The following is a 72,089-nucleotide window of genomic DNA, read 5'->3' as shown; positions in this document are numbered from 1 at the left end:
CATGTAATATACAAAGTAACATTTATAATGATATATAATAATCACGTTTGATCTTGTTTCCTGTACAGGATAGAGGAGTAATTAGCACAGTACCCATGCACATATCATAGAAGATAACAACCTATTTTGATTGCTCTTGTTCTTTTGCACACCCAGAGGATTAAAAGCAGTGCTAAATCTCTCTTTTATGTCTTTTTCATAATTACGCCAGCATAACGGACCTCAGTAATTCTGGTTCATCACATAAAAACAAAACGTTTATTTTGAAGATAATTACATACATAAAAATAGTACAAAATGGCAGTTGACGTTCCAAATGAATGATGGATTCTTAAAAATGGTTGCACAGCTTTCTTTCTGTTTCTGAGTGGATCGTAATATCATGACAAAACGTCTGTTTCCTCCATCTTGGTTTTAACCCGTCTCTTTCTCTCTTCATGGGTAAATCCTACAGTATGCCCTCACAGCATGGTGGTATGAAGATGTGCTGCGGTTTCCTCCCGCCTCTCGCCTTGTCTCTCAGCCTACACTGCTGCATATGTATCCAGATAATATTCCTTGAATCTGCTCCCTTAATATGCATTTCTATTCCAAATTAGGTCCTGCAGCTTCAAACTGATATGATCTCATAAGAAACAGCACACGTATTCTATACATAGAATACCAAATACAGTAAGGACTGGAAGATTCTCAGAGATTTTGTCATAGCCTCTACTCTCAGCTAAAGTCACAGTTGTCAATGATCACTGTGTCAACCCTAAACAGGGTTTCTGCCTATTCTGACCTTCAGGACAGCTGCATCGTCAATATAACTCTCCAATGTAATTGAACATACAACTAGATATTATATATATATATATATATATATATATATGAAAGAAAGATCAGACAATTATACTGTATACTTATGACATTTTGCCTTTGATTACAGATTCATTCATTACAATATAATTATTGCTAAATTGGATTTCTTACAAGCAGCAATATGTTTCATAGGTTAAAAACTACGCGCGTTTTGCCTTATTGAGGAAAAAAAAAAAGTGCCAGTATATTATCCTGTTATCCTGGAAATGTCTGCAAACGTCGAACCTTTTATTTAAGATGGTTTTCCCACGGTCCCCTCTGACGACTGTCCGTATAAGCGGAGGTGGAGCCAGCGAGGTCGTCCTATTCAGAGTTGACCATCATAAAAAGGAAAACGTTAGACGTTTCAGAAACGAGCAAATGAAATGGAGGACGACAAGGGGTTAATAATGTAGGTGGGAGTTCAAACCTTGAAGAGTCATCAGTCCAGTTTGGCCTTTTTCTCTTGTAAGGCAAACAGAGTACAGGGCACGGCACACACGGAGCCTGGGGAGCACATAAACTTCGCCCTCAGGAAGCAGGTGTCGCTGGGAAAGTTTCCTGCCAGCTTTGCTGCTGCTCACGGCCTCTTTTTTTTTGTATTATCTTTTATTTGTCAGAGCAGCAGATGGGGGTTTTCCCTCCAGCTGCATGGAAAGACGCTCATGTGTTTGGCCCCCCTCCTAGCTGAAAGGTTTGCTTGCAAGCCCAGGGTGGATCAACAGTGCTGGGAAAATCTAAAAGAGGCTGACATAACGTGCGCCAGAGGCCGGCGCGCGTCTCCTGAGCTGACGTTCAACGCGCCATGTAGAGTGGTGCTATGCTATCCTGCAACCCGCAAACTGTGTGTGGGCCGTGGCACTGGGGGCTGCCGGATTGTATTATGAGTAACGGGCACATTGCATGATTAAACACTTCACTGCCAGACTCTTTACAACGGGAGATCGTAGATATTAGGGAGCGAGCTGTATCATGGTAACACATTAACAAAGAGAGGCCTTTCCACCTCGTGTGTCATTGTGGCATAGCATCTAGGTACTTTGCTCCAGTATTTTCTCCGTAGGCACCGGTTTAGGATCCGGCGGTTGTCCATATGGGGAATTACCTGGCTCGTGTAATTGAGATGCATCAAATTCTGAAACTCTCTATCCCCTTTCCTTTGGCTACGGCCCCGCTGCCTGCGCTGAACGCGCGCCTGCCGGTCTGCAGTGAGCTGCAGGGGGAAAGATAGGGGGCGTGACGGGGGGGGCGCAGCCAGGATATCACCAGGCAGGTTTGCCCTCATTGGCTGTACCGTCGGGGGGCGTGGCCTAGCGCTCCGTCGCTAGTAGTGAGCACAATTTTCCAGTGTGCTGGATCAATATCAAAAAGGGCGATTCGCATTTTGCGGATTTGTTATTATTATTACCAATACACTCGGCGAATTCCGCAGCCCGGGGACGGATTTGTAGAATCCAAGCTGTGGATGATTCAGCGATCCGTTGGCGGATTCTTAGCTGCACTCAATCTGAACCCCTTCAGTCTACATCTGCGTCGCCCCAAAGGCAGATGCCTGATGGGTTCCCAGAGAGCTGCTCCCCTCTGCACAGAAACAGCATGCTAAGGGTTAATATCTGCCTTTGCTTACTGCTGTGTTTTGTCAGCCCAACCCTCTGGAATGTTTTTGACCCAAGAGTACAAAGGACTTTGAAACCACAGCTGTATTCAATCTGAACCCCTTCAGTTTACATATGCGTCGCCCCAAAGGTGGACAGTCTTTGACGTAGCCAAAGGCAGCCAATGGGTGTGAGCCGTTTGAAACTAGAGCAACTTTAACATCCCCAAACATCAGCCAACGGCAGCAATCTGAAACTCACCAGCACTTTTATCCCCTGTACCCAATTTTCCAACTCTATCTGTCCATGAAATGTCTGTGAATTGACTGTAGAACCTCTGTTCATTTAATGTAACCATGTATTTTTATCATAATTCTGTGCCCAGGACATACTTGAAAACGACATGTAACCCTCAATGTATTACTTCCTGGTATAACATTTGATATGTAAATAAATAAAGTGACTTTGTAAATGGTTGCTATAGAAACAAAAAAATGCTTGTTACATTATAATACATTAAAAATGTCATTCAGAGTTTTTTTTTTATTTTTATTTTTAAATGCTCCAAGTATTTTCTCATAGTACAGAACTGATTTATTAAAAAAAAAAAAAAAAAAAAAAAAACACATGTAGGATATTGCTTGGTCTGCAGCTTTAAGAAAAAGCAAAGATATATGGGAGCGTATTAGACACGTCACTATGGCAGAGGGATGGAGGTGTTTGGAGAGAGGATGCTGTAGAATGTATTAAAAAAAAAAAGGCACAAAATGTCCAAGTTGGGCTGCCCTGATTAGTATGCAAACTAATACTATGTATCAAACTCCCAAAGTCTTTAGCAATCAACATGTCAAAGAGTTCACTTTTCCGACATTTGATGTGGATCTGTTTGCCGGAACGTTTTATGTTCATTGGAATATTTGTAGTGACCCAGAAAATGGGTAGACGGTTCTGGAGATGGCAGCTTAAACACGATGGCCCTAAAGTCGATCACCGTAATGCTGCATGTGCCCGGCCGAACGAGTCATACTTAAAACGTGTGAATGAGTTTGACCTTTCACACCCCTTTCCAAAACTCTTCCCAGAGTGATGATAGGCTTGTCAGTAACATCGAGGGGAAATATTCACAGGATTACTGGAAATGGAGAGCACACAAGCCAAGGCAGGTGTCACACACTGTCCAACTGAAACCCACCGTGGACCATTTATTGAGATCCCCATCAGGCCACCCAACCCCCCTCCTATATTCTGTGTGTTGTTTTCCAAGTTGAGTCAGGAAAATTGGAACCTGTGTTTTTTTTTCATGCACTGTAAATGCTGCAGGAGAGGAACATTGTACAGGTCAAAGTTTCCATGAGCCACATTGGTGTGTAAAACTGTCAGCTCCTGGGAGGGGGCCAGGCAATCATGACCTAAATATATACGACTGTTCGGAAAATAGTTGAATAGTTCGGCCCCCAATGCAGCTTTTTTGGAAATATGTTGAATTTTTTTTTTTTTTCCTCTTTTTTTTTCCATCGTTTGTTTGTTGGGTTTCAGAGTTCAGCAACACAACAGTATTCCATGCGGTATTCTGAGTATTCATACTCTTAAAGTTTATTTGTATTACTATATCCCCTCTTTTTCTGTGTTGTATGTTTTGTTTACCTTATTTTGTATGTACAAAAATGCTCAATAAAAAATTTAAGTAATAATAATAAAAAAAAAAAAAAAAAAAAGACAAGGGTAATTTAAACAAATGTTGTTCATTTATTTGCTTTGTAGATGTTAAAGCTGCAGTTCAGTCTTTTTTTTTTTTTTTTATTTATTTTTTTACTTCAATAGTTTCATGTGGGCAATCTCTAATTACCTAAAGAACTGCATAGCTGCCGGTCAATTCGTTCTCCGTCTATTGATCGGCAAAGTTTGGCGACATCTTTAAATATGGGGAATGTAAATCGTTGCTATAGGAACAAGCATGCTTGTTAAAATAGAATACAAGAAAATTGGTCTTTCAAAGTTGTTGTTTTTTAAACAGAAAATGCTAAAAGTATTTTTTCTTACTACAGAACTGATTTATTAAAAACACACACATGCAGGATATTGCCTGAACTGCAGCTTTAACTAGAGATAAGCAAAAAATTTTTTGGTGAATTTGGATCGGCCGGGACCTTTTACTAGGCGGATTTCAGCGGAAAAATGTCAAAAAGGGCTATTCGAGTTCGGCGGAATTTTATTATTATTACCAACACGCTCCGTGGATTCTGCAACCCGTGGATGGATTTGTAGAATCCAATCCGTGCATTTAGCAATCCGTTGGCGGATTCTTAAGAAGCCGCGCGATTGGATTCTACAAATCCGTCCATGGGTTGTATCCAATGGCGCACTTTGATGACTCCGCGCGGATTGAAACCGCCCAAATCCGTTTGCGGATTTTACATTGCGAAACAGATTTTGCGGAACATCAGCGAAAAACGGATTTCACCCATTTCTAACGCTAACTAACCTTACCATTACCCCACAATATTTGGGGCAAAGGCACCTTGATATTCACTTAATAATTTCCACTTATGCATCTTCCTGACTCAACTCCCCACAGCGCTGCCTCCATGCGCTGCCTCCATGCGCTTCCTCCATGCGCTGCCTCCATGCGCTTCCTCCATGCGCTGCCTCCATGCGCTGCCTCCATGCGCTGCCTCCATGCGCTTCCTCCATGCGCTGCCTCCATGCGCTGCCTCCATGCGCTGCCTCCATGCGCTGCCTCCATGCGCTTCATTATCACATGACAAATGTTTCTTTAGAACGGTTGCATTTGATGACATGCAATGTGCGTCTGTTAACGCCCCGTTGGCTCTGTGAGGTTCTCATGCAGTGACGTTGATCAGATGACAGCAGCAGGCGACTATGCTTCATACACCCAGGTCATTAAGAAAGGGAGGTGTCTGGAACGGCACCGCAGAGATTAGCAATAATGCATAGGAAACCCACTGTGGGAACACCCCATCTACACTGCGCCCGCCTGGAAAGAAACAGGTTCCACAGGGACAGGAGGGAGTTCAATGTACCAACCCCAATTAATGTTGGGTGGTCACAGTGATAGGAAATGACTGTTTGGCAAAAGTAATAGAAACAAAAAGGTAAAGGCAAATATTTAACCCCTTTAGTGCTACAGATTTCCCAGCAATTTTGGGATTAATCCCTCCTGGCTGTTGAGACCGGGGTTTTTTTTGTACGCCCTCGCTGCCAGGATTCCACCCCATGGGGTTCTATGACGGATGAATAATGCGGTGAAAGTGATATATGCATTCTAAATACAGAAAGTTATTGTTCATTAATAAGGGTGGGCGCTTTCAATTGTGTTTTGGTTTTGTTTCTAAAAAAAATATTGCGTTGGCCGATCTGAGTCCCATATATGTTCTCGCAAGAGATATTCTGTAATTATTTAATTGATGTATGAATCTCAACAAATGTGATGTATTCCTTGTACCAATCTCAGAACATCCCCCCCCCCCCTCTTTCCTCTCTCTCCCCTAGTATTTCAATTTCTGTAATTTATTTTTACACTATCAATCTAATTTTGATGTGCTGTCTTTGTTATGATTCTCTGAAATGAAAATGCTAAATAAAAAGTAACAAAAAAAATTTAAATAAATATTACATAGCAGTACTCTATTGGTTTCCGTTTTTCGAAACGTGAACTTCTGCGCTCCCAAAAGCTTGCTCAAGTTTAACAGCGCCACAATGCCGTCTTTTTAACCTTTTCTTTACCTTTTACCTGCAGTTTATCTCCAATCATGTAAAAAAAAAAAAATAGGTAAAACAAAACAGGCAGCCAGGGGTTTCTGTTTGAAAGACAAACCAAGAAAATGAAAGAACAAATCCAGGAAAAATATCCCGTCAATGATACTATTTCGAGTTTTGATTCGTATTTTGCTCAGATTCGAAATTCGCTCCAAATGAACTTTAACGTCTGCGAAGCTTGGATTTTGAACCCGCGACCCTGCCTATCCTTATTAATTAATTTATTAATAATATACTGCCCAGTTGTGTGTATACCTATAGAAAAATATACATACATATATAATATATTGCTTCAGAAACAAACAATAAATCTGTGATAGTGTTGTATACATTCACCTACCAACAAAGACTGATTTATAATTAGCCTTAGCGTTGATCTATTTCATGTTACAAAGGGAGAGAATATAAATGACAAACCCGTCATTGACAAAAGTTTGAAGAGGCAATCCAAGCCTATGATTTCTTTTGGCGACTTTTTTTTAAATTTTGAACATACAGTAGGATTGAAGCAGGGGGTCTCCGGGGCTGAACCCCGTTAATTTCAGCTCCGGGGACCCCCTGCTTCCAGAGATACTTACATCCATAGGGGGTTCCGGTAGCTGCTCTGCTCAGCTAGCAGGGATCCTGCAACGAACGAGTTTCATAGCTCCCGCACCCTGCGGGCCAATAGGAAGCTGTGACATCATCAGGTCCGGCTTCCTATTGGCCTGCGTGATGCAGGAGCTTTAAACTTTGCAGAGATACAGGTACTCCCTACGGAGGTCTGTATCTCAGGAAGCTGGGGGTCCCCAGAGCTGAAATTAATGGCGTTCAGCTCCAATGACCCCCTGCTTCAAACCTATGGTAAAAAAAAAACAACAACAAAAAACTAAATTAAAAACGGGCCTTTAAAGGGAACTGAGGAGAGAAGATATGATAGATGTTATAAATACTTTGACATGTATCAGTTCATAGTACAGGAAGTTTTGTTATTTGGATATGGTGTAACAGAGCACACTAAGGTTTGTTGGTTGCTAATTTGCTTCATAATTACTGTGTGTTCCACTACTGACACTGTATGTTTGTCAGGGCTGGTATAAACCAGTCGGGAGCCATTGTTTGGTCTCTGAGATCCAGAGCAGACAGTAGCTGGTGAAAGATTGCCCCGTGGTCATAGTGTATACAATGTCACAGAGAGTAAGAAGCAGGAACCCTGTGTCCAAAAGTTCGCTTATTTGGAAATTGTACTCTTTTCAACGGTTCTGTTATCAGATGGAGCATTTCCTTCATCAGGGCTAATATCCATGTAGGCAAACAATGGACGAGTTTCCTATCATTTCCAAATAGGACGTGTAAAGCTCTCAGCTTTAAGAGCGGAGGATGCTGGAATAGGGCAATGGGAAGCCACTGAGTCACTGGAATGGCTCTTTCATTTCAGAGGTCTGAAACATGTAAAAGAAGGGAAAAAATGGAGATGGAAGAGTGTAGGAGACATGTGCAGAAGTATAACCAGGGAGACTTGTTTAAGGGGAAATAAACATTGGTTTTTATTTAGCCCGTGCTTTTAAACAGTACAGTACTTATTGTGGGCATGCAAAACAAATAAACAAAACACATTTACCAGTCCCTATCTTCAGGGTTGGGAGGCTAGGCCCCAAACTCCAAAAAGGTACCTGAAAGCAGGAATAGAGGGTCTGGATCCCTGGGATCTCTCTCTGGCAGCACAGTCCTTCTGTGCTCAAGACAGTTTGTGCAGCACAGCTTTAGACCTGCTTGATGTGCCAGGTGGAGGCTGGTTAATTGTCTCTAGCTGCCATTAACCAGCTAAGTTCACCAACTTGCTGAACTCATCAACTACAGACCGGCTTTTGATGTGCTGCCTTTTTAAACCGGGGGGGGGGGGGGGGGGGGGGAGGGGGGGGGGCTGTCACAAAGAGATTGAAAGAATCGTGGTGGGGAAGGGAGAGGGCGGAGGCGGAATCTTAATGGAGGGAGGTCCAACAGATACAAATACTTACTAACAACATTAATAAGTTGGGTTTCTAAAGCACACAAATACAGGATATTTGGTTGTCCCTTCATTAGCTCCAAATTCGAGCGGGCCACTTGAGACCACACCTGGCTATGATAGCTGATAAGACTTAACCTCTATTGTTACATAGTTACATAGTTACATAGTTACATAGTTACATAGTTACATAGTTACATAGTTACATAGTAGATGAGGTTGAAAAAAGACATAGGTCCATCAAGTTCAACCTATGCTAAATTTAGACAACAGATACTTTATCCTATATCCATACTTATTGATCCAGAGGAAGGCAAACAAAAAACCCCAGAGTCACACCATCCAATGATATCTCATACGGGGAAAAATAAATTCCTTCCCGACTCCAAGAATTGGCAATCGGATTAATCCCTGGATCAACATCCTTCCCATGTATACTTATTTGGTATATCCCTGTTTGGTTTCTAAAGCATCAGCAGCGCACACCTCTGGGATGGAAACCGGCAGCAAATACCTTGAACCGAGGTCTACATAGCTGCATCAAAAGGGAGGAAGAGAAGAAGAGTATTATTACTAATACTACTCAGTTATACTTGAGTTACTGCAATACTTGATCAGTTTCAGAGCAACATTGTTGCTTTTTGAATTGTAAGCTCTTCTGATTCCATTATTGCCTATAGCACCTTTTTGTTATACATATTGTATTTGAATACCCTCTCAGCACTATATAAGGATACCAGACCAGTATGAAAGCAGTCGTTTTTATTATCCATCTTTATTCTTTTGTAGGGGACAGTTCTAGACAGAAACTTCTTGATTGAAACCTTAGAGAGGAAGCACTTAAACTCTCTTGGACATTTGTGTCCCCGGCATCTGTGTTTAATTCCACGGTGGGTTTTGGTAAATTGAAAATCCAGCGTAAAGTTAATGTGCATGCAAAATATGATGGGGTAACAGAGGATGCCACATCTTAAAATAACACTTTATGGTTTCCCCCAGTTTGGAAAGTATGAGCAAGTTCATTTGAAAAAAAAAGTCCTTTACCCTCCTCCCCCAAATGTGCTATTAAACAACTTTTTCTCTTTTTTTTTGCTGTGAATAAAATGCATTAACTCTTGGTCACATTTTAGCTGGCTGCCTTATGAGATTTTGCCTTTCTTCCTATCACAAAAGTGTATATATATCAAGTCTGCTGTAGATTTATTGCTTACAAATGTATGTCTAACGTTGGAAGACACCAACGGGTCTTCATTTGGGGCAGCGGGGAATTATACAATAGAAAGCCTATGTGGCAGTAAAGTGCTTATACCTCCTCCTGTGACTTAGGCTGCGTCCAGGGTCAGCACTTAGGCGCTGACCCGTGCAGAGGCGCGCTGACGCTTCTCAGTGAGCCCCTGCAGCCACAATGAGAGCGGCTTTAGCAGGGGCTCGCGCACGCTTCCGCAAGCGTGCGGAAGCGTATGTCTTATTCAAATTATAGCTTTTCGCGCTCACGGGAGCGCAGGGCTGGTCACGTGAGCGGTTCGCCCAATGAGGGCGACCCAGCTCCGTGACGTCACAGGCCGCCCCCCCCCCCCCCCCCGACATGCCCCCGGACGGTGCGCGGACCAAGGCCAGGGAAAGCACCCGCTTTCCCTCAGCCTCGGCGCGCCTCCGCACGGCTGCAGTCCTATGGACGCAGCCCTAGTCTGGCAGAGCACCCCAGCCGAATACCCACCAGTTCTTCTGCATCTGAAACCACAGTCTTATTGTGATTCTATTTACGGCGTAGGCCAAGAGCCAGGAAACTCGAGGTCCTAAGGGTTAGTGTTAGGGTTCTTCATACTTTCATGAATATCTGCTATTTTTTTTATGGAACAGTGCGCAACTGCTGGAATTATGATTTACTGGTGTTTTCATCCATTGGTTCCAAAAGGTATGATGCCTTATTTTAATAGAAGTTGGTTATAAATAATGTACCTTCTTTGTTATAAGGTGCATGTTATACTTAAGGTGTAAGTAAGTAGTGCACAGTTCTAGTAGCTGTGCTTGTTCTAGGGGAGTGTACATAAGAGAGTTATTCATAGATGCTGTTACATCACACAGAGTTTTAGTGCTGAAGGTTCCCGCTCCCAATTACAAAGTCGCAATCCCATGATTGCAACGTTATCGTGGGGACACTAACAGAAGGATGACATGCTTGTCCTCACATCACATCTAGCGTGTCTGGCCTTCAGGGCATACAATGTACGTCAGAAGGGAACCCAAGAGGTTAAACCCTACAGGTCTTTTTTTTTCATGTTTACTGTAGCAGCAGAGAAGTAATGGTATATATATATATATATATATATATATATTTATTACATCACTAACATTCAGGGACTATTTAACACCTCAAGTCATAAATCGCATACTGCACAGGGGGACGGATAGGTTTCAGTCACAGATACATTCCAGGATGCACTGTTTTTAAGTAAAACCCTTGCTTGCTTTATTCATTGTAACATCGCCGGAAGAAGAGATCAGTGTATCTCGAAAGCGCGCCCAAATAAAAGCATTTCGCTAGCCACAGAACGGTATCATCTATTAATTTTTTTATTTTATATATATATCTATGTGTCTGCCTCTTCGTTATATATATATATAGTTGTATTTGCATATATATATATATATATATATATATATATATATATATATATATATATATATATATATATATAAAACGAAGAGGCAGACACTCCATAATGTAAATAGTCAAATGTTCTTGGATTTCGACGTTTCAGCTCCCAATGGTGCCTTTCCTTGAGAAACATCGAAATCCAATAAAAAAGATCATTGACACTGTGGGGTGCTTGCCTCTTCGATATATACATGATCCCCACTGTACATAGGCAGCCTGCACCCGGCAAGTGGCTATTCAATAATCTATTATGCGTGCGCCCCATGTCTCCACATCCGATATATTTATATATCTCCGCCCAGAAAACACAGCACTCATATATATGTAGATGAAGGTGGTACATAGGGTGCCGACCGTCCAGATGTCAGCAAGGCAGCACATCTGATGTGAGAAAACAGGACAGGCACTCCAAGATCCCATGGTGAAATGTACTCCTCAATGTTTCGGCACCCACCGAAGTACAGAGCACCTTGATAAAGGCTCCGTTGGGAGCCGAAATCTTGAGGAATACATTTCACCTTTGGATCTTGGAGTGCCAGTCCTGTTTTCTCATGTATATGATTATGTATATGTGTAGAGGTGGGAGTAAACTCTGCAAGGGGTCTTCAAGTCATGATTCTTCTTTAAACAGGGCCGGCTGGATGGTGCTGCCATCGGTGCGACTGCACTAGGCCCTGCGCTTGCTGAGGCCCCGCACTCTCCCCCGGGACTCCACTGGTGTCGTGAGAGTAGTGGTGGTGATCACTGAATCCGGTCCTGACTTCCGGCGGGGCCCAACTTCCATGTCTGGACACCCCGGGTAGGTTTCCTTCCAGCACCGCCACAAATGCCCAACAGGTAGGGCTCCAGGAAGCATACAAGGTCTTGCACTCACAGTTTGCACCGAAACCCGTGATTTTGAAAGCCGGTCCTGTTTCTACAGTACAAAGTAAGAAGAGGGAAATGATGGTAAACTGTTGGGTTGCAAGTTAAAAAATAGTGTCACTGCATTGTACTATCATCAACCCATCAGTCACCACGTCCACCTCATCTTCTCCAGGTTTGAGAACACAGCCTTACTCACTGGAAACTCCTCCACCTACTACCAGGGATCAGCTTATATTAGATCACCTCGGCAGTCAGAAAATCGGAGCACTGCTGTCTGCTGCTAGTTTAAAGGTCTGGAGATCTCCATCATGCCCTGATGTGAATGTGATTTCTGAGGAGCTCCCAGGCGATGCTCAGATCGTCTCCCAGTTGTTGCATCTCCTGATGTACGTGCCTTTCGGCCAGACTTCTATAAGCCCTTTTGTATGGTTGGACTGGAATTCTATGCTCCCAGTGGGCACATAAACCTCAATTCACTCTAAATGACGGGAACCTCTTTCTTGTCGTGTGTGCAGCATTACGGTGACAATGTTGATGCCCGTTGCTGTACAAGTCTGACTTCTCCTTTGGTGAGTCACGTTCTGGCTTCGAGCAGCGAGGGAGTAACGGTCAGCCAGGTCCCAAAGAGCATCACATCCTTTACCTGCCAAATTTACACGTACTCAGCATAAAAGTTTCCATTTTCCAACAAGGAACAAAGTTTCCTGAAAACTTGAGCTGGAAGCATGGGTTGGAATGAAAATAATGACGCGCAGAGACCTTTGTATTCTACGGCTGTCAGACCACTGCGCATAGCCACCGCGGCCTCTGCATTCAGGTATGCCTCAAATTCCCCTGAGTGACAAGGATGGCCTTTATGGAGTGAGATTACAGCAGGCACACGGCTACAGAAACTCCAGCACAGGTGACAGCACAGTGAGCCCCTTGCTCTGTTAGAAACAAGACAGAAGAAAAAGTGACAGGACTGGATGAGAACCAAAGGCTGCACAAAGGAGCAGCCTGTCCTCACACCTGCTCGGACGTAGCAGAGCGTGGATGTTAGGGCAGAGAGAATAGAGGAGGGAGAGGAGGGACTGACAGAAGCCCGGGGGGGGGGGGAGGGGGGGAATAATTCTCACTGAAAGAAACATGTCACTGGGAGATAGCTGGGCACGTCACTTCAAATAGAGGGGAGCGTCTGCGGTGACAGCACACATTCTGTACCGGGAACGTGCAGCTGGATCGGCACTGCCAGAGATGTCAGGGGCAAGAAGGGCGCTGCGTTACCCAGGGGAAGGAAGCAAGCAGAAGAGAAAGTAATAAGGGAAGATGCGCCCTGTGTCAGGGCAACCTCCCCCCCCCCCTACCCCCTCACCCCCCCACCCCCCGCCCGAGTAGTCTGCTGTATATATTATTTCTGGGCACCTTTAGTATGGTAATAAATCAAGTGCAATGTTATTAAATGTATGGACACATTTTACCGATTAAAGAGGCAATCCAAGCAGCGTAAAAAAAATGTGTTTGTTTCAATATATGCAGCATGTGATTACATTTATTGAAAAATAATTACCTAAGCTGCCGATTGATTCGTTCTCCCGTGATCGATCAGCAAAGATCCTACTTTCCAAGGTTCACTAAATGGCCGCCTTTCAGTTTACAATCGATCCTTCAGTCAGTGTAACGCAGCAGCTACAATGTATTCTTATATTACCAAGGTACCACTATCTATTATTACAGTTTGCAGCTCAAACCTGCTGGGAATATTGGCAACCAATTATCACAAACAGGAAAGTGTTACAAAGATCTTGCACTGCTGGGGAAGTTCTTAAAATAAATAGAAATCAAAGGATTATCAGTATATTAAAACAAAGGCAGTACCTATTATCTAATACTACAGAACTGGTTTTACTTTTAAACACACACAGGAGATTGCTCCTTTATGTATCTGTTGTATGTGTGTGTATTATAGATAGATAGATGGATAGATAGATAGATAGATAGATAGATAGACACACATATATATATATATATATATATATAGAGAGAGAGAGAGAGAGAGAGAGAGAGAGAGAGAGAGAGAGAGAGAGAGCTCAACCCTGTTATAGCGCGATCCGCTACAACTTGGATCCGCTTATAACGTGGTGTGAGGGTGACTCCCTTTTTGGGGGGTGGAGGGGCAAACCTCCAGGATTTGCCATGAGGAATGTCCAGCTACACAAACACACACATACACACATATATACACACACACAAATATATATATATATACACACACATACACACACATATATACACACATACACACACATATATATATATACACACACACACACACACACACACACACACACACACACACACACACACACACACACACACACACACATATATATATATATATATATATATATATATATATATATATATATATATACACTGTCCCCTCAGTCTGTCACTGTTACCCACACACCTTGATAAAGAGCTAGCACTTGAAACACGTAGGTGTGGGCCTGCTGCCTGTGTATGCTGTTTTTTCCATGATTTAATAAAATCAATATTTTTAATGCACGATCGCCTGTAAGAGCCGTGCATGGAGACGCAGCGTATCCATGCAGCTCTTACAGGCTGCAGTTTTAGCTATCGTGCTATGGAATTTATATCATGATAGCACTGATACAAAAAACAGGTCGCACGATAGTGCATTTATTTATCGGCCTTTAAAAAATTACCTACACTAGCGCAATAAATAAAAGCATAGTCAGGCCCAAATGCACTGATTGTATCACTGCTTGTATCACTGATTGTATCACTGATTGTATCACTGCTTTGTGAATCGGCCTCACAGTAACTATTTCAGAGATCTTCTGTCCAAACATGTCACAATTGGAGAATAATCCTATTTGACTTGCTGTATGGGGTACTCAGAGTGTGCAGGGCCATATAACCCAGGGGTGCTCAACTCCAGTCCTCAAGCTTCCCCCCCCCAACAGGTCAGGTTTTCAGGATATCCCAGCTTCAGCACAGGTGGCTCAATCGGGCCCAGCTTCAGCACAGGTGGCTCAAACAGAGGCTTAGTCTTTGACTGAGTTTTTGACTGAGCCACTGATTGAGCCACCTGTGCTGATGCAGGGATATCCTAAAAACCTGACCTGTTGGTAGCTCTTGAGGAATGGACTCTAGTCTTCGACTGAGCCTCTGTTTGAGCCACCTGTGATGAAGCTAGGATATTCTGAAAACCTGACCTGTTGGTAGCTCTTGAGGAATGGACTCTAGTCTTCGACTGAGCCTCTGTTTGAGCCACCTGTGATGAAGCTAGGATATTCTGAAAACCTGACCTGCTGGTAGCTCTTGAGGAATGGACTCTAGTCTTCGACTGAGCCTCTGTTTGAGCCACCTGTGATGAAGCTGGGATATTCTGAAAACCTGACCTGTTGGGGGCGGGGGGGTTGAGGACTGGATTTGAGCCCCCTGCTATAACCCATTCTCTGCCACTATCACACATTCCTGTAGGAATTCCTGATGCTGTACAGGGAAGCTTCACTCAGCATCACGGCAGCTGTGTGTGCTCTGAAGACTCTTTGTAATGTCTGTCCAGGTGTAGTAGTCCTAGTTTAGAAATTAATCAGCAGGGACCCCTAGTGGTATTAGCTGCCAAAAGCAATGTTACAATTGAGCAACTCCTAGCGCTATTGTTTCTGAACATTATTCGTCATTTTGGTGCAATAAGATTTTTTTTCTTTGATAAATAATTTACTGAATATTTTTACCCCTGTAGTGCAACAGATTTAGAGCAGCCGTTTTCTGCCATTATTGTAGGTTTTGTGCAATTCATGGGCAGCCAACTCCATTCCTCAAGAGCTACCAACAGGTCAGGTTTTTAGGATATCCCTGCATCAGCACAGGTGGCTCAGTGAAAGACTGAGCCACTGATTGAGCCACCTGTGTTGAAGCAGGGAATGATTGAGCCACCTGTGCTGAAGCAGGGACTGATTGAGCCATCTGTGCTGAAGCAGGGATATCCTGAACCTGTATTCCTCAGTGGTATAAGCGCTCTAATGCCGGATCCACATCATATAGTTCATCATATATATAACTCCATAGCACTGGTGTCAGGGGTTACTGTAATAATATCCAGTGCTGTAGGGGTATACAGTCCTTGACGAGATCTATATTCCCTGAAGGGGCAGGGCAATGAGAATAAACCCACAACTCCACCCCTCATTGGGATACTCCCTGGACCTCCATAAAGCACACAGATGATACAATGTTGTGTAAGGATTGTTTACGCACATCTATGGAGTACTCCCCTCCTGTGCTAATCCTGAGGCGTGCTGCCACTAGTAGAAAGTCCAATGCAATAGCCAGTAGGGTGCAGCGCACTGCCAAAAGAGAGGGGGTCAAAAAGGTTAAGTAAAAATATTCTTTATTCATCCATCATTTCCAGAAGTGTAAAAACCTCCTACATGTTTTGTGCGTAATGCACTTTATCCTGGACCTGACCTGTTGCTAGGTCTCAAGGACTGGGGTTGGCTACCCGTGGTGTAATTATTTGGCCTGGTATGTCATGGTGTGGCCCTTAACAGCATGATGATTTAAACACATGGGCCCAGGTCCACACAACGGTGCTAAGCTTTAACGCGCCTTTACTCCCATCCATGTCAATCCATAGCTAAAGCTCGGCGCCCATGTGGGGGTCTGGGCGATAGTGCTCTCATGTTAGGAGTAAACAGGGTTGCCACCACTCCGGGTTTGACCTGGAGACTGCGGGTTTTGACCACGTATCTCCGGGCTAGTTTACCTAGTAAACCTCCGGGTGGTTGAATTCGGCGGCGGCATTTCCCAGCGTCCTCTGAGTCCTCCCGGCATCCTCCCCGACAAGTAACTCCTGTCAATATGGCCGCATTGCCATGCCAAGGGGAATGCTACACGTGACATCATAGCATCATAACGTCCCCATGACAACGTGACGTCACATGACGGCTTGGCACCATAAGGCGTCCCATTGTCGTGGCAACTTGACACTGTGTGACAGCGTGACGTCAATTAGCTTCCCGTCGTCATGGCAACACGGCACCACATGACACCGCACGCCGATATTGATGGGTTGCAGTAGGAGATGCCGGGAGGATGTTAGAACGATGCCAGGGAGACGCCGCTTCCGCTGGAGGTAAGTGCGAAATTTAAAAACGTTGTCTCCGTGTTGGCCTTCAGTAGAATGTGGCAACTCTGGGATAAAACAATATCAACACGTTATTTGCTCGCCAACGTTTCCACGTCTCAGCAGACTGTCCCCGGGCCCCGATGAAGGTGTGCTGAAACCCGCAACGTTGACAAGCAAATCACATTTTGATATTATGTTATTCAATACTGGGGTGCCAGTGCCACCCTCTACTCATCTGCCCTGGACAACTTCTGCTAAGAATGAGTACCTAGTGAAGTACTTTTACTGCCAACTGTGCCTCCCCACGTCTGTGGGTAACACTGCGTGTTGGGAGCGTGGCGATGCTGCTGATGAAATATGAGATTCTGCTTTCTTTAAGTAAAAAAAAATCTGAAAGTAGCAAGCAGCTCTGCTCACAAAAAAATATACATTTACAAAAATATAGATCCTACCACCAGGAAAACAGCTCTTGTTTTCAATCATCCTTTTATTCTCCGTTTATTAGCATTTGTTCAGTGTTTATTTGTCTCCTATGATTGAGTTCCAGGGATTGCTGCTAACATTCAGGTCCAATAGTATAAAGGACGTGGGTCATGGATTTCTCTGGTCTTCACACGGCCATTGCAGGATCTTAAGCGGCCACATGGAGACTGGGTCTGGTAGGACTTATGGATGTACAGTATGGACATCTTTACTTGTGTAGCACGATCCACGTATATAGTGCTTTACAGCAGCAATACATGGGACATAATAGGAGAGATCATGGGAATAAGCATTTCAGACATAAAAGTAAACATTAGGAAACTAAGTACCCTGAAGAGCTTACAATCTAAATTCATCCCTCCTAAACCTCCTGTAGCTTCTCCAGTAGTGGCGGTGGCGTTAACCCTTTGCACTGAAAAGAGTCTAATTGAGTTAAGCACACGGGGCTCGTGCTTAAAGTGGTGGCTTAGTCCAGGGGTGCGCAGACATATTGCCCTGCACCCCCTTGCCTGCTCTCCCCCCACTGCCCGCGCCCCCACCGTACCTAGCCTGAAGCGCCAAATGATGCCACGGGGTCATGTGACGTTACGTGACCCCATGGTGTCATCTGGCACTGCGTTGCCCGAAGCCGACTGAGTCACGGTAAGTGAGTTGCAGAGGCCTCGTCCGGCATTTCATTTAAATGCTTGCGCAAGAGTGCGGGGCCTCTGTAACCACCGCGCCCCTGCCCCCCCAAAAAATTTCGCTCACCCCTGGCTTAGTCGTAACAACACAATTTTAGTACTAAGAGCAGCACCTGGTTCTAGTACCCCCAGCTCCTTGTTAGGCCTCGGCCATGTTACCTGCTTGCGTGCTGATGCGCGCTGAGGCTCAGGGAAAGCGGGTGCTTTCTCTGGCCTTGTGGTTGCTTGCCCTGCGCGCCGTCAGGGGGCGGGCCGGGGGCGCAAGTTACATCACGGAGCTGGTTCGCCCTCATTGGGCGAACCGCTCACGTGACCGGCCCTGCGCTCCGGCAAGCGCTTGATTTTTAAAATTACCTAAGACCTACGCTTCCGGGCGCTTGCGGAAGCGTAGGCGAGCCCCTACTAAAGTCGCTCTAATTACGGCTGTAGGGGCTCAGTGGCAAGCATGAGCGAGCGTCAGCACGCTTCAGCACGCAAGCAGGTAACATGGCCGAGGCCTAAGTTGTCTCCGTGCTACAGAAGGCGATGAGCCAACATGCCCAAATTTGTACGGCCAAGGCCTGAACCTGACATCCTATTTACCCTTCCAGTGGAAGCAGATCCTGCGGTTCATATCAGTGGCATGCTTTGTGTGCTTAAACACCGATTACATGTCTTAGCTCCCCCGAGCTTTTCTCAGAGGAGAGACACTCCGTTCATGGAAGGTACCTGTCTTACAAAATGTTGGCTTTTAATGGCTGCACTGCGGGCAACATAATGGCCAACGGGCAAATGAATAAAGTGACCGGTGACGGGATGACATATCCGAGATTCTTTTTTTTCCTCCATAAGTGCCTGGACATCGGAGCTCCATGTTACCCAAGAAGGCAGCTCCCAGTCCAGCCTTTGCACATCCCACTCCAGTTCCGGTGCATATCTTCCTGTTAGATTGTAAGCTCTTTGGAGCAGAACCCTCCTTACCCACTGTAGCAAAGTATATACATGTTATAATTGTACTGTCCTTGCCTTCCCTGTACTGAGCTGCAAAGGCCTTGCTGCATCCTAAATAAATGTCAGTATTGTCTCGGGGCATTGCTACGTTTAGATGCCTAAACTGACAGCGGCCGTATCTCCTCCTGGCAGTGAGAAGGTAAATCAGCATTGCATACACAGCGGCAGTGATGGCAGGGCAGGTGCTGCAGGCCGTTACTGACAGTAAAACGCACAAAGCTTGTCATGGCTCCGACCATCTCAGACAGCGACCGTATCAAAGAAGCTCTTCTTGTGATGCCTCGAGGATTAGATGATTGGGAGCCTGTGTTGTTATTTTCTGGGCCCCATTTAAAGAGGATGCCTCTGTGGATTAGCCTGTCCCTTGATCTAATAAACCGAGGGCTGTATATGAAGAAGCTGCTCTGGTGACAGATGTAATGCTCAAGGTTTTGGGGGCAGAATACCTCTTTTATTTTTTGCAATCTCTCGTCGCCCTGGATATGCCACAATCAGCATTCTTGAAGCTCCTTGATCATTGTCCGGATGTGACTTAGCAGGTTCTTTCTTTTACGGTTTAGAACATTCCATTATTTTATTTTTTTCATCTTTATATAACGATACTTTACTTGAGATAGATACATTGACACATGAATCCCCCTTGGGAAGGTACATGGAGATTAAGTGATTTCCCCCCCCCCCCCCCGTATCACACAGTATCTGGCCTACGTATAGGATTAACATACAACAATATTATTATCGCTCAATCCCTCGGACAAACAAAATGGATAACGGTTGCAGGTGCGTAGGGAGAAGAGTGACCAAACACAAATGGGGAACAGAGTCACCTAGATCCCTATTAGCACGCACTCGTGGTGCACTAGTGCAAGGATATAATATCCACTGGTAAATGCAGTATACCACCACCCCGCAGAGGGGCTAACAGCAGTGACACACGTGCAGTCTGTTAAAAACAGAAAATAACAAAAGTTTAATAAACAATTATGTTCACGCCGAAACAAGCGAAAGTATGTACAAGTGAAAAAATAAATGAAATAAAAGAGGAATAAAATTATCCCCGGAGGGGAAGGTGCTGCGAGGAAGCTGGCAGGAGGAGGAACAAGCACAATGGCTAATCAGTGATCCTAACCATACTGCTACCAATTGACCTATTAGTCCGGTGAACAAAGCCTCACATATACAAATGAAACCCTACACAGGCGCATAACCCACTGGAACAGCCGTGCATATGAAGTGTGGTGACCAACCGCAGCCGCAGCATACAGGGTGATATATAAAGTAACCGCGGCAAGGTATAAGCTCTATGTGTGCAGGTGTGGGATTAAATGCTGGAGGTATGCCAGGGATAGATGTTTGTAAGATATGGTAGATGTCTAATGCATATAATCCACACACTAATCAATCTCCTGGCAAGTAACAGAGCTCACAGCCGCAGCACACATTTGCCAGTAAACAACAACATAAATGCAAGTAGCAGAGCAGGTATACGACCGTCTCCTGGGTAGGGGGGAGGCTGATTCACTTCCACCGTCCACGAGCGTGACGCCTGCAAGCGGGACGGGGCTAAGGACGGTGGAAGTGAATCAGCCTCCTCCCCTACCCATTTGATTAGAAGACCTGTTCGGGGGTGGTTTGAGGACTGGAGTTGAGCACCCCTGTGTTAAGGCATACACTTTGAGCTCCTGGGTTAGCATCCCGCTATTATGTATTGCATACTTTCTCCATACCTATGTGATCAGTAATGGGCAAAGAGCTTTCCAGTTGGGACAATCCAGACATACTCTGGAGTTACTGTGCCGGGAACCCCTTACCAAGAACATGCTGCATCCTTATCAATAGCGAGAACAATTGAGGGCCCTTACTACTGGCGCTTTCTTGGGTCAGGACACGTTTCCTAACTAAAAACCACAAACAGTGACAGGACACTTCTTAATACACAGGACTATACACATAAACCTATTTACAGGACTCACAATGAAGACCCTAGTCAGAACACTGAAGAACCAGCTTCTAGAACATAGGGTGGGGCTATATATACCCTCTATACTCAGTATAGTGACATCACGGGTTAAAGACATACAGGGGAGGAGCAATACCATAGTGAGCAACCCAGGTTAACCCCATTAAGGCAGTTACCCCTTTATAGAACTAGTAGTTCCAAGAGGGGGCTACACAAAAATATATATATATATATATATAGGGGCTAAACAAGAGAATGAATCTGCATCGCCACAGCATCACACGTGGAAACAAGAGACAGTCCTGTCGGCGAACATTTCTCTGATTCTGGCCATAAGATGAACGATCTGAAGGTGGCCATACTCAAAGGTAATCTTAGAACACCGAAAGAGAGACGGCTGCATGAATACAAATTTATGCAACTGTTCAGGACACTTAGCGGTGGCCTAAACCGAGACCACAGGTTCATGAGTCATTACTGACACGAGAACTCTCTTCCCATGAGTGCTAAAGGCCATGTCTATACATACTGTGCTATATGTATGCTCACACAGCTGTCTCTTACACATACAAATACTCTGTAATTCCATCCATATATACCAATAGGGACCACATAGTATCTACACACACTTTTAGTAATGCAACACCCTCTTACATTTCCACACCTACCCACACCATTGGTATATACTCCCACTCCACACACCTTTTGTAAAGTGCTGTATACACTGAGGGCGCTTTATACATTTATATTTACACACATACATACACACACACACACACACATACATACACATACATACACACTCTTACATCACTAACATTCAGGGACTATTTAACACCTCAAGTCATAAATCGCATACTGCACAGGGGGGGGGGGGATATGTTTCAGTCACAGATAACATTCCAAGAAACACTATTTTTAAGTTAAATCTTGCTTGCTTTATTCATTGTAACATCGCCGGAAGAAGAGATCAGTGTATCTCGAAAGCTCGCACAAATAAAAGCATTTCGTTAGCCACAGAACGGTATCATCTATTTATTTTTGATGATTAAGCTCGGCTAACACGGTACTGATACCTCTACATCTATATATATATATATATAGACATATGGAGACCAGGGGATCCTGATAGCCAAAAAGAGACAGCACACTGCAGGTATGGTATCAATAAAGTGTATTCAGTAACACAAGGCCGCCAACGTTTCGGTCCTCCCAACGGGACCTTCCTCAGGGCAGTGAAGGTCCCGTTGGGAGGACCGAAACGTTGGCGGCCTTGTGTTACTGAATACACTTTTTTGATACCATACCTGCAGTGTGCTGTCTCTTTTTGGCTATCAGGATCCCCTGGTCTCCATATGTCTACATACTCTCTATGGGACAAGCATCTGCCTCCTGCAACAAAACCGTGCGTGCTAATCTCCATACCTGACTATATATATATATATATATATATATATATATATATATATATATATATATATATATATAATATATATGTGCATCCTTTCAGATTCCGAGTGGTCTGTAATGCAGACCTGTTTCTGGCCAGGCATTTATTTGGTAAATAAGACTACTCTCTGGGCTGAGATTTACCCGCTCTAAACACTTACCTTTTTGTGTTGCAAACCCCAGGTTGTAGCTCGGTTCGGCAGTCTGATTTACAACCCACCCTGTCAGCTAAACCCGAGTATGCTGGCTGACCGCCCAGCCAAACAGCAAAGTGGGGGGAAAATTGGATGCGGGAAGTGGCACTGAAATGTTAGGACCTGCTGCTCTTTGTCTGACTATATACATTACAGCATTAAGGGAGCCACTGAGGGTCCCCAGAAGTGCACAGTGTGAAGAAATGTACATTAACAGGAATAATGCCTCATTGATGGATTATATTAGTGGCTAACTCATTTTCAAGCTCCTGTTTTTAATGTCCTACAGTGCGCCTACTGTTCCATAATGCTTCCTGCTGCTTCTGGAATGAGCCGGTGCCCACTGAGGATATGAAAGATTCCCGAAAAAAGAAGAAGTTTAGGATGGTGGAAGGAGCTAGGAGAAGGTGTGTGTGTGTGTCTCTGTGTGTGTGTGTGTGTGTGTGTATATAGATAAATTGGTAAGGCGCAAACTTATACCATGATACTGGTGATGTGTGCGTGTGTATAAAGATAAATAGGTAAGGCACAAACTTATACCATGATACTGGTCATGTGTGTGTGTGTGTGTGTGTGTGTGTGTGTGTGTGTGTGTGCGTGCGTGCGTCATTCAAACCAAGACCATGGGGAATTCTCTGATGAGTGTGTGATTTTCTTTTCAAAGCGCTACACTAGACACCTTTCATTATAAGTGAAAACTAAATATCTACTCTGAAGTTGAAGCCGCCGCAAAACTCAGAGAGAGACATCACTATTGGACTAAGATTATTAACCGTGCGGATATTTGGACAAAACTGTGGCTGTTGCAACACTTAAACTTTGATTAAACCCTTAATATTATATATATTATATATTAGAGAGGGGACGAACCTTTCGCGCGCGTCGGCGACCTTTGCAAGTCTTGTCCTTTTTTTTCGTTCAGCGAGAGAGATCGCAGCAAGTTTGCATCACGCTAAAACGTCACTGGGTGTGGCGCGTTGCATTCATTTCCATGACTTTCGCTCTCGCCATTCGATCAAACGTTAAAAACAGAAGGAATAAAAAGTCTTGGGGGCTGCTTTATCGCCACTTAAAAAAAGCGAAGTCACGAATTTTGAACAATGTGGGTCATTTCGCTCTACTTTTTTGATGCTTAAAGTTCCCACAAAGTTTTACCTGGTATGCGCCAAACTGCGGCAATGCGAACCTCAGGTTCGGACATATCTGCCTTTGATCTCTAGCAAATAGTTACATCAGGTTTAATATATATTCACACACTGAAAGATTTTTAAGTGATTATTTGTACCGCAGTTTTCTCTTATTGCACAGCGTTAAAATGATAAATACCTGAGAATGTTCCGTTTTGCCTACAATAGATAATTACTGAAGAGTCTGCCAGGGAAGTACGCTGTACATATTCCTAGTCTTTATATTTATTTGACGCTGTACAAAATGAGATCCACATGGATTAAACAAGAACAATACAAAAGGTCAGTGCTACTGCCAGACCTGGAAACGATGTAAGAGTTCCTGCGCCGAAGAGCTTACAATTAACGGATGAAAGGCAGACGCAAATCGCTCTGGGATGATCAACTACTTCTCTGCCCGAGGCCTGTAAACTCGTTGAGATATGACACTACAGTAAGGTACAGTATAGCGTTTTAGGGGCTGATTCTATATGTGACGAAACGCCTGTTAAGGGCCTTTACGGATGAAATTCCCTATTGAAGTCAGTGGGAAGTTTCAGGTATGATCGGCCACTTCTGCACTTATACAATCAATATACATACGCCTATAATATATATTATCTCTAACTGTGCATTCTATGTCTAGTATATGATGGATACCCTGTTCACTTATGTAACTGTATTTATATCCACGTATTATTTGTCATCTTATCTCTATGCCCAGGACATACTTGAAAACGAGAGGTAAATCTCACTGTATTACTTCCTGGTAAAATATTTAATAAATAAATCATAAATAAATCTTGGACATTACAGTGTTGTTAGCCGAAGATTACTGGCCATGGAACTCTGGAGACCTCTGGTGGCCATTATGTGGAACTCCAGTGTAGGTTTCTTTAGGCTTTTGTAAAAGGCTTTGATTTGCAGACTTGTCAAGTGTCTATCTGATTTCCTGTGGGTCTCCCTGCTTTGGAGACGGTCTCACTGATATGTGGCGTGTAAGTGTTACTCAGACTTTAACCTGATCCCCCTGATACAAGTAAACACTTTTCTATCAAAATTACATATTTGGGCCTAGAACCCCCAAATCTCACGGATGTCAGTCCTTTGAGGTTTTTGATGCAGTCACTTCAGCAAGATGTGTGGGAGTTGCAATAAAATTAAAGCACTTAGCCATGTAACGCTCTCTCTACCGTTTCATAACATTTTTTTCTTTTACAATTTAGTGTAAGTTTGAATAACTTTTTAAATGTAGGCCGATCTCGGAAAGCAACACACCGTACGTAATATACAACAGATAACTCTTTCCTCTGCGGAAGACCGGATGCTGCATCGATTCCTGTGTTGTAGAGATCAGGTGTGAGGTATAAAGTAGTATAAAGTAGCTCTTAGAAAATTCACAAGATGTAGATGCCAGATTTAGCAGCCTGTCATTTCACATTTAAATCCCTCTAACATAGATAATTACTGGAAGATTAATGCATTTAACAAAGCCGGAAATAAAAAAAAGTAGAGGCAATTTGTGAAACAATCACATCATGCAGCAGGTCGAGATCCTTTTTGAAAAACAATCCAAAATTGAAATTACAGTGAGATCCAGGCCCCGAAAATATGCGAAAATAACACAGGAAAGCACAATACTCCTCAGTGCAGCCTTTTGTTGTTGTTACAAACTAGAAAATGCATTGAATTTTAAGCAGCAAAACAACTATTTCCTATTGAACATTAGAAAAGAGGCGTCTAAGAGGGGATATGATAACTATATACAAATATATTCGGGGACAGTACAAGGAGCTTTCAAAAGAACTAATCACCCCAAGGCAGTACAAAGGACTCGGGGTCATCCCTTATGTTGGAGGAAAGGAGATTTCACCAGCAACAAAGGAAAGGGTTCTTTACAGTAAGGGTAGTTACAATGTGAGATTCATTACCCATGGAGACTGTGATAGCAGATACAAAAGATTTGTTGAAAAAAAGGTCGGACATCTTTTTAGAAAGGAAAGGTATACAGGGATAAACCAAATAAGTAAACACGGGAAGGATGTTGATCCAGGAAGTAATCGGATTGCCAATATTTGGAGTCAGGAAGGAATTTATTTTTCCTCTTAAGAGATATCATTGGATGATATGTCACTGGGGTTTTCTGTTTGCTTCCTCTGGATCAATATACTGTAAGTACGGATATAGGATAAAGTATCTGTCTAAATTTAGCACAGGTTGAACTTGATGGACATATGTCTTTTTTCAACCTCATGTACTATGTAACTATGTAACTATTCTGGGAGCCGTTTATCAAACCCGGCTGCAAAAAAAGAAAATAAAACAAAATAAATAGCTGACATTGGATTTATTTTGTCTGTTATAAAGCTGATGCTGTTTATTGCCCTAGTTTTGCATTTTGATTCAGTTTGACAGAGGCCCCAAGGCCACTCAACAAACTAAATACCATATTTTACCAAGTGGAAAAAATGCGATTAATTTTTTTTACACCTTAATTGCACTAATTATGCAGCAGGGAGAATTTGATAACAAACTCCCGTGTGTTTCAGTAACAGCCGCAGCAATCTGCTTCCATATTATAAACACCGGATTTTTCAAGGGAAAAACTTGTAAGGGGATTTTTTTTAAATAACACTAATACTATTTCTCAACCTAGCTTACTTTAATTTTTCAGCCGCGACACTGATGAATAGATTTGAGTATGTAATTGGCCTAGCCAGTAGCAAATGGAGTCACTGCCTTATCACTCCCAAGACTATTACAGTAGCGATACATACAGCAATCGGACACCTGTATAAACCTTTGTTTAAGTCCTGCAGCCACTACAGAAGAAGCAATGTGGGTGATGTACTGTACATAGCAGATGTCTTGGTTGGGTTTGCCTAAAATTATATGCCCGAGAGGCATGTTAATACTCGGTGTAAAGGGCTGCTAGGCTTTAGGTATGCGAAATATAGGTCGTTTTTGACGGACATTCAGCACTGAAAGGGTTATTGACTTCTGTGAATCCGTTAAGTGCCATGTCCCGTGCTCTCACCCCTCAGCCCCCTTTCTGAAGTGATGTATGGCTTCTAAATTTGCGGTTGACCAGAGTTCTGCACAATCCCATTTAGACCGGAATTCATGCAGATCCTGTATCCTGATGTGGTAACAGACCCATGCCATGTGCAGGGAGGGCGATGGGTGAGCTCAGGCTGCTGATGATGAGAGAAATGACTTGACGGTCCTTTCCAAGCCAAAGTTACAGAGGGGGAAGGGAATCGCCTCCTTGCTCTGAGCCACCGGAAGGTATGGCCTAACATTACCGGAACTGTGATAAAAGCGGTCCTGTCCAGCACATGCAACAACAAGGGAAAGGATTCATGTTCAAACTGTCAGGAAGAAGGTCCCGGGTAGCAGAAGCGCAGATATCTAGCAGATCACAAGTGATGCTAGAAGATATTTGACCAGTCGTGACGTTAAAGAAGCTATTGCAATCCATTCTGTTTGATGATTCCCTCCACCCCCAACATTTTTCCAGTCTTACATTAGAGCCCTTTCCCCCACCTCCATCCCCCCTCCCCCCCCCCCATATCTGGAGGTTTCTTCGCCCCAACTATTTCCTTCCCTGAGAGTTTTTTGGGACGGATTAAAAACAAAATGTCCTCTGTGCGGCTTCCTTCTGCTCAGCCAATCAGTAATGGAGAACGATGCCCTTTCTCTTATTGCCTGTTTGCTGACAGGAAGTGGCCTGGCGGCCATGTTTGTTAGAGCTAAATTGACTTTTTGCAGTCTCCCAGTGTAGAACAACCGTGATCTTTATAGGGGTACAGCCCATTTTTATCAGTGCTATAAAAACAGATGTAGTGGGATTGATCGAAAGGTTCTGATCCTTAGATACCCCTAGGATATTTTAAGCTGTTTTTTTGGCCTCTAAAGAAAACTTCTGAAACACATCCTGCTAACATCGCCAGCTGAACATTTTGTTTATAGGAAGAGACAGAAGCAATGTTTAAATTCTCTAATCAGCCTGGATTTCACACTAAAAGTATCCTAGGAACAATCTCAGGTTAAAAAAAAGGGACAGCGATGTGACGTGTAGCAAAACTAGAGAACCCAGAAGAGTGAATCCGCGACTTCTCCACGTTCGCAAACCTCGCCCAATTGACATGTGATACATTGGTTAAAGCAGAACCCCTCCCCCCCCCACCCCCTGGAAGTAGGGTGGCCATGGGGCTTCTCCAAAAATACTGGACACAATCGTGAAATGTGCGACGTGCTCGAGACACATACACACCTCTCACCACTCCATGCTGTTTCCTCTTCTCCTTGGCCCCACCACCAGGCTCCTGACATCTCTTTCTGATTGGCTGCATTACCCAGCAGCAGCCAATCAGAATGGAGGAAGCTGCCCAGCCCACTAGCAACAGCCCTGTCCTCTCCCTGCTAGGGGAAATCACGCAGTAATTTACTGTGTATTTTTGTCATGTTGGATGTAGCATTGGGCTTCTCTGTCGCTTGTATACATTTGCCACGCTCATTAGCTCTCCTTTTTGACACTTGTATACATATATATTTTGTGGGGGCTCAGGGGTTCCCATAAAGAGCTTGCTGGGGTGTCTCAGCTGTTGGAGGTTAGTGGCTCCTCCTTCCCAGGTTTTAAGCTCGCCCCTCCCCACTTCCCAAGTCAGCAGGTTCCTTTCATTCTACTGGATATAGATCCAATGTTGGTCTTTCTCCCTCCTAATAGAGGTAAATGAGAATTTTAATCCTAATAGAGGTATATTAGTATTTTATCTGGTAGTGTTAGGACCTGTGAACAGGTTCTGCCTTGTCGTGGCTCACAGACTTACAATGCTTTGGCCAAAGGGTTAAACTAAATGACCTTTTTTCAAGAGAATATATAAGTATTTTACTGTGTATTTTTGTCATATTGGAAGTGGCATTGTGCTTCTCTGTCGCTTGTTGTAAACATACACACATGCCCAGTATTATTCTAATTTTTTACTAGACAGTGTGTCCAAATACAGGACAGTCCTGTTCAATACTGGACACCTGACAACCATACGGCCGGGAGTCTATATCAGTTGACCTCATATAAAGTACCTGGCCCCCTGAGCATGTCCAGCTCAAATGAAATAAAAATGTGCGTGGAAAATGATGATTTTCTTACTCTCTGGTGCCTGAGGTTACCGTGGAAAACTTTAGACTGCGCTGCGTTCTGGGAAGAGCTTCATTTTACCTCCTTAAACACTTAGTATTTTTAACGCTTTTATCTCCTGAACGGTGTGGCCTATTTAAATAAAATCAACACAGCACCGGGCAGGGTATGAAGAGATCTCACACAGTGAAATTAAACAGCAATCATTGGGGCCCGGTGCTTTCAGCTGCAGAACAGGATTCTGGGTAGTGACCTGCAAACCGGCATCTAGTTGGCGTGTCACATTTGGCTTCCCATGCTCCTGTTATATGGCTTCCCTGGAGCTTTTTCCTGCTGCATTAAACAGCTTATATGACTAAGCCAAGGCCTTCACACACACAGATGCTGTTAATTCAGAAGTTGGGGGACATCTAGTGGCTACAAGACCACAGCACTGCTACAGTAATGGAAATGTATATAGGATGTAGCAGGATACCTTCCCTGCTGATGCAGTTTTACAGGAGAACCTGTGTGGAGAGCTTGAGCCCAGCACCGAGCAGGTTAATTCAGAGGTAACTGTCCTAAATAACCTGTTCACTTGGCTAGTTAGCGCCTTTAAAAAGCCTGCAGCTTTGACTGCAGAGAGAATCTCCAGCACAAAAGAGTCTGTGCTGCTAGAGAGATCCCAGGGGAACTGGATCTCTCTGGCCAGGAAGGAACTGGATCTCTCTGGCCAGGAAGGAACTGGATCTCTCTGGCCAGGAAGGAACTGGACCCTGGTCCACCCAGGAGAGAGTACCCTGCAGAAGGACTTTCAGAACCCTAACCCGGCAGAGAGGTGACTGACCTCTACTATGTTACCTGGTAGTTGTTGGAAACGGGCCTCACGTTCCAACCTGTAGATCACGTTTATGGGGAAGTGCACCGAGTGCTACTAGCAGGAGTTAGGCTGTGTGACGGTGCTCGTCTCAAATCAGGAGGCGGACCCACAGGGCTGAGGTAGGGATGTAAAGGAACCAACCAGAGCCCTGGGACAGAGACCTGGAAGAGTATCCGTAGTCGGTATGGAAGCAGGGGTCAGGGCTGCCGGCAATGGTGCGGAGTCCAGGGGATAGGCAAAAGGTCAGGGCAGGCAGCAGTGGTGCAAAGTCCAAGCAACAGGCAAAGGGTCAGGGCAGGCGGAAGGTAGCAAGGTCGGGGTCACGGTCGGGGGTCAGCAACAAGGAATCCAAACAGATAACGGAAAGGGCGACAGCAAAGACCGGCAGGAGCTGCAGAAACACAGAACTTTGCTCGGCAACTCCACCCAGGAAGTGCAGCCTTATATAGCAGGCTGCCAGTTACCAAAATGGCCAAATAGAGTAGAAAGGACAGGCAGCCTGGAAAACACGAACTGGCATCGAAACCCGGCACGGATCGAGCAGAATCCTCACAGTCTGATTTCATTTTTTTTTTTTTTTTTTTTAAATCCTGGGGATTTTTTTTTGCTGGTAATAAGCAGTTTCTGTTTTGAACATGGTGGCGAATAAAAAGCCTATCTTTTCTCTTAAAAAAGTCTCATGGTCAAAAACCGTCTGCCCACGTCTCCTGCATGTGAATATTCTGAAATCTCAGCTCGTAAATGGTAATGGAGCAAAATGGTAGGACATCCATCCAATACCAGTTAGTGTTGTATTGTCACACAGCACACTGGCTCCAGTCTACTGCTGATTCCTACTATTATTAATATTTAATGTAAGGAAACACATTTGTAGTATATGGGAACATTGTAAATTGCACCATTAAACGTCTAGGTTGACTTGACAGTTGAACCACATCATCTCCTACAAAAGCTGTTTCTTATTAGCAGATATGGAGAATAGGAGATTTTCCGAGTGGAGACAGGTTTTGTAATCCGTTCCCCGGCAGGAGTAACATTGTTGTACTGTACACATGAGAATTGCTTCCCCACTTACAGCCAGCAGAGGGCGAATGTTTCCCAACAAGACCAGGATGTTCTAACAGTTGGTGCTCACTGGCTCTTCTTGACTTGATGCAAAACAAAATTGTATGGCCAATTCCTTCACTAGCTGCATGGTCCTTATATGGAGGAGCGCAGTGATTATATATTTGTTCTTCTTGACTGATATCTACCAAATGGCCCCCAAACAAAAAAAGCAGCACCTTAAGATAATTGTAAAGCAGACGGTGGGTCATATTTACTAAACTATGCTACTCCAATAAACACTCTCCAGTACCGGGCGTCACCTTACACCCCATTTACTTAAAAAGAATACGGGCGAGGTGTCTTATGGAGTGTAACATGGGCAGGCCTGTTTACCACAGCTAGAGCTGTTGGGTGTCTGCCAGGTGGTGGGTAACATTAAAAAAAACGCTAGATGGAGCTCTACTAATCCCAAAGAAACAGTGATAACAAATAGTCTATCAATAATAATTAATAAACATTCGATATGTATAGAAAAACAGTGAATCATAGAAAATAAATAAAATGTGAAAATAAAGGCAAAACCACTTATCACTCGACCCCGTAGAAAAGACTGTTTCAAAAGTCTTGAAGATGCACTGCTAGTTCGAGATCCAGGGGACCGTCGCCGAATGCCCAAAAAAGAAGAAATGTGGATAGTGTAATACAGTATAAACCGTGATTAATAAACAAAATAAGGCTCCCAATTTCCTACTCACAAGTGAAGTAGAAAAAGGAGCATGTGTGCCAGTCTTTGACTATAATCGTCACAGTCTGGATGGGGGGGTATATGCGGTCAGCAATCTCAGACAAAAGAGAAAAAAACCATAGTGCAGATCAAATAACACATTTATCAGTGAAGAGCTCACAAATGGAGGCTTACATGGATCCAGAAAGTAAAAGCAGTGAACAGCTGGGCACCTCTGTGTGTCGCGACTTTCACCACCTCGGTACACACTGCTACAGCTCTCGCGTGCGTCTGGTCCCGCGGCGTCTCTTCCGGATTGTGTCGTCACGGACTACCCGGAACGGAGGACACCAACAAGGATCCCTCTGCTTCTCTTTCTATAGAGAGACCGTATATACCCCACCATCCAGACTGGGACGATTATAGTCAAAGACTGGCACACACGCTCCTTTTTCTACCTCACTTGTGAGTAGGAAATTGGGAGCCTTATTTTGTTTATTAATCACGGTTTATACTGTATTACACTATCCACATTTCTTCTTTTTTGGGCATTCGGCGACGCTCCCCTGGATCTCGAACTAGACGGTGGGTAACCCCTGCCCGGAGGAAGGCAGTACTGCTAATGTACTAATGTCCCCATCTGACACCCGCAATGGTTTAAAAGGCATGAAAGGGAAGTGCTTCTCTATCTCTCCCTGGTCTGTATTCAGACCACATGTCCCTGTCCAGGCTTTCTAGAGACAGCAGGGCGTGCGGGCCACTTGAGCAAGTCCCAGGTGCATAGGGACCCGGGGTAACTATGTAGACGTCTATAGACGTACATGGACTTTCATCCATGGAAAATACTTTATGTTGTAGAACTTTAGCTAGGAAAAGCTTATACTTTATGTTGCTGAAACTGCAGCTTAATAAAATCCTACGTAATTTCCCCCAAAACAAGTATCCCGTCTTCACCTCTGCATGCATCACCTTCATGGAGTAATGTCACATGGTAAATATGGCCCTCTGTATTAGGAGTGACAAAAAGAATGAGTTTTTGTTAGCCATGAAGCCCAGACAAAAAGCTTAAAGGGGTATATTCAGTGTCGGATTTAAAAAAAATGCCGCCCTTTAGCGCTTATCTGGTGTCGTGTCCTCGTCCAGCACCGTGCTGTCCCATTGCCATGGCAACAGGATGACGTGTGACATCACGTTGCCGTCCATGCATTTTGGGACAGAAAATTTTTGGGGCGGCGTGCGCAACCTGCGTTTGACAGCCACCAAGTGCCGACCGCGCATGTGCACAAAGGGCTGGCAAGCGCCAAGTGTGACCGTGTGGCCGGCGAGCACCAGTTGCGCATGCCGCCCCTAAATTCTACCGTCCCAAAATGTTGCCACACTAGGCCCGGGCAGATCGGGCCTAATGAGAAATCCGCCAATGGGTATGTTATTTAGAGCCTAAAGTACTTGAAAGTGAGTACTTTTATGTTACATGGTAGATCAGGTTGAAAAAAGACATGTCCATCAAGCTCAACCCATACTTAATTTAGATGACAGATACTTATCCTATATTTGTATTTACAGTATATTGATCCAGAGGAAGGCAAACAAAAAAAAAGATTTTAATTTCCTTGGTTCACTAATGTCTGAAAGATAAAACCTTGAGAGCAACCCACATCTCTCCTTCTGACACTTATTTCCATAGCTAACGCAGGGATATTGTTTGAAGTCAACCACAACAGACCTGCAGCAAAGGCTCATCAAGAACAGAATCAATAACTTTACACGTGGGCTGTGGTAAAGGCTTGTTCAAATATCAATAGAGGGCAGGGTGGTTTTCAGTAATATCCATACAGCGACCCTGTGAGTCTCAGAGATAAGATGTTGAATAAATGAATCACAATATAAGCACATTGTGCCAATATTTTACAGCAACAATCACTCTCCAGTTTGGTGGAGACCAGGACCCCAACATGTGGAGATTACAGCTGTTAAATTATGAGTGAGCAAAACCATAAGGATGTTTTGACTCATTGCATCTTGTCCACACTCTAGACTTCTTTGCATAAACCTTACAACACCATATTCTTACTATATCACTGGACAACAAACCAAATTGTAGTTGAAGCCGGTACAGATGGAGAATCCATGATAATGTCCCATTTTGTGTAATGGAAGTGTTTGGTCTGTACATTGGAGTTAATCTCATTCATTGGTGATAGACCTCAATAGAGCTTTGCTCAATGAGATCTGTCATATCCCATTCACATGGAATTTTTGGGGTCAATATTTCATACACCTCACTGATTGGGATGCCTGGAGCCTCTGTACCTTAGTCTTTTGCCCACCTCCCACTAGTAATATCTTATTTTACTATTTGAAAATGGAGGATAATGACCCAAACATCTCCAGCCCTCCTGAAGTTTCCTGTTTGGCCTTGTCACTTAAGCAGATTGTACATGTCAGAGCTTCGACCGCTGTTAGCCGTACATTTCCGGAGAGCTGCGCTCATACCTCCAGCCTTGGCCTCCCCTTCATTATCAGCACGATACCAGATGCCTTGCCAGGATACTGTGGTAAAACTGTGTACAGCGTGAACGGCAATTTGGGGTTTTCTACGGTGTCAGCCTTGAAGACAAATTGAGGTGGGGAAAAACCCATCATGTCACTTTTTATTATTTACACGAGTTTACTTCTTGCATGTGGGAGAAATCTTCACATTTTGCATTGAGATGGGCCAGGATTTTCATTGAAGGGCCTCCTGCTTCCTTTGCTTACGTGGATGACCTCCATATTTATGTTCACCCTTGTCAGCTAGTATCCATCTGGCTGATTGAGTTATATTATGTCGCCCTCTATAGAAGACACAATGCCTTGCATGGATATATTGTATCTTATTGCCAATATGTTCCAATAACCCATTACTGCAGGAGAGGTTTGCCTCGGATTTCAGGGGTTTGAATGACTTCCTAAAGGATTGTGGACATCTACAAAAAAAAAACTGAACATGTGATTATACAATTTATGTTCTGTTACCCACTTAAATTATCAAATAGATGGGAAAACGGCAATCAACTTCTGGAACTAATTACCACTGGATGGTGTGACAACAAAAAGTGTGAATGGTTTTAAAAGACATAATAATGGAGGGAAAGTCCATAAATGGACCATATGAATATGGACCTTGTCAAGATGGACACAAATGCAAGCTCCATGCTGAGTCTTACATCTCCCAATGCCGGACCCAGGGAGGGAGTTATATTCTGTTCTTAACATTCTCAGAAGCTTCTGGTGCTGCTCCTGTTAGACACAACAAATTGGACTTCATGGACCATTTTATCCGACCTGGTGTAAAAAGCTCTTATGTTCTTATGTTGTACAGAATTGATGAATGGCTGGAAGTTCACGAGGTCATGTTGACGTGGTACCACACCTCCCTGAAACTGTCTAAATTAGTTCTGAGCTACTCCCCTATCTGTCCTGAGGGATGTGGGGAAACAGGCTACATTCCTACATATGTAGGGGTCCTGTCCAGGAGAGAAGCATCTTTGGAAGGAGGTGAGATAGTGGACGCAACAGATCTTGAATACATACCTACCACTAGACCCATCTTTCTATTAAATAGGCCCCTCCAAAATTAACTAAGGCAGTGAATAAACTAATATCCCACACAGCAATAGCAACAAGATGCAAGCTTGCAGCATTATAGAAAAAGAAAAATATTAAACATCTGTCCAAAATACATAATAAAATGTGATTCATCTGCCAGATGGAAAAGATGACTAGCCTTCTGAACGATTCCTGTTCCAAATTTCAAAACTTCTGGCAACCTTGGCTCTCTCACACAGGGCCCTGGCCTCAACCCTCTCTCAGTCCTTCTTTGATCTCGAGGCTATGAAGGTGGTCTTCGAGAGAACTTCTTACCCCCTGTTACTGGGACCTTGTGTGCCTTCTCCCTGGATCAATGCCCTGGATTCCACGATAAAAGCTGCATTGTAGGCCCCGCCTCACTGGGCCCGTATTATGAACAGATATCAATTTGAAATGTATCTGTACCGATCTGTAACACGTAGGATTAAATTGTACCAGTTTTGCCCAATAAGGTGGTTTTTTTTTTAAATAAAGTTACGTTGAAAAGTACATACTAACCTTTTGACCCTGCTTCGTCCACTTTGTGAGCCAATCAGCAATCGGATGTATGACGTAGGAGGGTAAAATGGAGGAAGCTCCTCCTTGGGGGCCCGAGGCAGCCATGTTGTTTGTGGCAGGAAGGTCAAACCGAGAGACAGAGAGAGACAGGCACAGAAAGAGTGAATGTGTGTGTGTAACCGGTTTTCTTCCCAGCTGCTTCTAAAATTAGAGGGTACGATAATTATGAATAACTATGTAAGAATGTGACCCTCCCCCTCCCACATTTGTATTTCTGTACCCCTCCCTTATGCTTTTGTGCAATAAAACTGTGAAAACCTTTCAGTTAAAAAAATACAAATCTTTACCACCTTCTGTTACCATCTCATTGAACCATGGCTGTTTTGATACGTAAAATTCAGAGACATAAGCTCCGACCAGGGGTGGAACGAGGGCTGGGCGAGCGATGCAGACGGTCTTTTAACCCCTTGTGAGCCCGCCAACACGGCTCTGCCCAAGAACGCTGGCACCGCAAAGGACAGCGTTACAATCCTCCACGCCCAGTGCTCGACCGGTACACAGAAAAACCTGCAGCCGTCCTATTATTTCCAGCACTGTCAAAAACCCCGCAAGAGGCATTGGGTAGGGTGGCCAGCTGACTTCTCCAAAAATGCTGGACACAATGGTGAAAAGTGCAATGCGCCTGAAACCCACACACACCCCTCTCTCCGCTCCATGCTGTTTCATCCTCTCCTGGGCCTAGGGTTGCCAGGCGGACTCAATGGTGAAAGGTGCGTCATGTCACTATGTCCAGGGAGGAAAATACCAGACACATACATGCCCAGTATTACCTCTCATTTTTTACTGGACAGAGTATCCAAATACAGGACAGTCCAGTTCATTACCGGACACCTGGCAACCCTACCTGGGCCCCACCCTCAGGCTTCTGACTCCACCTAATTGGCTGCATTAACCAGCAACAGCCAAGGATGGAGGAAGCTCCCCAAGCAACAGCTCTGCTCTCTCTCTCCTCAGGGAAATCCTGCCGTCCCCAAGCCGGACAGGTCACTATGTCCAGAGATGACACATACATATCCAGTATTACCGCTATTTTTTTACTGGACAGGGTGTCCAAATACAGGACAGTCCCGTTCAATACTGGGCACCTGGCAACTCTACAAGTGGGTATCTGAAGGATCCCTGTGCCCCCAGTCAGAAGACACAGAAATTGTTTTGTCCTCTCCGCAAATTGGGGGAGAGGGGGCTCGGTTGGCGGAACCTGTCCTGGGCGCCAAAAAACGCCCAGCTCCACCTCTGGCTCTGACAATTGTACTTTGGAAATACAGTGGAAACTGACTTATTTTTAAGGTGTTGGGAATCACAAACGCTTTGGAAGCAATAAATCTATAGAGAATATTGGGTAGGTGAGACAAGACAGGTGTATAGAACAAAATGTGGGAGTCTAAACCAGGGGTGCGCAAACTGGGGGGCACGAGATTTTGTTTGGTGGGCGCAGGCGGTTGCAGAGGTCCCACGCTCTTCCCCAGGGCTTTTAAATGAAATCCCGGGGACCGCGTGAGGCCTCTGCCACCTCTACTTACCGAGGTTCAGCCGGCTTCAGGACGTGTGACCATGGCAACACGGCGTCAAATGACGCCGCAGGGTCATGTGACGTCATGGTTGCCATGGTAACATGATGTCAAACGACGCCGCGGGTCGCGTGACGTGACATCACACGACCCTGCGGCGTCATTTGACGCCACACCGAGGTAAAGGGGGGGGGCTCGACAACGGAGGAGAGCAGGAAAGGGGTAGCAAGAAAAGTTTGTGCACCCCTGATCTACTCTAAACTACGAGACTGGTATATTTTCGTCCAGCAGATGGAGCTGAATGGCCCCATTCAAGCCAACGTTCTAAAACCAAACACAGTGATGTCACAAAGTGTCTCCACCGGAAAAGGTGCAAAAATAGCGCCAGGTTTATTGATGTAAATAACACTGTTGCCACCAGACTGGGAGGAGACTGGACAAAATTAGTGACACAGTACGAAGGATTTATTTATTTTTGTAACTGTTTTTTTTATTATTTTTTTTACATTGTTTTGGCTTAAGCAGCAATTAAATGTCTTGGTTAATTTACCCTGGTAACAAGTGACAACTTGGAGCAGTCTTTTTTTTTGTGGTTTTTTTTTATGGTTGCAGAATTCTTTACTTTGCCTTCCTATTTGCTATATGCTTTGCGTATGCATTTTGCATATGTTGCCGATATAATTTGAATAATAATTATTAATAACGATCCTTTGGGTTCTATAACTATACATTGAATTTTTCACGCAAACGCCTTTTTGCCAATCCTATTTTTGGAGAGCAGAGTGATAAAATGATTTTCCAAGCACTCAAGGAGTCTGCATTGGTGTTCGAGCCCTCTACATCTCCTATACCTCAGATATTAAAATGTAGCTAGTCTGCTTTTTAGAGAACAGGATTGTGTGTGTGCTGCATTTATGCACAGCGTTTTAGATACTGGCAGTGTGCTCTACACCAGTGATGTGCAAACTTTCCTCCCCCCTCCCCCCCCACCAGCGCCCACCTGCCTGCTCTCTCCCCCTGCTCGCACCCCCCTCCTTACCTGCGTCAAATGATGCCGCGGGGTCACATGACATCACGTTGCCATGGTACCGTGATGCCACGTTGCCGTGGTGATGCATCACCGAAGACAAGGTAAGGGAAGTCGCGATCCCCTGGCATTTCATTTAAATGCCTTGGGGAAGAGCGCGGGGTCTCTGTAACCACCGCGCCCTCCCTGGTAAATCTTGTGACCCCCCACCCCGTTTACGCACCCCTCCTCTACACAACTTAATTATTATTACTAAGGTAACCCTTGAGTTTGCTTTGATTTCTTGGAGGACATGGGTATTGTTCTCAGTGAAGGTTGAGCTCTCCTCATAGGCTTGTCCTACACGACAGGTCCCTGGAAAAGGGAGGAGATGGACTGTGGGTACAAGGCTTTGATGCACACATGCCTTTTCTCTCAATTGTCAATCAAATTATTATTTTTTTTAACGCTGCCTTTCATCTGACATGAACTTCCTCAGAACTGCAAGATCTTTCGGGCTGGATCTTCTAACAGCTCCTCTCCGAGTCCCTTTGATTTTTATTTTATTTTTTGTACGCGTTTCATATTTTAAAGGCAGGTAAGAGTCTGCTGACAGGTCAAGAGGGTTTGTCCAGAGTTAAACCAGCAGTTTGGGGTGGCCTCATGAGTCAAATAATATGCTGACATTTATAGTGATACAGAGTATTGCTTTCATGACTTCCAACCTCACTGATTCCACCTCCCCAGGTCCTCAATATGTAAGGTTGCAGCTGTACGCCTGTCTAGCTTATACTAACAACATAGAAAGAGGAGCAAGCCAAAGAGAATGGTCCGGGGGGCTAGATGAGGCCCGCAGGCCATATTATCCACACCCCTGGTGTTGATGTAGACTTCGTCAGGACTTTGATCTAAACTATGGCTACTACGTTTTTGGGCAGGGTGGCGAGCGGAGAAGGCTTTAAAGAAAAGAACGCCAGGGACTTTTATAAAGAAAATACAATTTTTTATTTGCACAAATTTCAGGAACAACAAAAAATCAGCTTGAGTAATAAACTCCAACGTCACCCACCAAGGGGCAACCAAGTTCCCGCTTGATGGGTGCACTATACTTCAAGGGCCAGGGGTGCTACCCAGGCTGAGATTCGTGCTAAAGCTTGGACTACAGTATGTCATCCACTTATTTGAGACACAGGGCCTATCGGCCAAGAACATCACGTCTTGCAGAGCTCTGCCTCGCCTGCCCTCTGCCCTCTGCCCCCTGCTTGTGACTGCAGAACTGGGCACCACTTCAGCTGACTGCTTCCCTGTCACCGTCCCGGGCCTAACATTGTAACCCCGATCCCCTTACTCCCTCCTGATTGCAAATGTAACTCACTATTTATGTAATTGCTAAGCCACTCCCTCAACTACAGGGAAACGAAATGTCCAAACGGGGTAATTTTAACCCCTTGTATACATAGCCACACACTTGTTATTACACAAATCCTAATAGCGTTGTCATTATACACTAAAGGGACAGTGTACAGCATTGTAGATTTGACTTTGCAGGGTGGAACATGTGTTTTTAAGGAATTGTTAGAGGCAATCGTCGCAAGCTAATTTATTTATTTATTTTGAACATAGGATTGAAGCAGGGGGTCTACGAAGTGGAATTAATTTCAGCTCCGGGATGCCCTGCTTACTGAGATACTTGCCTCCGTATGGGGCGCCGGTAGCCGCTACGGCTCGCGAGCAGGGTTAACGTAATGGCCGCTTTTCAAAGCTCCTGAGCTCTGCCAGCCAATAGGAAGCTTGTGACATCATGCGGTGTGGATTCCTATTGGCCCACGTCACACGGGAGCTCGAACTCATTGGGCGAACCGCTCACGTGACCCGACTGTCGCACAGCAAAGACAAACACGTCTGTCTCGCCACGCATTGGTCGCCTCGACGCTCACATGCGCGCATGCGCACACTATGCACATGCGCACACTATGCACATGCGCATTGACCTCCATTGGTTTGAATTTGGTGCGAGTGACGTCGGAAACACTATGGACGCAGCTTAACATGAAGAAGCGAGCGAGGGTTTGTGAATGTGCTCTGCAGCAGATGCGAAGTAGCTTGGTGGCCAGAAGCTACTTGGTACCAGGAATGAATTGGATACAGATATCGGCCCAGGGCGATATCTGCCTTACCGGCCCTCCTCCCATGACGTGGCGTCGTGATGTCACGTTGTGGTGGCAACGTGTCACCATGTGATGTCGGGTCCCCATGAAAACACGATGCTGCAGCTGGAGATGCTGCTCCGGTAAGAGACACTTATAGAAGCTCTGCACTCTTCCCCCGGCAATCAGCTTAGTTGTTGTGGGGAAGAGCGTTGGGCCTCTGTAACCCTCATCAAGCCCTCCTTACACAATACACGCACGCGCGCTACAGCCAAGGTGGTTCCTGCCCATGGACCCACTGAGCATTTGCCCCGTTTCCCGCCGGCCCAATCCACCCATGCTTAGTACTAATGTATCATGCAATAAATGATAATATTAACAGATAATCACATTGGTCTTGAACTCAAATACAAACTTTATGATGTTTACTCTTTTCCACGTCCATGGAGGAAATGACCCCGATATTATCTTTCTCAATCAGCAGAAGCGCTGAAACATTATGTTTTGGTAACTGTGGTTAAAATGTACAGGGATAAGGAGTATCACCCTTTTGAAGTGTCACTCGTTTTTAGAATCAGTAGCTCTTTAGACTTCTACACAATCGCCGAAATCAGACGGTTTCCATTATAATCCAAATGTTCTACCTAGAAGACCTCCAGTCTCGCTCGTCCTTCGCAGCTATGTGATTAACCCCTTCTCTGCCAAAGAAGCCTACAACGCAAATCAATCAAACTCCGTAGATGGAAGAAAAATTTAATGTAAAAGAAAATTGCTCACAAAATCTTCTTTTTTTTTTAAAAAAAAAGAAGTTGAAATGCAAAATCAAAGCTTGATGAGTGGAAACGTCTTTTTTGTTTTTCATCCAACCACGCAGGAAACTGCTGAGAGTGTTCTCTCTTCCGATATTTTGTACGGCTCTCCCGCAGCAAAAAGTTATAATACTTGGAAGGTACATTTCATCACGCTCATCAAAATTTGGCTTATGTGTTTCCTTAGGTCTCTATGACTATTGTTTATTATAGTTTTGAAAATAGTATTTGCTTCTCCACTAGTTTTCTATCCTAATTCCTCAGAGCTGTGTTTTTCTGTTTACCCAGATATCCCTGCAAAGTTCCCTACAATGTTCAGATAATTTGAAAATTGTACCAAATACAGAAGAATTTACAGTGCATCTGATCTCAGATGCGCTATTAGAGAGGGTTGGGGTTCCTTACAATGCATCTGATCTCAGATGCGCTATTAGAGAGGGTTGGGGTTCCTTACAATGCATCTGATCTCAGATGCGCTATTAGATAGGATTGGGGTTCCTTACAATGCATCTGATCTCAGAGGCGCTATTAGAGAGGGTTGGGGTTCCTTACAATGCATCTGATCTCAGAGGCGCTATTAGAGAGGGTTGGGGTTCCTTACAATGCATCTGATCTCAGAGGCGCTATTAGAGAGGGTTGGGGTTCCTTACAATGCATTTGATCTCAGACGCGCTATTAGAGAGGGTTGGGGATCCTCAGAATTTCACATTATAATTATAGGGTTAATGAACCCAAAAAAGATTAGACAAACAGTGATCAGAGTGTAATGTCAAATCAAAGACAACCTGTAATTCTAGAAACTGACTCCCAATGCTGAGTTATCATGGCGGACCCCCGAAGAGATTTCTTACTAAAACTCACATATATCAAATTAAGACAGAGAAGTTTCTTGGATGCCACCTTATTAAAGACAGATTCCTTCCTAGAAACATATGTGAAAACTTCAGAACCACATTATATTTCTTCTGTGTCCCTGGAAAAGTCTTTGCTTCATAACTTTTAGCAGGCAAAACTTTAATAAATAATCCCTTCTGGCATAAATGCGTATATGTTAAAAAATAACACTCCGAGGGACTTCACAATACTGGGGCATTTAAGGAGTTAAATAACCTCTTGCGGAGTAGAACAGCCTTTATACCCGATATCAACACGGAGCGATTCCCTTGAAGATGAAAGCAAAGTTGCACAATGGGAAGGTATGTATCAGAGCTTAGGCTGTGCTCATTCGTCAGGTGTGGGAGGAAACAAGATGATTAAAGGTATCGGGACAGATCCGATACTAGACCAGCTGCCCTGCCCGCCTGTGTCACTCGCTGATTGAAGAGAACTCACAAACAAAGGCTTTTCAAACCTCACAGGAGGCATCTCACAGAGGAACACTGCCCCTTTCAGTGTGCGATGGTCTCAGGTGGCATTGTCTACGTGGAGTGTAGTTATAGCGGCGACCGTCCCGCGTCTCACGTAGGCAGGGGACCTCAGTGTGATTCAATGTAGATTCGATTGTGAGCTCTTTGGGGCAGGGACTACTTTTCCTAATGTCTTCCTTTATCTATGAAGTGCTAATTCCTAGTATGTCATGTGTTAGTGCTGTAAAGTGCTAAGTACATGGACAGCGCTATATAAAAATATATATCCATACATTATCATATATATATATACATGTAGAGGTATCAGTACCGTGTTAGCCGAGCTTCAATAATCAAAAAATAAATAGATGATACCGTTCTGTGGCTAACGAAATGCTTTTTTTTGTGCGAGCTTTCGAGATACACTGATCTCTTCTTCCAGCGATGTTACAATTGTAACATCGCTGGAAGAAGAGATCAGTGTATCTCGAAAGCTCGCACAAAAAAAAGCATTTCGTTAGCCACAGAACGGTATCATCTATTTATTTTTTGATTATATATATATATATATATTAGATAGATATTAGATATTAGATAGATAGATAGATAAATAGATAGATAAGGAAATAAACTTTTGATGTGTCCTTACTTATACATGGCCCTGTAAATATAATTTGTATTATCATTATCCCCACCCATAGTATCATCATCCAGTAAGTGCATTGACTGTGGCTATTACAACCCTTGTGCATTACTTGATGTGGAAGTGCTGGTCTGGTTATTTTGCTAGCCGAGCCACCATTGGTTATATGTTTATCTGTTCCCTCATTTCTTCTTCTGTCTATATATCTGCCCATCTATAAATATCAATGTATATATGCTTTATATACCTATAGCTTAGGCCATTCAATGGCTGGTGACATCACATAACACACACATATATATAAACCGATGGTAAGCTCTTCGGCTCAGGGACTCCTTTTCCTATTGTTACTTTTATGTCTGTAGCACTTATTCCCATTATGCTATAATATTATGTCACCTCTATTACTGCTGTGAAGCGCTGTGTACATGGATGGCGCTTTACAAATACAGGAGCACACACATACACTATATAAGCTCTTTGGGGCAGGGTCACCGACTCACACTCACACACACTCACTCACACACTATACACTATAAAATCTCTTTGGGGCAGGGTCACAGACTCACACACACACTCACTCGCACTCACACTCACACACTATACAAGCTCTTTGGGGCAGGGTCACAGACTCACACTCACACACACACACTCACTCACACTCACACACTATACACTATAAAATCTCTTTGGGGCAGGGTCACACACTCACACACACACTCGCACTCACACTCACACACTATACAAGCTCTTTGGGGCAGGGTCACAGACTCACACTAGATAAGCTCTTTGGGGCAGCCACACACACTCACACTCTCTCTCTCCATCCCCCTCTCCCTGCTCTTCCCTTCTTCCATGTGAAAGGGACAGGGAACATATTTTATTCACAGCCCTGATAGTCAAGTCCTTGCAGGCTGCAAACAAAGCGCACAAACTCATGACCAGACTGAGTCCAGTTACCTAGGCACATCCAGCTCTTCTATTATGGGCTGCAAAATGCTAATCTGAGTCTCAAGTGTTCATATATGATGTTTCACCCTCCCTCCTCTCCCCCTCTCCCAATCTGCAGCCCCCCCCCCCCCCCCCATTGTGCATGCCTCACACACACTATCTTCCCTTGCTTTGAAGAATTCTGAGTGGATTTCCCAGCCTATGGAGGATTGTGTACAGAAGGAGATTTCCCAACCCCATAAAACGTGCGCAGGGAGTTTGCACGGGCTATTTGCTTCAATCAGCGCCTGGTGGATGTTGTGTCTCCTGAGGGAACCACTGGAGGTTGTGGGGTGGTAATAATGTTCAGCGTCCCCTCCTGCAGGAAGATGCTGTGGCTGGTTCTTCTCCTGCTGCTGCTAGACTTGGGTTTACTTAGGTCTGAAACTGCTGAGTGCGGTGAAGGGAAAGATGACCAAGCTTGTTTGGACCTTCTGGTGGCCATGCCACCACCGGACTCCAACTGTGATGGACCTGTGGGCTGCAGGCTTCATTTTCTCTCCCCAGATGAGCAGCCTTCTCCTGAGGAAATGAGGGAGGTGCATCAGGAACTTCATCAGGAGTTCAAGCAGACCCTAAAGCAGACTGGGGCTGACGGAGGAAGTAGGCAGCAAAACCCCAAGACCAAGAATGTGATAGACAGGTTGAGCCTGGTGGAATCCAATGTCATCTCCATCACCTCCAAGCTCCAGAAGCTGCAGGAGGAGAGCAAGGTGAACCTGAGCAGCATAGAGGACAGGCTGAACTCACTGGTGGTGCTTCTCCTGGGGATACTGTCTGGCTGTGAACTGCCCTGCAACGAGTCTGTCCAGAAATTATCTCTACTAGGTGAGTGCTTGGGAATCACCAACACCCCAATTAATTAACCTCTTGGCTGATAGATGGGGCACATGTTGCCTTGCTATGCATTGCAGACTCCTCTGGCAGGCAAAGAGTGAATGGAGCAATCCAAGCAATACCCTACATGTGTTTTTGTTTTTAAATAAATCAGTATTATAGTATTAGATAATACTTACTACTTTTTTTTTTTTAATTCAACAATTAATGCAATTTTTAATGTGTTTTAATATACTGAGCAGGTTTTAGCACACTTCCCCCAGCAGTGCAAGATCGTGACCTGTTTGTGATCATTTGTTGCCAATATTCCCAGCAGTTTAAGATGATGTTACCTTAGTAATATCAGGATACATTGTAGCTGCTGAGTTACACTGACTGAAGGATTGATTTGAGACTGAAAGGCAGCCATTTAGTGAACCCTGGGAAATGTCTTTAACTCTACACCTTCCCTCAATGCAACATTAGTTCCTACACTTCATATCCACATCCAGTGATACTTGTTAATGCCCAAATCATAGTTGTCTGTCTTCTATCTATGCAATGAACTCTATGAGCATATGGTTTTTTTTCTCCCCCAATCTACTCTACCGTGTTCCTATCTAACATGGAACCTGTATCGTCCAGGTAGAATCAAAACATATGTTGTGGGTGAAACAGCAGAAATTCCTGCGGATCTCCAACAATTGAGTCAAATATATGTGAGGGGCTACAGCCTAAAACACGAACAAGTGTACAGAGCGGATATGTTTATTGAAAACCTATTTAACCAAACTACAGGGACTGCATCTTTAAAAGTAACCTGCATTTTAACGCGCCACCCGTATAATACGAAATCTTTATTTTTAACAGCAAAACCTTCATTCTTAACCCCTTCACTGCCGGCAGGGTCTGCATGACAAGGTTAACCCCCCCCCCCCCTGTTTATCCTGGTGCCCCGACCGCTGTGTTTTTGTTTAAAGCGGTCCGGATTTATTGAACTGAATCGGTTTATTGTTGGGACCTTGGCGTTTGTTAACCTCACGTCCCCTCTGAGTCTCTTGGAAGTTTTTCGATGACATCAGCCGCTCTGAACTTTTCATTCACTCGCTGCTCTGTGAGCCCCTGTGAATGGCAGGATTGAGACCCCCGGAAATAGGAAAAGGCAGGGAGACGGAAAGCTAGGCTGGAAGAAACTGCGTCATTGAGGCAATTGTTCAGCCAAGTTTTCCAGACGAAATGCTAAGTGTGCAGCACCCAAATGAGATTATATATCGGGGCAAAAAGATTTCCGCGTCAGTGTATCTTTGGTGCGATTTAAAACGACACCATGTGAAGGACATAAATCCTGTTGGTTTTGATGGATATTTTTATACATCTTGTGCACTTTTCTTACACCAGTGTTGCACCAATATTGATATATTGGGGTTTTATTCTGCATCAGTCAAATAATTGACTTTGATGGGGAATTTTGGCCCAAAACAGCCCAATCGCTTGCTTTGTCTGATGTAGAATAATAAGCAACAGAGACCTCAGGCTTCTAACATTCTTTACCCGGCATCACTGTGAAATGCAAGAGACCCCTGTCACAGAGCTGAAACCTAGCAGAGATGATTTTTTGATTGCAAGCTCTTCAGGGCAGGGACCCATTGTGCCTGCAAACTTCTAGGTACAGCACAGTGTATATTGTCAGTGCTAAATGGGAAAAATGTTAGTAAATGATTATGGTGGCCTGGTGTGCAGAAATGCATACTGTATATAAAGCGTGCGTGTGCCTGGTGAAGGATTGTGCTCCAGTAGTACATTTTCACTCTATGTGAAGCAGGCAAAACTGGTTCACATCGCTGTGGCCTCTGCCTTTATCTCACTATGCAAGAGTCGTCAAAAATGTGACTACAGCTTTTGCACAGCGCAGTGGCACCTCCCTTAGGGCTGGGACCCGCTGTGCCCGGCGGCGAGGGCGGCCGCGTGAGCGTTCCCCACCAGCAGGGGAATCCTTCTGAGCCGGTCCCAGTCCCCCCTCGCTGCACGGCTCACTACGCGCTGTGACGCGTCAGCCGCCAGGGGTGCAAGAAAATTGTGATCTCGAGCGGTGACGCGTCACGGGGTGCGCTGATGAGCCTATCAGCGGCGGGGCGGGAGCTGTCAGACAGCTTCCTACACAAGGTGGGGGGTGGGGTGTGTGTGTATCAGCGTGTGTGAGGAGGGCATTTGTGGGGGAAGGGGGAGGGAGCGGGAACTGCTTACCTTCCTACAGCCCGGGAGACTGAGCATATGGAGCATTACTTATTGATGCCATGGGGCACATGTTTAGCAAATTAGCTTGATTCATGGATTAGGGCAGGGGAAGCCAACTCCAGTTCTCAAGGGCCACCACGAGGTCAGGATCGCAGGATATCCCCGCTTCAGCACAGGTGGCTCAGTCACTGATTGAGCCATCTTTGCTGAAGATTGATTCCGAATACCACTATGATTCTTCTCCAGAGACCCTCCCCCACCCCCAGTCCATTTCAACATCCTTAATACCTGACCTGTTGGTGGCCCTTGTGGGCTGGAGTGGGCCACCCCTGCAATGCTTTTTCACCGTATAAATAATTTGGGGGAGATTTCCTTGGTGCATAACCATTGTTATCAAAGGAAATAAAACCCCATTGCTTTCCTATAATACATACAGCGCTGTGTTTTTCACACCGGCATTAAAACATGTTACATTCTCTTCTCTGTTTTCAAGCCTGAACTCGGACCTTTGATAAACCATGAGTGGCGGAGCACTAGCACAAAGGAGGAAATAGTAAATGACTGATGGTCTACACGTTATTACAAAAGTCTGCTTCATACATCACCCTGCAAATGTTTTCCTGCACACGTTTGCAGGTGTACACGTGATGGCCCATTCTTCATCATATACCATCTCTGTTAGCTTTAGGGCGAAGCAGAGGTGAAATAAAGATGGATAGTTGTATACCCCCAGTGTACAAACATATGTTCTTCATTATAAAAAGGGGGTATTGTGTTAGTCCTTTGGGATAAAGATACGGTCCATTACCAGGGCTCTGTATTAAGACAGTTTTGCTCTAGAATTGATGCTGTGTTTTAAAGCAGGGGTCCTCAATACCCCCCAACAGGTTAAGTTCTCAAGGATATCGCAGCTTCAGCACAGGTGGCTCAATCATTGGCTCATTCTACCTGCACTCTCCCACTGTCGGCGACCCAGTCGATCCCTCTAATTGTGGCACTAATGCAATTCTGTTTGGTTCTACACTTCAGGCCATAATTTCTAAGACGTGTTACAAAAAGTGGGTCATATGTGCCAAACTTCTTTCTCCAGCTTCAGACATCTAGTGCAGATTTTTAAGCAAGAAAGTTGACGTCACCTCAGACCCGGCGGGTCTTTTGGCGCAGACCGAAGGAGAAAAGTGATGCGCGGAGGCTCAGAACTTGATCCAGCTCGTTGCAATCTGTGTCACTTAATTCCTCCCCATCGCCTCCTCCTCACAAAACAAACTGACAATCTTGAGGCAAACACTGGGGGGCAATTTCTCCGCAAAATTCCCTAAGCACATAGCACCCGGAGACTTTTTGGAATAAACATTTTTACATATATTTACCTTATTTATATATTTATTTATCTTACCGGCGGCATCTCCCCCTGCAAGGTCCGGTCAGCATGGCTTACGTGAGGTCAAATGGCGAGCGTTGACCTGACAATGCGGTATCGATGCGTCATGCGGTGTCAAGTTGTCAACGGATGCCTTGCGGTGCTGAAGCGTTACGTGACGCCTCATTGTCATGGCAACATAATGCCACGTAGCATCCCGTTGTCGTGGCAATGCGGCGCCATTTGACGTCGCGCAGCCATGTGTACAGGATTTGCAGGGGGTGATGCCGGGAGATGCTGTTGCCGCCGCTCGGAGATTTTGGGGGTAAACCCGTAGCCCGGACATACATGGCCAAAACTCGTAGTCTCCGGGTCAAACCCGGAGTGGTGGCGACCCTGATTATGACTGAGCCACCTGTGCTGAAGCAGGGATATCCCTAATACCTGGCCTGTTGGTGGTCTTTGAGGACTGGAGTTGGCCGCCCACCCCTGGATTTACAGCCTATTGAACGAACTGCGAGAGGCCATATTTACTAAACCAGGCTGGAGAATGCCATATGGAGTTAATATGGCCCCAAATCATGTCGCTTGCAAAGGAGACTACACAGCATTGCACAGCCCGGCAGTGTTGTAATTGCACTTTGATAAAGTCCTAAGGGCGAAATGCGTAGGTGCGCTATTTTCACCTCCATTGTGAGCTTTACTCAATAAACTTTATTGATATCTGGAGTTGCCCTGGAAATTCTCATTTTTGTTCCCTTCAACCTGGATCCTGGCTGTGCTCCTGCTTCCTGCTGAATCTTCTCTACTTACCTTTGAGGACTGCCCATCCTGGAGTGACTGGATTGTTCTGATACAATACTGGCAGGTAATGGGCAATAGCCCTGATTATATTACCTTGTGCTGGTATTCCATTACACATACATTTATTCCCCGGAAGAAATTATTAAGGGCCAATTATTGTGGTTGCCAGGTGGAGACCATTAGGTCTTTATCTGACCTGGGTTATTTTGTATATGGGCTTATTCATTATGGACATTTATACAGCACACTGGACCTTCATGGAATTCTTTCTACATAAAGCATACGTGTGATTGTGAGCACCATTTATCTTTGGTAATCGCAAGCCCCTGATCGGTTTAAGAACCTTATAATAAATATCCTTATTTGTTATCAACAAGAGAGGAAGTCAAATAAAAAAATTTAAAAAAACAATAAAATAAGAGGTGACAATTTAGAAAGGGTATATTCTGCAGAACTGCCCCCTCTGAGGGGAAATCCTTTTATCTCTTCTCGCTAATGATTTTCAGTCTAATTAGTGTCCCTGCCCGGGACCTCACGGATGCTGCCCTCTTTGTTGCACCGATGGCAAATGCTCCGGGTTTTCCTCTGAAAGTAATCACATTTGTACATCTATTTTCAGTGGTTTCCATTCAGTTAACTCCTTCCCTGCCAGAACGGTACAATAACATTTTTTTTTTGGGCGATGTGTTGCTGGTACCGTTGGCAGTGGAAGGAGGTTTCTTTATTCACACATTATTTAACTTATGGTGGGTAAAAGTGACAAAAACCCTGCACTACGCGTACAGTGTACGGCAAATAAGAATCTCACGTGTGAGCACATTCACATGTCTCCGACAGGTCGGCAACCCGGCCATTCCCCATTATCTCTTAGCATGCAGTGCTTCCCTTGCAGCCAGGGATTCTGGGAAATTACATGCAAATGAGCACACAGTGTCACGCTTTGCTTCTTGTCTATTTTAACATTGACCCCTGTAAGCTTATGCCTGCCACATTACACAGATTTTCAGCACAGCCTTTGTACACATTTTTGTAACCCGGAAACAATACATTCAAGTATGTCCTGGGGTTAGCAGAATACAATCAGCTTAACACCTGCAGCTTCAGGGGGCTTGTTTTACAAATCCCAGCCTCCCCCCATCGCAAAACTGGTGCAAAACAAACACCAGGTTTAAAAAAAAAAATGGCACTCTTGTTAGAAGCAATGGGGGTTTTCTGTGATATATATCTGTGTTTTTGTGCCAGTTTCGTGCACATTTTGCAGCTTGTAGACTTTCTTTCATACATGGGATATATTCATATTTATTTGTCTAAGGCAGGGGTAGCAGTTAGGAGTCTTTATTAACGGGGAGTGTATTCACATCATACAGAAGCTGTTAACCCTTCATTTTCTTCAAAGCGCCGGATTGGGTCATTCAGCAGTGAAAGGGTTAAGGTAGACGGTGAAGTTATAAATAGGGTCTCATGGCGTCACCAGTGCAGAGGCACACACGCCGAAAGAGAGGAGAAGCAAGGTGAATATAGTTCTTTCAAAACTAAGGCTCTCACATTTTAATCTGGGCTGTAACTGTTACATACGCCTATAACATATATTATCTCTTACTGTGCATGCAATGTCTTGTATATAATGTATAACCCTGCTCACTTAGTGTAACTATGTACTTGTAACCATGTATCTGTCATCATAACTCTGTGTGCCGGGGACAAACTTGAAAACGAGAGGTAACGCTCAATGTGTTACTTCCTGGTAAAACAATTTATAGATAAATATTCTTAATGTGATTGTTTGTACAGGTGGGTCAGGCTGGAAAAACGAGTCTACAACATGCATGTCCAGACCCTTAACCACTTTACCACACTCCCCTCCTGTATTAACTGAGTGGACCTAAACGTGCAAAAACCTGCTACTCGCGTAGCAAATTGTAAAACAGAATTGTGCACGGGCCGCTGGTGCGGAAAGAAAAAGGGAAAAAAAAGGAGGTTGTGCGGCTCGTTCAATGGTTTTCTCTCCTCCTTTGATAGCTCCGACACGACTCTCAGCGCACTGACGTACTCCAGAGTTGGAAGAGGGTTGACACTGGCTTTCTGATCTCACCGTCAACGCTTCCAGCTCCTCCACTAAACAAAGAGAGGCCGATTTCTTTCCGAGATCCAAAACACAATCCCCACTCTGTGTTTGGCTGGGGGCTTTGTGCATTTGGCCATTTAACATTATTTAGACGGGGGGGGCAGAATGTATAGGGGAAAGTAGGGATTTAGTGAGGGGAATGAAGATACAATAAGAGCCTCTTCAGATCTTCACTTTGAGGCCTTTAAAGAAAAAAAAATGTATGGGGAAAAGCAGAACTAATTGCAAACTATAAGAAGAAGCCTGCGGGTACTAAACTATTAGGCAGCAACCCAGAATCAGTCCAAAAACTGCCTTAACCCTGTTGCTGCCAGAGGGGGGCCCACAATGCAAACTCCCCAGAATTGGGATGGTTAATTGTATTTGTATTGAAAATACAAGAAGGTCTGTGTCCCACCATTCTCAGACCCCCTTCTCTATCCAGGTACTCCTCCAAATTCCAACCATGGTAATTAACCATTATACCTGAAGAAGGGGAGGTGTACATACAGTAAGATGTTCCTTTGTCCAGTGGTTGTCCCAGCATTTGTTGTGTGATGTGATGAGCCATGTGAGGTCTTGATGAACAATAGGTGCCTGTTCCCATGTCCTGGTCCCAGAGTCCCTCCATGTCCTTCTCTTTGGCTTCACTTAACAAAGTCTTTGTTGTAGAAAGCCGACGCCTCAAGACACTTGAAACAAAGGAAGACCTGCCGTTGACTCTGAAGGGTGTTGGCAACACAGGCGCGTCAGGTGAGGGTTTAATAAACAAAGACTGTGGGCTAATATCTCTCTGAAACCTAGAGCATCATTATCCCGGACTCTGAGCAACATGCAATGACATTCAGATGGCTCTCAGCCAAGGTACAATCCCTGCTAGGAACTTATTGCAGTGACATGTTTATGGAGCTAAACCTGGGTGGTAAACATCTTTATGTGTAATCAGATTCGCACGCACGCACGCACGCATGCACACTTTCCATATTTTCTTACAGTTAGGTTGTGATGATGGTGAGCTAGAACTTGAGAGGAGCTTGATTTCCTCTGGCTACTTCCTTTTATTAATAATAACTTTGTCAAACAGCTCTTTTCGCCCAATGGGAATCAAAGCTCAATTACATTATAGCACGCAGTACAAAGCACATAGGATTGTTACAGACACAGTCCCTGCCCCGTGGAGCTTACAACCTAGGATTTTGGTGTCTGAGGAACAGGGAGATAAAGTGACATGTCCAAGGTCACAAGGAGCTGACACCGGGATTTGAGCCCCCTGCTTAAAACTCAGTGTCATTGTTATCAGAGTCAGAGCCTTTACTCAGACACGCCTTTTTTTTTTTTTTTATAATACTACTATGTGCCGAACAGGAGTTTGCACAGGCAATCCCCCAGCTCTCCTTCCTCGTGAAGCTGGTAGTGTTTGCAAACAAGACGCAATTAGAGTTAATTTATCAAAGCCTGCCTGACCGCCTCCTGCAAAACACAGCATCAGAATTGTCAAAGAAAAGGAATTCGCTGGAGATTGCTGATATATGTTTTACTTTGCTAAATGCGGGGCTATTTTTTGCACAAGTTTGGCCTCTGGGAAACTTTGCTAAATAAATCCCTGTGTCTCAGAACATAAACCCAGAGAGTATTTGAACAACCACAGCACATGGATAGAGACTAATTAGGAAATTGTACATAACTGAAAATACAATGCGGAAGATATTGCTAAACTGAACAATGTTGGGGTTAACATGTTAGGGAGCTCACCGTTACCTCTACGGATAAAAAATATCGCCCCAAAAATATGTCACCAGTCCAGGATGTGCATGGAAATATAAACAGATTTCTTGAAAATAATCTTATGTTCACTCGTACGATTTTCCATGATAAAAAGTTATTTTCTGTCCTGTTCTGGTGAAGTGAGAGAAGAATAGGAGATCCCCTTACTGTACACCCCTGGAGAGGAACTTAAGAGAGAAGGACAGAAACCCCATAGACATACAAGCATCACACGATTCCACAAAAGCTACAATTATAGGTTTATCTGAAATCCTATACTGCAGTGGAGAGGGATTGCTGCTTTTATAAGGTCTTCTTGGGGGGAGGGGAAGGAAAAATGTGTGTCTAGTATATTTACTCACCTATAGCCCTGAGTAACGCGTGCTGCATATAATTATTGGAGATACAGCCATATAAATTGTAAATATAATCAATAAGATAGGGTCTGCAGGATGGCCCCTGGCCCCTTATCTGGGATCACAGCTGGGTTTAGTTGCACATGAAAAAAATAAAACTATTAGTAGGATTTGGTCAGGTTTGGGGAGTCTTAACTTACATCCCAACTGGTGCTAGTTTTGATATTAAAAAAATGAAATGCTAATTGATATTTTCTTTTTTTCCTGTTGTTTGAAGTTGAGTCTTCGGAGAAGCCAGAGAGACTGTTTCCGCGGGACTGCGCCGAAATCCATAAACAAGGAATTAGAGACAACGGGATCTACACCATTCAGCCCGTCCCTCTCAGACAACCCTTTGAGGTGCTATGATATATACAGTAAGGTGCTCTGATTAGAGATGGGTGAACCAGTCCAAATCTGTTTCCCCCGAAATTCTCCAGGATTTTTTAGACCTAATTTGCCCGCCCCCGCCCAACACCACCCCCCACTCCCAACCCCACCCCCCACTCCCAACCCACCCCCCTCATCCGTCTGCGGATTGGGCGCCAAAAAAATCCAGCAGATTAATCTACCTCCGCCATTGGATACAGTCCGGACGGATATTGAAGAATCCCATCCACAGATTCTACAACCCGCGGTCGGATTGTTAAAAACGCCATACACGGATGAATCCGCGGAGAGAGATCTTCCCCCTGCGGATTCATCTGTGTTCGGATTTTTAACAATCTAGCCACGGATTTCGGATTGCCCTCTAAAATAAAACAAAAATCCGAAACTGTGGATTGGCCTTTTTGATACTGATCCTAGAACCGGACGATCCGGGGCAGATCCAAATCCGTCCCCCCACACCCCCCCCCCCCCCCAAAAAAAATCACCCATCTCTAACTTTGATATACAGTCACCAGGATAGTAGGGCCAAACAAGCCAATGTCTGACATTGCTATGCGGGAGATCTCGGGGCGGGCAGTTCTGCGGGGCTCGGTGCAGCGCCTCTTATCTGGTCCGGCGTGGCATCCCCTCCTCAGGCGTCGCAGCATGATGTCACAACACCAAGCAGCATCCAGTCATCATGGCAAAACGGCGCCATGTGGCGTCACATCGTCATGGCAACGCGATGTCACGTGACGTCATGTTGTCATGGCAATACCACTCCATTTGTCGTTGCGGTGCCAGGAAGACGGGGACGCTGTAGGAGGCGATGCCGGAAGCTGACTCCGGACCAGGTGAGAGACACTTACAGCGACCCCCGCATTCTCCCCCGACACTCAGTTTCATTGTTGGGGGGAAAAGCGCGGACCCCTGTGATCGTGGGGCTCAATGCAGTGACATCAGTGGAACCGCCATCAAGCCGGGTGCGGGAGATCTGTGAGTGGAACGAGGGAGAACTCGTTATTGTTCATTGTCTTTCTCTGGGAAGGATCAAGCTTAAGTCCAAATAATTATACATTTTCAGCTACAAAAAAAAATCGGAGTCTCGCTGTAGGAACAGATGTCCAACCTGAGTGAGGGGTCTCAGCACACGTCTTCTCTAAATCTCTCAGAAGAGGTTACAGAAATGTTGATCCTTTTTAACAGTACAGCTCATTCTTTTCTTTCTAGTTATTTGGAAGCAAGTATTTTCCTATATTTATATGTAGTAACAAAGGAGGGAGAGGGCGTAGGGGGTATGATGCCTTTTATTGGACCAACAAGTAGTTGATGTGTATATGTCTTTATTTATATAGCGCCATTAGGGTACATAGCACTTCGATGTTACACAAACTTTCCAACCTCTCCGTGTCCTTCATCAGTATAAAATGACCCTGAGCGGGTGCATTAATTAATTAATGTAACAAAGAATGGTGCATTACAAGCTTACTTATTCACTACATCTAATTGTAATATCCATCAGCCCATAAGTTACCATTAATTAACCATTACTGATTTGTATTAATGGTTGGTTATGGTTTATTTATAGTGTAAATATCCATCACCATCCAAAATATCGTACCATGAGTCAATATAACTACGAGTTGTTGAGTATGCCGAGTAATATTCATTATAATTGATAGTTAAGTTGTATCGAGCGGTTTGAAGTTTGATGAACGTGCTGATGTGTGTTCTTTCCACGGTTGGTCGCAGGCTTATTGTGACATGGTCACTGATGGCGGTGGTTGGACGGTATTCCAGAGGAGGCAAGATGGCACAGTAGATTTTAACCGTACCTGGCAGGATTACAAGCAGGGGTTTGGCAGCCTGCAGGGGGAGCATTGGCTGGGGAACGAGAACCTGCACAGCCTCACCAGGTTCGGTCAACACTCCCTCCGCGTTGAACTGGAGGACTGGTATGGCGTCAAGAGACATGCCATCTACAGGAAGTTCAAAGTGGCCAGCGAGCAAAACAAGTACAAGCTGACGTCCAGGGAGTACCAAGGCAACGCCGGCAACGCGCTGAGCTACAGCCGGAACTACAACCACGACCACAAGCATTTCACAACTCACGACAGCGACAACGACAACTACCCGTCGGGGAACTGCGGCACTTACTATGGCGCCGGATGGTGGTTCGATTCCTGCCTGGCCGCTAATTTGAATGGGAAGTATCACAGGGGACGATACAGCGGGGTGACCAATGGCATTTACTGGGGCACGTGGTATATTCTCACGGACAAGAGGACGAACCAGAAATATTCGTTCAAGAAAGTGGAGATGAAAACCAGGATTTTTCATGTGTAAAAGACGAGCGGCATTATTTGAAGGATCAAGTAGGAGAGTTTGTGCAGGTGTTTCTTAACCCTTTCGCTGCCAGGGGGGCCTGCACCGCTTAGCGGAGTGTTGTAGGCCCCTCTGGCGGTGAAAGGGGTTAAAGGTGCATTTGCTATTCATCATGGGGAGGGGAGGGGACACACACACACAGATTGTCAAACAAATAAAATCAAACAAATACCCAGATCTTGTGGGTACTCAAAAACGAAATATGATGCATTTTGTGTGGGTCACATGAAACATGGCTGCCTACTTGATGTTTTTCTAATCTCCATCATAAATATTTTAGGGTCACTGGTTTGGGTTTGTGCGAATAAAAAGATCGCCAGTCGTGAGAGAGGGTGTTTAGCAACGACATGGCAGCATCTGAGTTAGACGCAGAAATGGAATTTGCATTCTAACACTTACTTTTTACAGATATGAAATAATGCAATACACAGACAAACAAGCAACAGGCAAGATCGGTGCTGATACAGAGCACAAACATTAAACCAAGACTTTTATCATGTCTATTCACCCTTTTTTTTTTTTTTTTTTTTTTTTTAAAGGTTTATGAGGTTTTTTTTAATGTTTATAGTATATTTGCACCATAACAACAGAAAAGGAAATGTGTGTGTTTGTGTGTGTATATATATATACAGTGTTCGACAAACCTATACATTTGCTCGCACCGGGCGAGTAGATTTAACCCCCGGGCGAGTAAATATTGGCCCAAGCAGCACACGTTTGGTACTAGGTGGCGAGTAGATATATATATATATATACACACACACCCAAAAATTTACTGATCACTGACTAAATGTTGCTGCACAAGGCTACTTGTGCAGTGGGAGGTTCACAGAATAAGTTAGAATAAATAAGGAATGAAGCATTAACCAATCATAATGATCCCTTCTGCAAAATGCAGAGTCCTTATTTTCCGTGTCTCCACACTTACCTGTCACAGGTAGCTCTTTCGAATGTTCCCTTCTCCCATCCATTTCAGTTTACAGGGTAATCAGTTTTGTCTGTTAATATGAGACCCTAATTGAGAATGAAGTTAATAGGTTCCAAGCTCCCTCCTTATCATGCTGGACTCGGCATTTTAATGTATAAGGTTTGTTTCTTTCTTTTCTTTCTTTCTGGGAGCCCTTTGCAGGAGGTTACATAAGCGGAAGGTGACACTAACCCTAATAGTGTGCAGTATTTACGATCCTACTGCTTATACCAGTGACCTCTTGTAACAGGATTATTAAGGTTCTTTGCTGGGCCTCTGGAAGTGAATAGTTTAAAACCCTTGCAAAGTAGTGATTAGCAAAATAAATAACTAGAGAAATGTCAGACGGGCCTTATGGGGTCATTTCTATTCTGGTGTTTGTTTGTAGCTGTATTTGTGACACAAAGTGTCTTGGTGACATACCTAACCTCGTCTGTGCAGGCTCTCCCCAGACTTTAGCGGTTAAACATCCAAATGTATATTCTATTTTATAACTGAATTAAACCAAAAGAATATTTTTTATTAATGGTGGCGTTGTTGTCTTTCTTGTGTTGTAATTTGAGATGAAAATGGGAGAGAATGTGATGTTATTGGAGGGCGAAAAGAAACCACATGTAATCCATCTCTCACACGTCCCCTGTCTTTCAAACCAGTACGCCATGTTTAACCCACTCAATGCTGGAAGGGAAGGATAAAAAAATATTAAAGCTGCAACCCAAGCAATATCCTACATGTGTGTTTTTTTTTTTTTTTTTTTTTTAAATAAATCAGTTCTGTACTATGAGAAAATACTTGTAGCATAAAAAAACACCCTGAATGACATTTTTAATGTATTGTATTGTATTGTATGTCTTTATTTATATAGCGCCATAAATGTACATATCGCTTCACAGTAGTAATACATATCATATAAATAACAAATAATATAAATAACAGATCATGGGAATAAGTGCTTCAGACATACTGTAAAAGTAACATTAAGGAAGGAGTCCCTGCTCCGAGGAGCTTACAATCTAATTGGTAGGTAGGGAGAACGTACAGAGACAGTAGGAGGGAATTCTAATAAGTGCGTCTGCAGGGGGCCAAGCTTTATGTATCATGTGTCCATGATTATCCAGTGTTATTCATATGCTTCTTTAAGCAGATGTGTCTTAAGGTGGGTCTTAAAGGTGGATAGCGAGGGGGCTAGTCGGGTATTGAGGGGAAGGGCATTCCAGAGGTGCGGGGCAGAAAGTGAGAAAGGTTTAAGGCGGGAGAGAGCTTTAGATACAAAGGGGGTAGAAAGAAAACATCCTTGAGAAGAACGCAAGAGTCGGGATGGTGCATAGCGAGAAATTAGGGCTGAGATGTAAGGAGGGGCAGAAGAATGTAAAGCTTTAAAAGTGAGCAGGAGAATTGAGTGTGAGATACGTGATTTAATCGGAAGCCAGGAGAGGGATTTCAGGAGGGGAGATGCGGAGACAGATTTAGGAAAGAGTAGAGTGATTCTGGCAGCAGCGATTAGGATAGATTGTAGGGGAGACAGGTGAGAGGTAGGAAGGCCGGACAGCAGGAGGTTGCAGTAATCGAGACGTGAGAGAATGAGGGCCTGAGTCAGAGTTTTAGCAGTTGAGTAACAGAGGAAAGGGCGTATCTTTGTGATATTGCGGAGGATTAAGCGACAAGTTTTAGAAAGTTTTGAATATGAGAGGAGAATGAGAGAGAGGAATCAAGTGTAACCCCTAGGCAGCGTGCTTGGGCTACTGGGTCAATTATCGTATTTCCAATAGCAATGTGGAAGGAGGTAGTAGGGCCAAGTTTGGAAGGAAGTATAAAGAGCTCTATTTTTGCCATGTTAAGTTTCAGTCGGCGGATGGCCATCCAGGATGATATTCCAGAGAGGCATTCAGAAACTTTCGTCTGAATAGCCGGTGTAATGTCAGGGGTTGAAAGGTAAATTTGTGTGTCGTCAGCATAGAGGTGATATTTAAACCCAAAAGATGTGATTAGGTCACCTAGAGAGAGTGTGTAAAGAGAAAAGAGAAGGGGTCCCAGGACAGAGCCCTGTGGTACCCCCACAGAGAGATCAATAGAGGAGGAGGTGGTGTTAGCAGAAGAGACACTGAAAGTACACTGGGAGAGGTACGAGGAGATCCAGGATAAAGCTTTGTTCCGAATACCAAGAGTATGGAGAATGTGAAGGAGAAGAGGGTGGTCAACGGTGTCGAATACTGCAGAGAGGTCGAGTAATATGAGCAGAGTGTAATGACCTCTGTCTTTGGCAGCGTGGAGGTCGTCAGTTATTTTAGTGAGGGCTGTTTCAGTAGAGTGAGCAGTGCGGTAACCAGATTGTAGAGGGTCTAGGACAGAATAGGTGTTGAGAAAGTGTAGCAATCGAGAGAATACAAGACGTTCAAGGAGTTTGGAGGCAAAAGGCAGGAGGGAGACAGGTCGATAGTTAGGACAGGTAGGGTCAAGCTTGCTGTTTTTGAGTAATGGTATAACGGTTGCATGCTTGAAGGATGATGGAAAGGTACCAGAGTAGAGGGAAGAGTTAAAGATCTGTGTGAGCATAGGGATTATAGAAGGAGCAAGAGGTTTTAGGAGATGGGAGGGAATGGGGTCAAGAGGGCAAGTTGTAGAGGGAGAAGAGGGAGAAGAGGAGATCAGCAGTGACACATCCTCCTCCGAGATAGCGGAAAAGGAGTCAAGAAAGGCAGGAGGAGAGTTGGGAAGCGGTGTGGGATGGGAGGAGGCAACAGATGGAATGTTCTGCCGTATGGATTCCACCTTTTCCTTAAAAAAGTCAGCAAAGTCCTGAGGTGAGATGGAGGAAGAAGAGGAGGCAGCTGAGGGTGGTCTGAGTAGAGAGTCAAAGACAGAAAAGAGACGGCGTGGGTTAGACTTGTGTGTGTTGATTAGTGATGAAAAGTAGGTTTGTTTAGCCTGAGAGAGGGCAGAGTTGAAACAGGATAGCATAAATTTGTAGTGAATGAAGTCTGCGAGCGTATGAGATTTCCTCCAGAGGCGTTCAGAGGAACGAGTGGAGGAACGCAGCATGCGTGTGTGGGAGTTTAGCCAGGGTCTGGGGTTAGAAGGGCGAGGACGGCAGAGAGAAAGCGGGGCATGAAGATCAAGAGAGGAAGATAAGGCAGAGTTGTAGTTCCTGACCAGGTTGTCAGGGTCTGAAGCAGAACTGAGAGAGGAGAGGGAGGAGCGTAGAGTGGAATCAAGAGCTGGTAGGTTAATAGAGCGCAGGTTTCTGCAAAAACGAGGGCAAGATGGAGATGGAGAGAAGCGAGAGAAAGAAAATGAGATGAGGTGATGGTCATAGAGAGGAAAAGGGGAAATGGAGAAATCGGAGAGAGAGAAGTTTTTAGTGAAAACCAGGTCTAGGTAGTGTCCATCCTTGTGGGTGCTGGCTTCAGCCCACTGTTGAAGGCCAAAAGAAGAGGTTAGAGAAAGAAAACGGGAAGCCCAAGGGAGAGAGGGGTCATCAATGTGGCAATTGAAGTCCCCAAGGAGAAGAACAGGGGAGTCTGAGGAGAGAAAGAAAGAGAGCCAGGATTCGAAGTGAGAGAGAAAGGCAGAAGGGGGATGAGTAGAGGAAGGTGGGCGATAGATGACCGCTACATGGACCAGGAGAGGAGAGAAGATCTGAACAGTGTGAGCCTCAAAGGAGGGAAAAGCAAGAGAGGGAGGAATAGGAACGGTTCGGTAGCGGCAGAGAGAGGAGAGTAGGAGCCCCACGCCTCCACCCCTGCCATCAGGTCGCGGAGTGTGGGAGAAGGAAAGGCCACCATAGGAGAGGGCAGCTTCCAGAGCAGAGTCAGTCTGAGTGAGCCAGGTCTCAGTTATGGCAAATAGGAGCAGAGAGTGAGAGAGAAAGAAGTCATGCACAGAGAGGAACTTGTTAGAGAGGGAGCGAGCATTCCAAAGGGCACTGGAGAAAGGGAGAGATGAGGGAGGGTGGCAGGGGATGGGTATGAGGTTGGAGGGGTTTACACCAGAAGGAGTAGAAGTTGCATGTGGAAGGCGAGGACGAGAGCAAGTAGAAATAAGGCAGGGACCAGGATTGGGAGAGATATCCCCAGAAGCGAGGAGGAGAAGCATGGAAAGAAAGAGAATGTGTGAGGATGATTTGTAGGGGTGTGTTTTAGTGCAGGAGGTATAGCTGTGGGGTGTGAGAGGGCGCAGGTAAGAAAGGAGTTTATGTGAACTGAGAATTGGGGAAGTAAGGAGAGATGGCAAAATATGAATAGAGTTAGAGACATGATGAGGCTGGTGGAAGGAAGTGCATAATTTGAAAATAAGTGAGGTTACAGAAAATATAAAAAGTAAAGGCGGCGGCATCACAGCAATAGTAATGTGTTGAGATGTGCAGTCTGGGATGATATCCTCCTTTCCAGCGTAGTATTCTAATGTAACAAGCATTTTTTGTTCTATAGCAACTATTTACAAAGTCACATCCCCTTCCTCTTCTGAAACAGGCTCTGGCACACCCCTTTTTGAGCCCTGCCCTCTCTCTTATTTATTTATCAATTTTTTTTTACCGGGAAGTAATACATTGAGAGTTACCTCTTGTTTTCAAGTATGTCTCTATAGCAGTGCACCAATTGTATCCAGTGACTGCCTGGTCACATGATCTTCCCCACAGAACTTTGCATCTTTGGTCCTCTTCTGCTGCCCTGACAGCCATTTAGTGAACCCCCGAGCCAAATCTTCGCCAATCAATCACAGGAGAACGGATCGATCGTCAACTTAGCTAATTACTTATCATTGTTTGAATTATATTAATGCACATATTAAACGGGGGGAACGGCAGCTTGGACTGCTGCTTCAAGGCCCCATAGAGTAAGATGTAATTTTAGCTACTTGTGGGGAGATCGGGTGACTTGTACAAAATCACATGGAGCTGGTAGTGAGATTAAAACCGTGTTCTCCCACTTCAAAGACAGCGACTTTACCACTGAATTATGTCTTCTCCTATTTATGCTATATGGGATAAGAACGGAAAATGAGGGTAGATCTATCCGACAGATTCTCTAAACAGAAGTAAAAAAATATTGTTTCCTAAATGGAAAGCAGTGGTACTGAGTAACGCCCCATGGCTTACAAGTTGGCATTAATCGTTTTTTGGAACTAAAAGACGCTACCTAAATAGAATAGTTACACTAGGGTAGGGGTGACCAACTGCAGGTCTCAAGTGCAACCCACAGGCCAGGTATTAGGGATATTCCTGCTTCAGCACAGGTGGTTCAATGATTGACTGAGCCACCTGTGCTGAACCAGGGATATCCTGAAAACCTTACCTGTTGGTGGCCCTTGAGGACTGGAGTTGGCCGCCCCTGTATTAGTGACTCCCAGCCTGGATTTAAAGCACTTGGGAAGTGTGTCCCAAGAACTGAAGGAATCAGAAGATGACAAGGAATAAAAAAAAATAATTAAGAAAACAATGAGCAAAAAACGAGAACAAGTTAATTAAAAAGCAAACGAAAAAATGCTAATTAATTCAACTCTATATGGTGGTGTAAAGAAATACGACTTTAAAAGAGCTCTAGCATTGCCACATATGTTTCAAATATTAGCTAGGGGTGTCACCATACAAAAAATACTGAGGATCACCTATCCTCCAGTGTAATCATAACATTTCCAGGCTGGCGGGTACTGTCCTCACACGTTCTTAAATGAGACCCTTCAACAGGATGATTACACTGGATGTTCTTGTGTTTGGTCTTGGGCCAAAAGAACACAGACAGTAATAGGTCCTTGTTATCTCTTTGGGTTGATTCACAGATATGGTGTTTAAAGCATTCAAAACAATATTGGGTTTCATACCTGGAGGGTCAGCTGCATGCTCAGACACAATGGTGGGACTGTGTCGGGAGGCGGCAAGAGACAAGCGAGTGTTTGTTAATGGCCAGTCATCAAGCGTGGAGAGCAGATACTGGAACAGATAGGCAGGGCCCCCCGGATTTCCCGGGGCCCGGGACTAGCGTTACGATTCTGACGAGCGTTTTGGAGCAGGAACCTACTTTCCGCCACTGTAGATTGCCGGAGGACTCCTAAGGCCCGTAATATAGTGGGGGCACCCTTGCTGCGCCTTGCGCGCGCGCGTGCGGCAGTTATAGTTGGCTGTGGTTAGCCCGCCATTGTATGCTAGGGCCGCGCACGGCAGTGAGCGTGGAGCCGGGCGATAGCGGGGAAGACTGGAAAAGTAAGTATTCGCGCCACTACCGTCGCTGTAATGTGTGTGTGTGTGTGTGTGTGTGTGTGTGTGTGTGTGTGTGTGTGTGTGTGTGTGTGTGTGTGTGTGTGTGTGTGTGTGTGTGTGTGTGTGTGTGTATGTGTACAATGTTAATAAATAATTTATTCTTATTTTACACAACGTCTTTTTTTTTATTTTAAAAATATATAATAAATTAATAACACACAATCTACATATACATACACACACACACACACACACACACACACACACACACACACTGCAAACCTGTCGCTGCCGGCAGCATGCACTGTACACACAAAAAGTATGCATCACGTGCACGCGCGTTCGCACAAGTGTGCGCGGCCGCACCTAGTATAGAACAAGCCAACGCCTACGGTCCCAGTGCCTGTGCTGGAGGCGCATCTGCCGACTGGCGGCGCGTGCAGCCGAGCCCCCCGGTCTGCAGTGAGCTGCAGGGGGAAAGACAGGGGGAGCGCGAGGGGGGCGCGGCCGTGACCTCACCCGGCAGGTTCTCCCTCATTGGCTGAACCGCCAGGGGGGCGTGGCCTAGCACTCCGTCGTGAGTCCTGATCTCAATTCTCTTGAGAACAGGAGCAACTGTCGGCGCAGCGCGGCGCCCCCCCCCTCGCAGCGGGCCCGGCACCATTGTAGGGCGGCTCCTGTCCTGTGGCGGACGCTGCAGTAGTCAGCGGGGACCTGGCCTTACAGAGGGAGTCAGATCCAGTGGAGTTCCCCTAAAGACGCACACGATGGCGGAGTCACGTGCGTGAGATCCACTCTGGAGCGTGAGTTTTACTCCTAATCTGCCTGCTTTACTCGGATGTTTGTGAGTGCGCATTTTATATCTGCTCAGAAAACAAAAAAACCCCATTGGTTTTACACTAGCAGCGGGCGCTTGTATCTTTCTTTTTTTTTAATATATATAAATTAATGTTAAACATCATTATACTTCAACAATTTCCAAGTCTTTCCTAAATAATATTACGATACTTTAGTGGAACTTCTACTCCTAGTTAATAATCGGATCCGGTCCCTTTGGGAATCTGGTAGCCACGGTCTGTCCTGGAGTTTCCCGCATTGTAGCATTTTCATTCGCCGCTGACAACTTCCTGAAACAGGTGTAATATTAGACGCAACCTTAGTAGAATAGTTACACTAGTGCAGGAGTGGCTGAGCCATTGATTGAGCCACCTGTGCTGAAGCAGGGATATCTTTAAAACCTGACCTGTTGGTGACCCTTGAGGCATCCCCTTCTTTAGATACTCATGTTGGTGTCAGATCAAAGCTAGATGTCCAGTATGGGGACTATTTGCTGCCATTGTTAATACATAGTTACATAGTTAAATAGTAGATGAGGTTGAAAGAAGACATACGTTCATCGAGTTCAACCTCTGTTAAATTGAGATGACAGATACTTATCCTATATTTGCATTTACAGTACAATACTTTTACCCTACTGTACCCAATACCATCTACCCTCCCCCAGAAAGAACAGACAGGGAAGGGGTTAATGATGTAATCATAATTAATAAAACGGTGTACATTTAATATTGTAGGTCCCCGTGCTGCGGGGCTCAGTGCGTTCACTTCCACTGAAGCTGCAATACATACGCTGCGAGCAGGCGCTGCTCTTTCCGAATGGGACAATTAGCCGCGGCCGTCTGGCCGTGACCAAGTCCCCACCAACGCTTGTCTGCCGGCGGTCGCTTCTCAGATAAGGTCAGTCTTAGGGTAGAGGGTTCACGTTCGGGGTTTTAGGGTAGGGGGTAGAATTAGTATTACGGGTTAAAATTTGGGGAGGTTTTAGGTTAAGCGCTAAAGTTAGTGACTTACCTTGGCGGTGAAACGGGCGGCGGCTTTGTCCCTACGACGAGGTCACTTGCGGCTAAACGCCGATGGTCACGGCAAAGCGGTCGCTATGAAATGTCCTAGACCTCTACTCTTTTAACCGCTTCCGTGCTGCAGGGGCCTGCATTACTGCGCATAGTGTCCCAGCCGCCTCTCAGGGCTGAAGGGGTTAACCCGAGCGCGCAGCCAGCTATCTGCAGCCTACCCCAGCCACCCAGGGTAAGGCCCAAACTGCATCTAATTATAGGACGGGAGATAATCGTGGACTTCAAAGCTGGTTTTCCCGGCCCCAGTAAGCGCCGGAGAGGGGTTTGAGCGATTTCCCCCGCAAATGGCTCTCATTTGTGGTTATTAGGGACTTTGCTGCTGTCACGGCCGCCTGAGCCCTTCAGAAGTGCAAGGTGAGAAACGGGCTTTGAAGGGCTCATTTTGCCAGGGCTGGGCGGGCTCACCCAGTCTGTCATTCCAGCCCCGCGGCCCCGAGCCCTTTGAAAACGGACAGAATAATTAGCACGTTGAGGAGAGGCCTCTGAACGACAAATTACAGCCTTCCGCAGCCTTGACAGAAGTAGACGAGTCCATTGAAAGCCGAGCCATTAAAGAGCGTTACGGAGAACCGCGGCGGGATTTAACCCTTTACACAAACAGCCAGGTCTTTTTTTTTATTTATAAAGTTTATATTTATTGGATGCAGAGACTGAGTTCTCTCTGTTTCTGCAGTTAGCAATGCATCCATTCTGTACAGCTCTGCCTACACGGGACGGACAGCGAAGCCAAAATATACTGAATGGGTTTATGTATCAATCATAATCAAGATCACAATACTGTAAATACAAATGTAGAATAAGTATCTGTTGTCTAAATTTAGCATAGGTTGAACTTGATGGACATATGTCTTTTACCAACCTCATTTACTATGTAACTATGTGAGACAAGTTGGGAGCAAAACAAGGACATGGAGTTGTGTTCATCTTGCGGCTCGTGGCATCAATGTATTGTTTTTCTTGGTTTCACCGTGAGCCGGCTTGCGGTGCGGAGAGTGTGTTACATGACGTGCATTATATCGTCATGCAGGACTGCTTAACTTCGGTCCGCAAGCCCCGCCCCCAACAGGTCAGGCTTTCAGGATAGCTCAGCTTTGGCACAGGTTGCTAAATCAGTCCCTGCTTCAGCACACGGGGTGTGTGTGTGTCAGTGGTCCGGGTACTAGGTCAAGAATATGATAATAATCACTATGTGATAACCCAGAGACACAGAAATATAGGGCATACAGGCAGTCTTCGGTTATCCGACACAATGCGTTACTCAAAATGGCGTTGGATAGCGAAACGTTGAAAAGCGAAACACGTTTTCCCGTAGGAACACTGTTTAAATGAAAGGTTCCGTTCCTGAAGGCATTTTTAACACTAAAATACACCAAATATTGTACGCAGGCAATAATATATGCAGCACACACATAAATTATATAGTGTATATACTGTATTATACATGTAATATAACATAATAAATAATATATTATATAGTATAATATAATATTATATAGTATAATAAAATATTATATATATGCTCTTACGACGCTTTGCAACGCTGTTTATGTGAATGTGTATATCACATACACATACACAACGTTGCAAAGCGTCGTAAGAGCGTTGGATAAGCCGTTTTGGCGTTGTAAAAATGAACATAGGTATGCATTGCATAGCGTTGGATAAGCCATTCGTTGTAAAGCGAGGACTGCCTGTGTAATCCCACAATAGCAATAATAATGAAGAAGAACGTCAGTGGTGGGTCTGATGAAATTCTTTTGAGTGAGGAACAAATGTTTCCCTGAAGTGAAGAGAGGGGTACACTTGCTGAACCCTTCTTTCTTCTCCTCATTGGGAAAGTCCTCAGAATAGAAATAACCGATTCAGTACTCACTGTGTCCTCCCCCAATCTGTGTCTCCGTGGGGGTGCAGCCGGTGTAGAGTCCAGAGATATCCACAAAAAAATGTACTGCAGCGCACAACAAGACAGAGCAGGGTCATGAGAATAAAAAATCCATTTATTAAGGTAACATATTAAAAAAGGAGAGAGGTACCCTCCGTTTTTTAATATGTTATCTTAATAAATTGATTTTTTTATTCTCATGACCCTGCTCCCTGTCTTGTTGTGCTCGGCCCTACATTTTTTTGGATATCCCTGCTTCAGCACAGGTGGCTCAGTCCCTGCGTCAGCACAGGGGGCTCAATCAGTCCCTGCTTCAGCACAGGTGGCAATCAGATTGAGCGACCTGTGCTACAGCAAGGATATCCTGAAAATCTGACCTATGAGGCTTGGGGACTGGAGTTGAGCCCCCCTGTTGTAAAGTATCCAATTTTGCATCGCACGGCTTCTTTCTCTTTCCATTTCCTCAAAAATCTACCAGGTCTGAGGTTGGGAAACTGCTCTAACAAACTGCGCTGGAGACAAGACCCCCTGATCAACCGGCTGATGCAACCGTGAGCAAGAAGTATATTCGTCAGCGACGCAAAGCAACACGTTTCTCTGCCTGGAAAACGAAACCAGGGGTCCCCATCTCACACCAAGCTGGGAGGTGGGCACATGCAATGTTTTCTTTCTGCTTTACTCAACAGGAAAGAAAGTTTCACCTCTACTTTAATCTACAAACTCAGTAACCATATGGTGAACATATATATAGAATACCAGGAGTTATCATTGTACAAAAAGACATGCAATGATGATTTTGTTTTTGTTATACAGTATGGCACTGGCAGTGTACACAGCGCTGCATGTAGAATTGTGTTGGCACGACGAGTTCCTGCTCCAAAGAGCTTACTATCTAATGTTGATGCCTAAGGCACAGGGAGATAATCTGATTTTCCCCCCCATTTATTGTGACATTACTACTGAACTTCTCCTCTCTCTCCCTGCTTCAGCCCCTGTGCACTTGGTGATGGGGAAGTCTTAGTTTCAGGGTAAACACCAAATTAGTCCTTGATAAAGGGCCACAAGCCCGAAACGCGTAGGTGGTATGTTTTCGTGCTTTTGATCCATTAAAAATTTTACTCCAGTGGAACCAGTGCTTCGTTTTTCCATCCCTGTTCCTAAACACCAAATTAGCTGTACGGAACAGCAGCTATTAGCGGGATCATAGCTCAGTTAACACAAGCAATGTTTAGACATGCCCTATACAAGCATCTTTCAGGGCAACTGCGTGCTGTGCTTTGCTAACAAGTGCTCGGCAGCAGGTCTCAACATCTCCTGGTTCCAGAGCCGAGGGTTCAACCTTGGTGGCAAGCAGCAGCCTCTTGGTGGGCAAGAGGAATTATTATTATGGGGTTTTTTTTAGCCTCGTCAGAAATGAATGGCAGACTTTCCTGACAAAGCCGTTTATTAACAAGCATGGGAGAATGAATGGGACGCAGCGGGGCGCTGACAAATCTGTCAGTGACTGCAGAGAGAAGTGTTTGTGTGTGTGTTTTACACACCGCTGCTTTCGTCTCTCTGCCAGCGGCTCCCAGGGCTGTTATCACAGCAGTCACTGAGGATGCTGGGATCACGTTTTCTCCTGCAGTGTGTTGTTCTGCAATGCATCGCAGGGCCGACCCCCACCCCCTGGCATCAAAATAGTTCAGCAACAAGTCTTTTGTTTTTGAAATATGAGAATTCAATGTACATATTATTAATTGAAGGAGTGAGGCTGTATGAAGCGAACAAAACCAGGAATGAGTCGGACTCTTGTCTCTGTCGCTCTACTGCTAAAACGACAATGCAGGCCCTCATTCTCTCCCATCTCGACTATTGTAACCTTCTTCTGTCCGGCCTTCCTGCCTCTCACCTGTCTCCCCTACAATCTATCCTAAACACTGCTGCTAGAATCACTTGACTGTCTCAGCATCTCTCCTGCTGAAATCGCTCTCCTGACCTCCTTAACAATCCTGTATTGCTTACATAATTCTCCTCCTCTCTTTTAAGGCTATACTCTATTCTGGCCCTCCTTATATCTCAGCACTAACGTCTTGCTATACACCTGCCAGGACTCTTGCGTTCTGCTCAAGGATGTCTTCTGTCTACCTTTTTGTATCTAAAGCCCCACACCTTCCCATGAATATCCGAATAGCACCCTCACCTTTAACACCAATATTAAAACACACCTCTTTAACCAAGCACATGGGTAGCTCCGTGGCTGATACTATACATCTTCATATGCATTGACCTTGAACCCTTGCAGACACACTTACCAGAACGCCCTCCTTCTGTCTCTATGAGTTCTCCCTACTTACCACTTAGATTGTAAGCTCTTCGGGGCAGGGACTCCTTTTCCTAATGTGTTATGCCTGAAGCTCTTTATTCTCATTATGTGGTATATTATTGTCGTGTGTTACTGCTGTGAGGCGCTGTGTACATAGATGGCGCTATATAAATAAAGATATAATAGATACTATAAGAAGCTCCTCTTCTTACCCTCGGAACTCGTGCTGAGCACAGGAGAGGAGCAGGACACTATTCATGAGCAAGATGTCGTAAAGAAGATCAGGGAGAAGCTCTGATCCGCTGGGTCCCTGGGTGGGAGAGGGAGAAGGGGCTGCTGGGGAAAGGCGGGGCACAAGGCAGAGAGGGCTGAGGATGGGGGCCACAAGTCAACCCCCAGCCCACTGGTCTCCTGGCCCACCAATGGTTTAGAAGGAAGAAAGATGCAAATGTGGAGGGAGAGACGGATGCAGTGAATGAAGGAAGGGTTACTTAATATCAGCTGTGTAATACGGCATGTATAAGCTTATAGGGATCCATGTTAAAGGACAGGAAGCAAAGAGTGACTCACGGTGACTGCTCATTTGCATGTCATTACCCAGAATCCCAAGCAGCAGCAGAAGCACTGTATGCTAAGAAATAATGGGGAAAGTCAGGTTTGAAAACTTGTCTGAGACGTGCGTATGTGCTCACAAGTTTTCATTTACTATCAGCCAAAACAATCCGCACCGCACATATCTCAGAGCGACACTGCAGAAATAAGAACGCTGGAAACCGTACGCAGAATAAAAGGGTTCGCCTTACAGTGAAAAAAAGATGTGTTTTTAAAATGTTCATGGATGGCAGGTTTCAAACACAGTGATGTGTAATGTGGAATTCCCCTGTAGGTCGATGTAAGTAAGCCCTGGAAAAGCAGGACGGAATTAGTGAGACACTCAGGGGCCCCTACAGATCCTAACTGTGACTGCTAACAGCAGGAGTCAGGGAAGCTTTATAGTTTTGACAAAGAAAGTCTGAATAATACCCGCGTCCCACGGATGATGGAGAAGTATTATACTTATTTTAATGATAAAACCCTGGGAAACAGACAGAATCTTTACTTTCTCCTGACGCATCATTTTGTATTTAATAAATGAGGCTGCTTAACGCTTTCAGCGCCAGAGAGAACGGGCTAATTGTCTGAGTGCTGGCTCTTATAGGACGGGAGCAGATTGAATGTCAGAGGAGCAGAATTAGACATTGTGCTGGCGGGGACTCCTAATACAAGACTATAACCGTTTTCAAATCAGTTCTTTTATTTTGTGGTTGATATTCTTAAATTACTATTTTTTTAAGGAGAGTAGATTCAGAGAGCTGTTGTGATATATCAGGATATTACATAAACATTACCATTAAGTACTGGGGGAATTCACTAATCTCTTATGCTGGTTATCACACTGCGATTCCTGCGTTGAGTATCATGACAATAAATTATGAAACTACATACTGTCACAGAATATACACGTGGCAGTTTTTCTAGGGACCCAAGTTACAAAAGCAATCCAAGCACTTTTTTTTTTTTAACATTTATTTTTTTTTGTCACAGGATTAAGGCAGGGGGTCTCCGGAGCTGAATCCCATTAATTTAAAGGGCACTGCGGATTTTTAAAAACTATTAGCCAATTTTTAAAGCGACGTTTTGACCTACAGTGGTCAAAAGTGCCACTTTCTCACTTGATAAAGACCAATGTAGGTCGAAACGTCGCTTTAAAAATTGGCTAAGAAATCGTTTTTAAAATTCCGCAGTGCCCTGTGATACCTTTCTACTTTCACCCCATGGTGAGACAGATAAGTGCTCAGGGTACGGGCAGTGCACTTTGCGTTAAAAACGCTCGCTACCAAAAAGTCAGACGAGTTGCAAAAACTACTGTACCATGCAACCCTCCAACCTGATCCATAGGCCGGGAGTGAAGGTGCCCAATGCAATTTAAAAAGCTTAAAAAGTCTGTGACCCGCGTGCTTCGTGCTTGGGTGCCAAACTTGTTCTTCCATAAGTGAGGTGTCACTGCCATCACTAGTGGTGCAAAGTTTAAGGTGCCATCCCAGCGGACCAACCTGTCTGTCCTGAGCATGTAGGAATTTAGGCTCTTAAAACATTCTTGTCCTGTCCAGAGAACCAAGTGACTTAATAATAATAATAATCATAATAATAAAAGCATGTTCTTGTATAGCGCTGCTAATTGTACTTTACAGATACATTTTGCAGCCACAGGTCCCTGCCCCGTAGAGCTTACAATCTATGTTTTTGGTGCCTGACGCACAGGGAGATAAAGTGACTTGCCCAAGGTCACAAGGAGCCGACACCGGGAATTGAACCAGGCTCCCCTGCAGCAATCTCAGTGTCAGTCAGTGTCTTTAC

The 72,089-nt window shown here is 44.7% G+C and overlaps 1 protein-coding gene across 1 annotated transcript; it reads left to right on the top strand.

The window, feature by feature from the left end:
• Positions 1-44,346: 44,346 nt before the first annotated feature.
• LOC142468235 (fibrinogen-like protein 1) lies at positions 44,347-58,062 on the top strand. The gene is made up of 4 exons (XM_075574550.1): positions 44,347-45,028; positions 52,192-52,272; positions 53,917-54,038; positions 55,800-58,062. Exons 1-4 carry the CDS (start codon positions 44,503-44,505, stop codon positions 56,391-56,393), a joined length of 1,323 nt encoding a protein of 440 aa, XP_075430665.1. The 5' UTR covers positions 44,347-44,502; the 3' UTR covers positions 56,394-58,062.
• Positions 58,063-72,089: the final 14,027 nt, after the last annotated feature.

Source organism: Ascaphus truei, chromosome 17 (genome assembly GCF_040206685.1).
Source record: "Ascaphus truei isolate aAscTru1 chromosome 17, aAscTru1.hap1, whole genome shotgun sequence".
Taxonomy (NCBI): Eukaryota; Metazoa; Chordata; class Amphibia; order Anura; family Ascaphidae; genus Ascaphus; species Ascaphus truei.
The sequence above is the reverse complement of the archived record's forward strand: the minus strand, read 5'-3'. Positions and strand labels throughout refer to the sequence as shown.

What these genes read in the sequence shown, in the direction of transcription:
- LOC142468235 (XM_075574550.1), top strand. Translation starts at nt 44,503, where the DNA reads ATGTTCAGCGTCCCCTCCTGCAGGAAGATGCTGTGGCTGGTTCTTCTC. An exon ending in CCAGAAATTATCTCTACTAG is followed by an intron (nt 45,029 to 52,191) that starts GTGAGTGCTTGG and finishes TCTTTGTTGTAG; the next exon opens with AAAGCCGACGCCTCAAGACA. An exon ending in CTCTCAGACAACCCTTTGAG is followed by an intron (nt 54,039 to 55,799) that starts GTGCTATGATAT and finishes GGTTGGTCGCAG; the next exon opens with GCTTATTGTGACATGGTCAC.